Consider the following 72089-nt stretch of genomic DNA (forward strand, 5'->3'; position numbering starts at 1 on the left):
AATGAAACAGGTACCAAGGTTAAATGCCTCAGATCCGACAATGAAGGCGAATATTGCAGCCAAGCTTTTGAAAGCTTTTGTGCTAGCAATGGCATTCGGAGGCAAAGGACAACCCCAAGGACACCTCAACAAAATGGGATTTTGGAAAGGATGAACAGGACAATCATGGAACGAGCACGAAGCATGCGGCTACATGCAGGCCTACCGCTTGAACTTTGGGCAGAAGCTGTAAGTACGTCTGTGTACTTAATCAATCGGTCACCCTCAACGTCATTGGATGGGGGAGTTCCTGAAGAGGCATGGACATGTAAACCGGTGAATTATGCATTTCTCAAAGTGTTTGGGTGTGAGGCTTTCATGCACATAGATAGAAGCCTAAGATCAAAGTTAGATGCAAAGTCCAAAAAGTGTTTCTTCATTGGCTATGGAGAAGGAGACTTTGGGTATCGCCTATGGAATCCTGAAGATGGTAAAATCTTAAGGAGTAGGGATGTAATTTTTAACGAACAAAATATGTACAAAGATTACTTGGAAAGAAAACAAACAAAAGAAACAGGTGATGAGTACATGGAGCTTGAGGACGGTGAAGACTCAAGGACTGCAAACGGTGACAATGTGCAACAACGTCAACCAAATGAGGAGCCTCAACCTATTCCCCGAAGATCTACAAGAGCAAGTAGACCTCCAGAAAGGTTTGTTCCCTCCTTCAACCATCTCTTGATCTCAGATTCTGGAGAGCCGGAATCATATGAAGAAGTTATGCAACATGAATCCAAAGAAGAATGGACGAACAGCATGCAAGTGGAGATGGACTCACTACATCGCAACCAAACATGGGAGTTGGTTGAGTTGCCTAAAGGTAAGCGGGCACTTCAAAACAAATGGGTGTACAAGCTAAAGGAAGAAGAAGGTGGGAAGAAAAGGTACAAGTCTAGGCTTGTGGTAAAAGGTTTTTCTCAAAAGAAAGGTATTGACTTCAATGAAATATTTTCTCCTGTTGTAAAAATGAACTCAATTAGGCTTGTCTTAAGCCTTGTGGCTGCTCATGATCTAAATCTCGAGCAAATGGATGTAAATACGGCATTCCCTCACGGTGACTTAGAGGAGGAAATCTACATGCTTCAACCAAAGGGGTATGAAGTAAAAGGTAAGGAGAAAATGGTTTGCAGATTAAAGAAGAGCTTGTATGGTTTAAAGCAAGCACCAAGACAATGGTACTTGAAGTTTGATCGATGGATGTTGGATCATGGATTCACAAGATGCAACTCGGATCACTGCGTCTACACGGAGAATTTGGGAGATGGGAAATTCATCATCCTAATGTTGTATGTTGATGACATGTTGATTGCAAGTGCTAACATGCAGGACATCAAAGACCTAAAAGAGGAGCTGTCCAAATCTTTTTCAATGAAAGATTTAGGTGCTGGAAAGAGGATACTTGGTATGAAAATATCAAGGGACAGGACGAAGAAGACAATAAAGCTATCTCAAGAAGATTACATCAAGAAAGTACTAGAAAGGTTTGCAATGCAAAATACAAAACCAGTTTCTACACCTTTGGCTGGTCATTTTAAACTAACGAAGGATATGTGTCCAAAGACACAAGAGGAGATAGCCTATATGTCTAAAGTTCCATATGCTGCAGCGGTAGGTTCTCTAATGTATGCTATGGTCTGGACAAGGCCAGACATTGCACATGCAGTGGGAGTTGTGAGTAGGTTCATGGAGAACCCAGGTAAAGAGCATTGGCAAGCTGTGAAGTGGATACTTAGGTATCTAAAAGGGACAACAACAAATGCTTTGTATTTTGGAGGAACTGATATTTTTCTAGAAGGGTATGCTGATGCAGATATGGCAGGTGACAAGGATACTCGAAGGAGCACTACTGGCTATGTGTTCACGGTTGGAGGCACAGCAGTAAGCTGGGCTTCAAAGCTGCAGGAAGTGGTTTTACTTTCTACCACAGAAGCAGAGTATGTAGCAATGACGGAGGCAAGCAAAGAAATTCTGTGGCTTCACAGATTCTTAGAAGTGCTTGGATTCAAACAAGACAATTGTGTCTTGTACAGTGATAGCCAAAGCGCTATCCATCTTGCGAAGAACTCAGCCTTTTATTCAAGGACAAAGCACATTGAGGTGAGATATCACTTCATACGCACTCTTTTGGAAGAGGGACAACTAAAGCTAGGAAAGGTGCATACAAGTGAAAATCCTGCAGACATGTTTACAAAGGTGGTCAACAAGAGAAGTTGAGCTTTTGCTCATCTTCAATCGGCATTCAAGGATAAGAAGCCAGAATGGAAAGCAGTCACAGGTTTGGTTTGGAGATCAGTCTCCAAGTGGGAGATTGTTAAGTATGGAGCCTGATTTACCCTTGTAATTTTCTGTGGTAAAAGCGCACATTTGTAAGGCCCCCATTATGACGAGAAGCCATCGTGCGTGAAGGAAAATCACTCACCAGAAACCAAAATTGTCACGGACAAGAATCAGGGGCAACTTTAAAGGCCTTGGGCACGGAGGCCCCCGAGAAATTTTTTTTCGCCGGAATATTCTTTTTCGTCGAAATATTATGGCCGGGCGGCGGCCGAAAAGTGGTCGGAAAACAACCGGTCGGTTGGCCAGTGGCCGGTGGCCGGTAGTCAATGGCCGATGGCCGGTGGTCGGAAGTCAATGGCCGGTGGCCGATGGTCGGAAGTCAATGGCCGGTGGTCGGTGGCCGAATTCAATGGCCGGTGGCCGAATTCAAAAGCGGACTTGTCTTCTCAAGGGCGGCCACACATGGGCGGATTGGAGGGTCCGATTTGGACTTATTCGCACAAGGGCGGCTACACATGGCTGTCTCTCATAAGAGAGGGCAGTCCTTTTGGCCTATAAAAGGAGGCCATTTCTACACACATTTCATAGGGTGAAGTTGATGCAACAAGGTGAGTGTGAGGTGGTGAGAGTGAACCAAGGCGGGAGCTCCATTAAGGGTATAATCCCTTTGTAAACTACTTCTTTTTTTGAAGTACTAAAGCCATTGAGTGGCTGCTTTCCCGTGGACGTAGCCCACATTGGGTGAACCACGTATATCGTGTGTACTCTCTCTCTCTCTCTCTCTACTCTATAATCTCGTGTATATAAATCTGTCTCTCTCCATTAAGTAATCTACTCAATTATCTATTTGGCTACATCTTATTTCCTAACAGGAATTAGGGTTGCAAGAAAACACGCAGTGCTTGGAGAAGATGAAGGAAGTTCAAGGCACACAATAGAGAGTGTATTCTTTAGTGTGGAATGGAAAGATAGATAGCCCTAGAGTGATGGGCATATATACAATGCACGGGGGGAAAAACCTCTTGAAGATGGAACAAATGCCTCGGCGGTCCTAAGTGTGTTCACACACATCACTACCACATGTATATGGTAACAAATCCCCCCTGGAGTGATGAGGTGAACGAGAGATGGCACATAGAGTAAAGGGAAGTGCCATGCCCTGAGGACATGATCAATCCACAGAGGGAAATAAGCCCAAAGCTTTGCAGAAAGCTTCGAACTTCTCACGAGACAATACCTTTGTGAAAAGATCTACAAGGTTGTCCTGTGTTTGCAAATAAGCCAAGCTGGTCTCTCCAGCTGAGAGCCTCTCCCTGACATAGTGGTAATGCACCTCAATGTGCTTTGTGTGTGCATGAAAAACTGGGTTCCTTGCAACTGCCAATGCGCTTTGACTGTCAGTGTAGATAGTGTTGGCAGTGTCCTGTCCAACACCCAAATCAGCCATAAGGCGCCTGAGCCATACACACTAAATCGTAGTTGTGAGAAGACTATATTGTTCTCAGTCTCACAACTGGAAGTGGCCACAGTAGATTGCTTCTTGCTCAACCATTATATGCATGAGCTGCCAAGCATGAAACGAAAACCACTTGTGGACACTCGTGTGTCAAAACAACTTGCCCAATCTGAGTCCAAAAAAGCATGCAAATATGGCGACAATGATCCCCCCTGGGATAAAAAAATCCAAGATGTAAATTGACACTCAAGTAGCCAAAAATCCTCTTGACAGCCTACCAATGCTTAGACCATGGGCTATGCATGAATCTACTGACCTATGAGACTTCAAACTAAATATCCGGCCTTGTGTTGCATACATAAATGAGGCATCCAACAACAGTTTGGTAAAGAGTGACATCTCCAGGATCACCAGCATCATGAAGGCTCAATTTCAAACATGTTTCCATGGGAGTGGCAATAGGTTTGCAATCCTCAAGTCCAAACTTCTATAGCAATGTCTCTATGTAACTTTTTTGACACAAGGCAATACCACCATCACACTGCTTAAACTGTATACCCAAGTAATGATGCAACATCCCCAAATCTTTCATCTTGAAAGTAGCATTCAAATCAGCAATAAATTCAGCAATATGTCTCTCATTTGGTCCAGTGATCAACAAATCATCCACGTAGAGAACCACAATGGAAGTACATCACCCTCTTGCTTACATACAGTGTGTTTTTTGTTGGGTTGTTACAAAAGCCTCGTTTGACTAAATGAGTGTCAGCCTTCTCATACCAAGCAGAGGAGATTGCTTCAACCCATACAAAGCTTTGTTACATTTGCACACTTTATCTGCACACTTTATCCTCTTGTCCTTTCTTGACAAAACCGCGAGGCTGTGTTACATAACTTCCTCAAACATATCACCATTCAATAAAGCAGTAACAATGTTTGATTGATGTACATCCCGACCAAAATGAGATGCCAGTGCACATAGAAAATGCACAGCAGTCATATAGCAAGTGGGAGCAAAAGTCTCTTCATAATCTATGCTTGTTTGTTGTGCGTAACCCTTTGCAACAAGTCGAGCCTTATGCGATCAATCTCATCATCCGGCTTAAATTTCAACTTGTAAACCCACTTTGTACCAATAAACTTTTTGACCAGGAGACAAATAACATAAAGTCCATGTGTCATTTTCTATAATTGCATCATATTCTGATTGCATGGCAGCCATCCAATTTTTTGAATTCTCAAAAGACAGAGGTTCCTCAATATCATGTAAGCTAGACATGGCCAAAGCATAACAATCTGATGCATAAGATGCATGGTGAGAGCCAAACGAGTGTGACTAGACAAAGGTGCATCCAATTTATTGTCACTCAATGTGTGTACCATCCATTTTGGCATACCTCTAGCCTGCTCATTTTCAGCCATTTCCTCATCAAGTACATCATGTGCATTTGCATCAATAGTAGGCTGATTTGTAACACTTTTAGAAACCCCCATAGGCTGTACATTTGCCTCGTTGGAATTTAAATTCAAACTTCCACCACCGAAAAGAGGCAACAAAGTGTCATAAATGTCCTGTGAGCTTACACTATTGTCTCTAGTACATGACAACAAGGATAAAACAGAATCCTCCACAAACGCAACATCCCGTGAAACCAGAATATGCTTTGTTTGTGGATGATACAACATGTAACCTTTGCTTTCAGCATTATAACCAACAAAAATACATTTGACAGCCTTATCATCCATTTTTTTGTGATGTGTTTGTGGCACCAAAGCATATGCCAAACAGCCAAAAAGATGCATGTGCTCAATAGAAGGCTTTCTCTCATGCCATGCTTCATATAGAGTCATAGACTACAAAGCTTTCGTAGGACACTTGTTTAGTACATAAGTGGCACACATGATGACCTCAAGCCAAAACAAATGCAAAAAAGCTTGAATTTGACCATACATCGTGCCATTTCCATAAGTGACATGTTTTTCCTCTCATTAACACCATTTTGTTGAGGCGTATAAGGCACTGTACAATGGTGTTTTATCCCACGACTAGCCAGAAATGCATTAAATTCATGAGACATATACTCCCTCCCTCAATCAGAACGGAGGGTGCCCATAGTACATTTCGAGACATTTTCAGCCATAGCCAAAAATTGTTTGAAGCACATAAACACTTCGGACTTTGCCTTAAGCGGATACATCCATGCATGCCTAGAGTAAACATCAATAAAAGTCACAAAGTAAAGATAATTTCCCAAAGATGGAGTTTGCATGGGCCCACAAACATCAATATGCACAAGTTGCAACCTGTATGTGGCCCAAACTGAACCATCCTTTGGAAACTTAGAACGTTGCATCTTACCCAAAATACAGCCTTCACAAACATGTTTGACAGGTGCTTAAAGAGACAGCAAAGAAGCAACCATATCAGATTTCTGCAAACGCAGCAAACTGGAAAAATTCAAATGTCCAAAACGTGCATGCCAAAGTTTTGCATCTGAAATAGCCTTTGAATCCACAACTGCATTTGCAAAATTTTACCCACCTTGGTCATACAAAGTGAGCTTATACAACCCATGTCATAAAATGCAAGATTCAACAATTTCATCACCAAAACTGAGATAAGGTATTGTACATTTGTCATCCACAAATTTGACTACAAGACCAAGTCTAGCAAGTGTAGATATAGACAAAAGATTCTTCTTGATCCCAGCTATATAAAGCGCATCAACAAGTGTGAAAGAACTACCATTTGCAGCAATATAAGCACAATCTTTCCAACCCCCTGAACTGGATAAGAGGAATTGTTGGCACAAGTAACTAAATTCCCATGAGGGACAATCTCAAGAGAGGTGAATAAATCAAGATGTGAGTTAATGTGCTTTGTAAGATCACTGTCAAAGAACTACACATGTGAATCTGCAACAATTGGCATGCATGCATCATGGACAACAGGATTATAAGTGCACTCTACACTCAAAGCCCATTTTGCATCAACATCAACATCACGGTCTCCTTTCACAGAAGACTCAACAATAGCTGCATTTGTAGTGGAACCAGCCTCTTTCTTATTAGCCTCTTTGGCCTTCAACTTAGAACACTGCTTGATTAAGTCATCATTAGCTTTACAATAATGGAAACGCATCTTCTTGTTGCCCTTATCACCATAATTTCCATAAGAATTGCTGCTAGCAAAAGCATTAGGAACAAGTGATTTTCAACTCCCAGAAGAACCATGAGAAGTGGTTACATTACTGCTACCACCTTTTCTTTGAGCAGCAATAAAGGCATGTTCAGCTGCACGTTGTCTAGTACTGTTTTTTTTGGAAAGCGGCTCTGGCAACAGCAATGTGCATAATGCATCAAACTTGACAACTTCAGGGTTTCCTTGAGTTATAAGTCTCCAAGTACTAGCAAAAGTCTGGTAAGAATCTGGCAAGGCATCAAGAACAGTCTGCACAAGGGAACTATCTGAATGACTTCACTTGCAGAAATAAGTTGCTCATTGATATCCTTGACACCAGTAAGGAAAGTGTCCATATCATCTTCCTCATGCACAATCTTTGACTCTAGCTCTTTACGCAGCAATGCAATTTTTTCCTCATTGCGACTTGCATAAAGACTAGCCAGAATATCCCAAGCCTGTTTTGCAGATTTTGTTGAACAAATGTGAGGAGTAATAGTGCGCTTCATAGACAATGCAATCAATGCATGAGCCTACACATCTTTTACATCCCAACGAGCTTGTTTTGCCGTAGGCAAAACAACTCTAACAACATCAATCCTTGCAACAAGACCTGCAACATCCTCAACATCACCTACATACTCAAAACCAGGAAGTACATCAATGTCCTACACAATATTCTAGACACCCTTTCACACAAAAACATGTTGCATCATGTAAGCCCACATAGGGTAATTGCCCACCATCCAATCTGTTCTCAATAGCAAACATCTTGAACACATCTATGTTGTCGGCCATGGTGAATGCCTGCACCGGATGTGAAAATTGCCTGAAAAGAGGAGAAATAAACCCAGAACAACACGTGCTATATAGCATAACCCGTAGAAGCCTATAAGGGACTTGTTATGCATAAAATGGCACTGACAAAAAATTTGCACCAAATGACAAAATAGCATGCACAGTATTGCTTGTAGGGGAAACGGAGGCCGAAATAAGCCTGAATCAAAAATCTGAGCAGACTGAGATCTTTGAGTTCCCCCAAAATATTTGTTGACCTGCAACAAATTCTCACCAAAGCTCACAAAAATTGGTTAAAGTGAGTAGACATGTGCTGGAGCTGCTGGCGACGACTGAGCCCGAGAGGACTCAACCTGCTCTGATACCAATTGTTGGAATTAGGGTTGCAAAAAAACACACATAGCTTGGAGAAGACGAAGGAAGTTCAAGGCACACAATAGAGAGTGTATTACTTAGTGTGCAATGGAAAGATTAGTTAGCCCTAGAGTGATGGGCATATATACAATGCACGGGGGGAAAAACCTCCTAGTGAGAGAAAAAATGTCATGGCGGTCCTAAGTGTGTTCACACACATCACTACCACATGTATAAAAATGACTAGTTCTCTTCTTTCAAAAGAAGTGTGTCATAAGGGAACGGGTAGCTCGCATCATGGCAAAGCTCACTATGTGCAAAAAGAAAGAAAACGAAGAAACATTTGTTCTTGGCAACATGAATCTTGCAAAGATGGCAAGAGAGATACATCACATGACAAATCAAAGTCTTGCAGTAAAAAGGGTATTCATTGTCATTTCTATGAGAAGTATGGCCATATGAAGAGAGAATGTCATGCATGTAAACTTGAGAAAGGCAAAAGCAACATCAGTGATGATGATGCAAAAGAGGAAAAGAGTAAAAGTTCAGTGAATACTCAAGAGATCAATTCACTGATTATAATGATGTGCATGACATAAATTTGTTGATAGAGTCTATGGATGTGTTGTATGATGCACAAGTGACTCTATGTTTACAGAGTTTTTTGCTAGCCAAATTGCTAGTCAGTGGTGGTTAAGTGTCACATACGTGAATCTTGGATTTAGGTGCATCTCTTCATGTGACCCCACGCAAGGAGTGGTTTACTCATTATGAAGAGATTGTTGGCTTTGTCACATTGGGTGAAAGTTATACTTGTGACATAGTTGGCATTGGTGACATTACTATGGTCTTGCTGAATGGCATCAAATTTTTCATTCACAATTTTTGCCACATGCAATGTTTGAATCATAATTTGATTTCAATTGGTAGACTTGATGGCTTGGGTTATAAAGTCCCTTTCTATCAGCAATTGTGGCATATATCCAAAGTCAAATTGTTGGTTCTAAAGTTGGCTCTTTGTATCTTCTTTATGTGTCTAGCAAAAATAGTGTTCTTTTAAATGTTGCTTTGTGGCATAACCAATTGGAACATATGTCTAGAAAGGAATCGGTTACTTTATCTATTTTTGAATTTCCTTTTTGTGAGCACTATCAGTATGGGAAACAAGCACAAAATTCTTGTAATGTTTTGTTTTGAGAAAGACAGGTGGCCCTTAGAGCTTGTACAAAATGATGTATGTGGCCCCATGCCAACTCAGTCTCTTGGTGGTGCATCTTATTTTGTGACCTTCATAGGTGGCACAGCTCGCAAAGTTTGGGCTTATGCATTAAATTTGAAGGATGAGACATTCTTGTTCTTTAAAAGATTCTTGTCAAGTGAAACTCAATGTGCTAAGAAGCTAAAGTCTTTACAATGGTGGGAGAATACATCTCCAAAGAGTTTGTTGACTTCTGTGTAGAAAGAGGAATTAAGTGTGAGTTCAATATTCCTTATGCCCCATGTCAAAATGGTGTTGCTAAGAAAATGAACAAGATGATTCAAGAGAGAATCATGTCACTACTATCACAGGAAATCCTAACGCAAGATGATTCAAGAGAGAATCATGTCACTACTAATTACATGAACAAGATGATTCAAGAGAGAAATATGTCACTGCTATCACAAGAAATCCTAATGTAAGCTTTTTGGGTAGAATCACTTTACATAGCGGTTTATTTGATCAATAGATCGCCACATGCATAATTGCAATTTTGTGTGCCTAAAGTGTTATGGCCAGGACATAAGTTGTTTTATGACAAACTCAAGACATTTGTCTACGAAGCTTATGCACATGTACATAAGGAGCTTTGTGCTATGCTACATCCAAAAATCTCAAAAACGCATTTTTGTTGGTGAATGGTCAATTTGGCTATCATTATGGGATCCAAATAGTCAATCCATTATCTCTAGCAATGATGTTGTCTTCTAATGAGACTAAGAAAGTGGGTAAAAGAGGTTGAATTCAAGAAGGTCACATTTGTCAATGTATCACCCCCTATGCAGACATCTTAAGAGCCTATTGTTTTGCGAATGAACGCTCTAGATTATAGATCTACTCAGCAGGCTAGTACTAGTTATCTGAGGATATCTCCAAGAGCCTTGCATTTTCCATAGCGGTTCATTCCTCGTGTAGATTTTGTGTTGCTAACAGATAGTGGTGAACCTTCTTGTTACAAATAGGATATGCTAGCCAAGAATAAGACTCAATGGAAACTCGTGATAAAAAGTTAGTTCTTTAGCATCGAAAAGAACAAAACTTGAGAGTTGGCTCCATTGCCAAAAGGTAAGAAACCATTGCCTTGTAAATGGACCTACAAATGGAAGTTTGCATCCAATGTTGGGAAATACAAAGCTTGATTAGTAGCTAAGGGATTCAAGCAAGAATATGGCATAAGTTTTGATGAAATATTCTCTCCAATGTTCAAACTGGTGACACTGAGAATGTTTCTTGGATTAGTTTCCATGGAGGAATAGGAGCTAGTTCAAATGGATGTAACAACAGCTTTCTTACATGGTGATCTCAATGAGGAGATTTATATGCAATAGCTTGAAGGGTTTGTGTAGAAAGGTAGGGAACATTTAGTGTGCAAAATAAAGAAGAATGTTTATGGTCTAAAGAAAGACCCAGGCAATGGTATCATAAGTTTGATACCTTTATGTAGTCCCAAGAATTTATGTATAGTATTGAGGATTCATGTCTTTAAGTGAAACTCACCATGGAATTATTCTATGTATGGATGACATGCTCATTGTTGTTTACTCTCAAAAGGGCATTACTGACCTAAAGCAAGAGCTACATAGTCAATTTGACATGAAAGATTTGGGTGATGCCAATCATATTTTGTGTATGCACATTACCTGAGATCGTAAGAACAGATTGTTATGTGTCTCAAAAAGAGTATGTGCAGAAAGTACTTGAGCATTTCAATATGCAAAAGGGGAAGTCATTGAGTACTCCATTGCCTACCTATTTGAAACTCAGTAAAAATGATTGTCCCAACCTGAAAAAATTGTGATGGCTAAGGTTCCTTATGCTTCAGCTTAGGGCACATTCATGTATGCCATGGTGGCTATGAGACCTAACATTGCATATGCACTGGGAGTTGATAACATGTATATGTCCAATTCTAGAAAGAAGCATTGGGATGTTGTCAAATCAATTCTCTTGATTGGCATAGCAGATAGATAGTTATGCTATGGTTGTGGAGAGTTATACATAGGGGATATGTTCACAATGATTATGCAAGATGTGTTCACAATGGTAACTCAACAACTAGTTGGATCTACACTTTTGCCTGTTTTTGCTATTTCTTGGAGATACATTCTTCAAGACTATATGTCAATTTTCACCAACAAAGGTAGACTATGTCAGTTTGAATGAAGCATGCAAAGAAGCTATACGGCTTATTTGTCTAGTGGGACATCTTTGAACTAGAGAAGAAGATAACAATTCTACACTATAACAGTCAGAGTGCTATTGCCTTGGCTAAGAATCTAGTGTTTCATGCAACGACAAACCAAATTGATTTGCATTGTCACTTCAATTGTGATTTTCTAGAAAACAAGAAGCTTAACTTGGTGAAGATACATACATCAAAATGCAGTGGATGCACTCACTAAAATCTCTTCAACAATCAATTTCAGCATTGTTGTCAAAGTGCTATTGCCTTGGCTAAGAATCTAGTGTTTCATGCAACGACAAACCAAATTGATTTGCATTGTCACTTCAATTGTGATTTTCTAGAAAACAAGAAGCTTAACTTGGTGAAGATACATACATCAAAATGCAGTGGATGCACTCACTAAAATCTCTTCAACAATCAATTTCAGCATTGTTGTCAAAGTGCTATTGCCTTGGCTAAGAATCTAGTGTTTCATGCAACGACAAACCAAATTGATTTGCATTGTCACTTCAATTGTGATTTTCTAGAAAACAAGAAGCTTAACTTGGTGAAGATACATACATCAAAATGCAGTGGATGCACTCACTAAAATCTCTTCAACAATCAATTTCAGCATTGTTGTCAATTGATGGGCATCGGGTGAAGGTGCAATATTATTCACTAAATGTAAAGGTTATATAGCTTTATGGTCTCCCATATTAGCCATCAAGTAGGAGAATGTTGGGTTGTTGACCATGTATGTCGGGCTCCTAACGCGCATCACTAACTTACGTCCACTGACCTTTAATTGTATAGGAATACACTTATGAGCCACACACAAACTAACGCACTCTTGTGTGCTACTATAAGGAAGAGGGATGGATCTCCTCACCATATATGTATTTCATGTGCTCTCTCTCTCTCTCTCTCTCTCTCTCTCTCTCTCTCAAATCTGACTCTAGCCTTATGCTTCCCTTCATTTGACCAAAGATAAGGAAACATCCTTAAATGTGACTCTACCTCTTTGATATGCTTCTTATGCATCTTGGACTCATTGAATATGGCATTCAAACTTCTATTGATCTTATAAGATTCTAGGTGCCAGAGACAATAGCCCATCTCTCCAATTGTAAATAACCAATGAAGATACATTTGTGTGACTTTGATTTAAGATTTTATCTAAGCTCTTTTGGCACATGTGCATATGCATTGCAAACAAAGACACATAAATGATAGTGTGGTTTCTTGCCTGACCACAAATCTTTTAGAATCTGATAATTAAATGGTGTACTAGGTGATCTATTTACAACGTGCATTGCTATCAAGACATCCTTGACCCAAAAGCCTTATGTTTGCCATAAAAAGCATAATTGTGACTCTTTACTAATAGTGTGATTCGTCCTTTTAATCATTCCATTTTGGGCAGGTGTGTATGGAGAAGTAAATTGTTGTCGACTCCCTCCTCTAGCATGGAAGTTTGCAAACTCCTTTAGAGACATATTGCTCCCTATTATCATTCCTTAAGCTCTTGAGCCTCTTGCCTAGACTAATGCAAGAAGCTTTTGAAATGCAAAGAAGCCATTGTGCTTATGTTTCAAAGGATATATCCATACCTCCCAATAGAGTCATCTATGAATGTCGTAAAATGGCTAGCTCCCCCTAGAGACCAGGTCTGCATAGGACCACATACATCACTATGTACAAGTTCTAATGATTCAAGATGCTTTCTACACAATGGCAAGTGCACAATCCTAGTTTTTTTGCCATAAATGCAATGCTCACATACAAAAAAAAAAAATGAAACATCACACATGTAAGTAGCCAAAGTGTGCTAGGGTTTTCATCCTTCTAGTTCATATGGCCTAGCTGGCTATGCCACAACTTAGTAGACAACATCTCCGCTATAGAGATAAAATCATCTTTTACATAAGATACATGCAACATGGAGTAAAGAGTACAATGCTTATAACCTTTGAGAACCACAAGGTTACCCTTCTTGATCATCCAATATCTATTCCAAAAAGTTGTAGTGTACCTCAAATTATCTAGCTATCAACCACTAGTAAATATCAAGCTCTTTGCTAGCTTGCGTACGTTTTTGTTGGAATTGCATAGCATAAACTATATGCCACGATACCACACCAACCATATCAAGTGCATAAGAGTCTCCAATTTTCACTATATCTTGAGTTTGAGAACCAATCTTTACGTTGTATGACATGGAAGCTCGCACAAGAATCAATGACCCAAATTTGTGCAAAAGTGGCATCATATGCAACAAGAGCATCGGTGCTCAGATCTATCAAAATGTCTTAAACATTGCTCTTTGGAGACTCAACCACATGCCCTTTGTGTCATCGTCAAACTTCTTACTATCATGAGACTTCTTGTCTTGCTTTGCTACCCTAAAATCCTTCTTCATATGCCCCTTTTTATGGCAATAAATGCACTCTATATTGTGGATGGAACCACAAAAAATGCTATGAGAATTCAAGAACTACACACCAATAGATGCTCAGTGGATGAATTCTCAGGAATTGGTAGATCATGAGGTTCTAATAGAGTTGTACAAAGAAGCTTTCGATTAGCTTGAATTTAGAATGTATGTATTTTGACATGGTATGACTAATGGAGAGTCTCCAAGCAAGTCAGTCCCTCGGGAGTTATACTTTGGAAAATAAATAATAAAGAAATATGAAAAGGGGTGCTATCTTTGGGGCCAGTGCAACTAGGGGTGAACTTCGTGTCTCGTGCATGGATTCTCTCTCTTTCTCTCTCTCTCTCTCTCTCACACACACACACACACACACACATATGTTGGAGTGGATAAGATCATGCTGAAATATCTTTTGCACTACACTATCGGTGGCTTTCATCATGTAACACATCGCCATCTAAGATACCACTTCTATAGAGAGACAGTTGGAGTGTATATAGAAGAGTTGTACAGTCTTTTGGCAAGGGATAATCCCCGTAGACCCTTGTCAGAGCTCACCTAGATATTGACAGAGACGATACATATAATAGCAATGACAACTTCTCCCTACTATTAGCCTAGTGGGAGACCACGGTGTGGGAGCACACCTCAAATCGTTGGTACGATGATGAATGTCGAGAGATGAGAGCCCGACTACAAAGAGAGGTGGTTTTGAGAGAAATTACACACGGGCAGTTGTGTATACTCTTCCGCCATCATATACGACAAAATAAGGGAGATTTCTTAGCTCAGCTTGAGAGAGATATTTATCAGATACTCTTGAGCCACGACTCTAGGGAGGCTTAGCAGATCTTTAGAGAGAACTCACCCTCTCCATTCATTACTTCTATAAAGAAATGGAAACAATATGCATCCTCTCTATACACAGTAGCATATTAACTACCATTGCCAGACCCAGAAGAGCCCTGTCCTCCCACTCATACTATCTTCACATCAGAGATAGTGAGGAGATCCATTTGACAAATTGCACATATGGAGGGAATAAGATCATGATGGTAGAGTGGCAAAGCATTTCATACATGCTAGGAATCATATTGATGGTTTGTTGGCCTTCATGTTCAACATGGACATGTTTGAGGGGTTTTCTGAGACTTGGAGTACATCTACAATTGTACTACTACTCAAGTCTGGAGATCCAACCTTACCAACTAACTATTCCACTATCATGACTGGCCACTCATTAGCCAAGCTATATGCATCTATACTTGAGCATGCGTTGAGTAAATGGGTAGAGAGAGGGGGTGTACGAGCTTCAAGATAGGCTATATTCAGGAGGGGATTCTCTACACTTGATCATATCTCACACTAAGAGCGATCATTGAGGAGGGAAGAGCACATGGGGGAAGGATTTGTTGTAGCTTTGTGGATTTTTGCAAAGCCTTTGACACAGTCTTAAGAGCTAGGGTGATACAATGACTACATGAATTGGTAGTCTCACATGAGCTTGTATGGGGTATCATGGCACTGTATGAGACAGTTATAGGGAGAGTACGGACAATAGAGGATCTTTCAAACCTTGTTCACTCTACTATTGGGTACCAAAGCATGGATGCCCACTTTTTCTGACCTTGTTTGGATTGTATATTGATGAGATTGCTGACTATATTGAGACTGTAGGGGATAGGGAGCATAATTGTCAAGTCCATACCTCTATTGCTTTATGTCGATGATATTGTCCTTATTTAAGACTCTCCAAAGGGTTTCTAGAGACATATAGACGCATTTTTAATGCTTATGCATATGATAGTGGGCTCTCCATCAACCTTGGAAAAACCAAGGGGATGCTATTCAATATTACAATGCAGTGGGTCAAGAGATCAGCACATATTTTTACATATGGATAGGAGATAGTGGACAATGTAAAATCTTATACATATCTTAGTGTTGTATTTAGTAGACCTACTTTCTACATGAGAGGTGCTACACAGGCGAGACTGTGACGAGGGGATACATAGCATTAGGAGGACTAGAGAGGATATGTTCACAGGTGTAGTTTCAGGAGCCGCGCACTAAGTTGTGTCTATTCGACACATTGGTCACTTCCACCATGCTTTATAAATTGCAGATATGGGGGCCTCACTAGGATCATCATAGTAGATTAGGGCACACATATGATGGATGGAGATCCATGAAGAGACCACTTGTATATATGATCTCTAGGTTGATATGGGTGAAAGCCTCACAACCACACAAGATTATCGAAGCTAAGATGAACACACCACCAATTGTAGTGGAGGCTCTTGCTATATCAATGTCTTTCATTCATAGCACATGCGAGCTACCACAAAACATATATGCACAACTAGCACTTGAGTCATCGTGACAACTGGCCAGTTAGGGTGATACGTCATGTTGGTTTGCATAGATATCATCTTGGTTTGAGCTACATGGATTTAGTATGGATAGGTTACCCCCTTTTGAGTATTCCTTGGATGCACCATCCCTACCCTCACACATTCAAAGATTATCTAGAATTATTAGACATGATCTCATTGATTTAGATACTAGGAGGACATGGCTATCTCTGTCACATGAGTTGGGAATGAAGATAGCTTTTTATCGAGACCATCTTCTACAGACGACAGATGATGGGTTTATCTCATGCCCCATGTATATGGATACCCCTATCTCATGGCATTATATGTGTTCGTAATTAGCTACGCACCTCATCTCACTAGTTGGAGATAGAGACCGGTCAATACAGAGGTGTATCCCCATAGGAGAGATTATGTTAGGCTTGCCAAAGAGGGCCAGAGACAAAGGATCACTATATCTGCCAATGCATGGCATACTATGAGATCCACTGGCATTTTCATTGCTTATTTAGAGAGGGATTTGGCCCCTTATCCCGCATCATGGATTACTATGATCAGTGGTGACTAGGTCTCTTCTTGCTAGAGATCAATAGACTCAGAGAGACTACCCTTTAGAGCAGAGGACCTACACAAAGAGGATCTACACAAAGCCAGATCACTACTTTTTACAAAGGGACTACTCAAGATGGCCCGCCACAAGTTACCCAATCACACCCTCATTGGGGCATTCTTCTTGATCAAGCCATCCAAGTTGACCGCTCATGACGCCCGAAGATCTTTACACCATAGACGAGGTCTACATCGGAGGCTACAGAGCATCATTGAGCAACATCGAGCACGTCCCCTTGCAAGAGCTGACCATGGAGGAAATCGAGGCCATACTATAGAGACCCATGAGAGAGCTCATGGGATGCACCATTGTCTCCTTCCCTCGTTGTGCACCTCATTAGCCCTTATATGAGTACCCCTCCCCATATGTTTTGAGTTTATGTATAATGTGATGAGTATTTGATGATGATGAAGATGTAGGCTAGATTTGCAGTGCCTCTTCCTCTCTTAATAGAGAAGTTGAGCAATGAATAAGTAACTCAAGAGATGTCGATGGGAGGTAATGTTATAGGCAACATAAATGGGCTATCAAACATGATCAAATGGGGTGAGAGGAGCTAAACTTAATGGAAATTTTTCATGGTAGTGTTAATAGCAACATGAGATAATGGTGCAGTACTCAACTCAAGAGCAACAGGAGATAATGGCACACTCTAGAGAATTCAGCTAGCTACATCCTCCTTGCTGCCTTTTGATCATGTTGTTTCACCCGTGAATGATGTTGTACAAGAAATAAAATCCTTTCTAAATATATCATTATGCATGGTCGTTGTCAAAAATAGAGAGAGAGAAAGAGAGAGGGAGGGAGAGATTATGTAGGTGCTTGGCCCAATGACTAGGATTTGTAGCGGTTAACTCGTAGGTTTTTGGAAAGTAAACATTGCAACATTTGTGTGTGTGTGTTTGTGTGTGTGTGTGTGTGAGAGAGAGACACACACACACACACAGGTGTTTTGGTTTCTCTTTAACTTATCTACATTCTATTGTTTAAATTTGAAATGAAATCTTTGCTTTTATTTTTGCTCCTAACCAATATTATTAAATTTCAAGCGGCATGATTGCAAGGTAGAACACAAACTTGAGGCACAATTAACTTGAGCATTGTACTAGGTGCATAAATAGTTGACAAGCGAAAATTAGGAGTCAAGAGACTAGAGTTGGGGGGGGGGGGGGGGGGGGGAGGGGTCCCAACTTCTATGTGCAAAATGAGAAGTAACTTTTACAAGAAAAAGGGTAAAAGGAGTTGCATACAATCTCATGGGCTTATGGAAAACATGGTAAAGATTTATGATGGCCTACAGAAGAGAGAGAGAGAGAGAGAGAGAGAGAGAGAGAGAGAGAGAGAGAAAGAGCTACCTTGACTCCAATGAAGTGAGAGAGAGTGGGGAGGCGCTCCCATATGCACACATTAAAATCCAAAAAAGTTCAAATGCCACATGGAGAACATCCAACAATTCAATATTTTAATAGCAAAAGAATTGCACCAAAAATCTTTGATTTTCCTTATGCCCTTATGTATGAGTGGTATATTAATTGATCTCATGAAAACATAAAGCATATAAAACATTAGTGAGAGTTAGGATTTGATCTAATTCTTGTATAAATATATCAATAAAACAAATTACACAATAAAATGATGCATGCTATTAAATGAAAGAAATCCATAATATCTTTAGGATAGAAATGAATATTGAAAATGTATAAACCTAATCCCTAATAATAATAGATACATTAAAGTAACAAAGTGACATTTACATAACAAAAAGGTGAAAAAAAATCTTAGTTGTGAAAAAATTCTAAAGCTAATCCCTAATAATAATACATGCACTAAAGTAATAAGGTGACATTTGCATATCAAAATCAAAAGTTGAAAAAATTTTCTTAGTGGTGAAAAAATTAGTTCATTTAAAGACAATTTAAATTTTTTTAGTTAGAACTTATATATAAATGAAAAAAATTACCAAAAAAAGTATGTTTTAAATAAAAAAGTTGACAAGAAAGTCATTAAATCCTTAAATGAAGAGATCCATTTATAAACTAAACAAAGATTTAAAGAAAAAAATTAAAGTGAGCATTAATAAAGGGACCAAATTACAATGATGAAAAGAGACACTTACATTATAAAATAAAAATGCAATCTTTATAAAACTTATAAACTAATAAAGATTTAAAAAAATAAATAAATTAAGTGAGCATTAAATAAAAGGACCAAATTACAACGATGAAAAGACCCGTTTACATTATTAAAAAAATATTATAACCTTTATAAAAGAAGGAAGCCAATTGAGCATTAAAAGAAGGGACCAAGTTACAATGATGTAAAGACCCATAACATTATAAAACAAGCTCACCTAAGACGTGTCACCAATCCATGATTCTGAATCAACGGTCCAAAAAGTGCACCAATTCTCCACCCACTCTCCAATGGACCTGCAAATGGCTAGCGGTAGAGGGCAACCCTGTGTCTCCATTGGGCATAAGGTAGCAAAGCGAGCATGGTTGGGGATGAAGCGAACAGAGGCGCAAATACAACAGCATCCAAGTAGCCAAGGATGTGAACAAGGGACATGCACACGGGGAAATGGCGATGGGATTGTGCATGCAAGAGTGAAGGCAAAGAATCTCAACCCATCGACACCTGTGTTGAGGAATTCAACAAAGGTGCAAGCAGAGGGAGGGAGGGGGCACCTGACAGGGGTAGGCGTGAGGGCACATGCAGTGCGTGGGAATGGGGAAGGAGTGACTTTTCCTTCTGCAAGTGGAGGGGGCAAGAATCTGGGCGCTCAATTAATTAATAGATTGAAGATTGAGGTGTTGACCAACTACACATTACGTTGACAATAAACAGACAGAGGGACGATCACTCTCTCTCTCTCTCTCTCTCTCTCTCTCTCTCTCTCTCTCTCTCTCTCTCTCTCTCTCTCTCTCTCTCTCTCTCTCTCTCCGCGCCTTGCTCTCTTTCCACATTCCCCTTCCTTTCTTTGCACACACTCTTTTTGTCTCCCTCTAAATATGACGCAGGCTAACCTTGGCCCAATCAAGGTCGGCTCTATCGCTCTCGGTTTATTCACCATCATCTACTAGTGCTATGCGAGTGTGAGAAATAGCTCTCTACATGGGAGTCCCTTGTTGGATGCGTTCAATTTTTTGTCGCTCTCAGTGTCTTTCATAGCGAAGTGAGAGTGACAAGCCATGCACCCTGGTGCTCCTATCTTTCGGGACCAAGGCATCACCAATGCATGCAACCCGGTGCTCTTCTCTCTCACGATCAGGACATGGAGCCTTCTATATCAACCTCATGTGACAGCAGGACGAGACGGGGAGTAAACATGCGAGGACCAAGGGATCACCTAGGCATGCAACCTGGTGCTCTTCTCTCTCGCGATCATAACATGGAGCCTTTTATATCAACCTCCCACGCGAGAAAAACGAGATAGGGGGAAACATGCCACCTTCATTTTTTGCTTTGAAAAGGAGGCAACGGGGAGAGAATCGATAGATTCCATCTAATAGGTGTGAATAGACTGAGTAGGGTCAATACACATTCTTATAAGCGAAATCTTAGGAGATGCCTTTATTGGAAGGGAGGAACCAAGGCGGAGAATGGTTGCAGGTGGCAGGGGCAGCCATGAAAACACCTGCACAAAAGACCGGGGGGGGGGGGGGGGGCAACAACATTTGTGGAGCAAAAGGTGCACATACGTATGCTCGCGAAAGGAGCAGGGCAGGCCACGGATGCATGTGAAGGGCGAAAGGACACATCATGCTGTTTTTTAAAAATTTATTCAAGGCGGTGGAGATCACATAGGGCACTTGTCCGGATGGCTTATAGAAGCATCTTGTGAAATTCTGATCAGCTTGAGTTCGAATCTTGCAACCATGCTCCCTCCTTTTAGGGGAGGAGAATACCTTCACAAAAATAGAGGGTCACCAAACGAGATGGAATATTCCTAACTAATGAATAAGTTGTAGAACTTGCCCGTAACTAACCCAAGGGTTATGGCAATCTAGTATACATCAGATAAGGTATTGGGAGTTCCTTGCCAAGTGTCATCAAATGTAGAAAGTATAAGCGAAAAAGTTGGGGAATACATTTTCTCTCTCTTTCTTCATTAGAATTCTATCTTTGGCCCAGCTACTCTGTCTCTCATCCTTCACAGTCAGGAGTCAAGCGGTAGGCCCCTTGGGCTGTCCATCTGCTACATGTTCTAGCGCATAATATTTGCTACAGCTGATGGATGGCAGCCACGCTAGCAATCGGAAGAAAATGAAGAGCTCCTCCTGGCTCCTCCAAGCATAATGCGCCAACTCAACAACAGGAACGCTGCCAGCTTAACACCCATAATGTCTATATGCAGTGGCTCACTGTCGACGCAGCCTGTCTTCAGTGACATCTATTGACCGGCCTCCTCCCAACTGCGAAGGCCGGTAATGGTCCATGAGTGACCATTCTCTGCAATATTACGACCACCAATGGCTCTTGGCATCCGTCGGTGCCCATGCGATCGCAATATTAGGGACCATTCCCTACACCATCTCTCTGTTTCGCACTTTAGTCCCTAAACTGCCTACGTAGTGGGCACAAGAGAAGCGGAATGCAATATGTTGCTAGATGGAGGGTCCCAAGTTCCAACCGCTCTAGGAGTGGTAGCTCTTTCAGCATCAGCATCATGGGACTTTCAGGCTTCAGCTCTTGATCAGCTTCAATCGACACGGGCCTCAATAAATAGACAGACCTCTTCTATAGAGCACTGAGCACTCCTGAAAAGGTTTGACTTCCATTGCTCAAGTACTGACTTCCATGCACTCATGTCAGTGCTTTTAGAGGAGTCCGGACTCGCCTACAGGACCTGCTTTATCGCCCCTTGATTACCTAGAGCCGGTTGCAGCAGGGCAACCTACGGCACCTGGTCGACTCTCCATCTCAAAGTTCGTCGTCCTTTCTCGCATCCAAGCTGTCAACTTATCACGCTCTCTTCCACCTTCATTATTACGAAATTGCTCCTCATTTTACAGCAGCTCTCTCTCTCTCTCTCTCTCTCTCTCTCTCTCTCGCGTCTCTCACACACACACACACACACACACACAGCAAGTCTTGAGTTCAAGGACTGCTGGTTAGATCTTTGAGGTCTGTTGGGATTGTTCCTACGACATAAAAAACTCTCCCCCTCTCTCCACTAGGAGAGGGTTGTTAAGGTCGTGGATCCAAAGCGCTCTCCCCCCCCCCTCCCAAACCCCACCCCACCACAAAAACACGAGAGGCTAAAAAAGGACATGGTCCCACCTTCAATTTGGCTTGTAGCAATACATTTTTCACTCTCAACGAGCGAGTCCTTCTCCCCTCCAAGCATCATTCACTCTGAACACCTCTGCCAAATTGGCAAGTACGGACCTCAATAACTACGAGCAACCTACACAAGTCTCTACAAAAGTTGTTACAATATCTCGTTTGTTTGTAGGTGTTCATCACACTCAATGATTCAAACGGTTTTTGGCCATGTGTGCACCGTATCTCTCTCTCTCTCTCTCTCTCTCTCTCTCTCTCTCTCTCTCTCTCTCTCTCCCCGCACATGAGAGGCAATCGTTCAACTTTTCGCTAAAAAAGGACATGGTCCCACCCTCAATTTGGCTTGTAGCAATACATTTTCCACTCTCAACGAGCGAGTCCTTCGCCCCTCCAATTATCATTCACTCTGAACACCTCTGCTCAAATTGGCAAGTACGGACCTCACTAACTACAAGCAGCCTACACAAGCCTCTACAAAAGCTGTTACAATATCTCGTTTGTTTGCAGGTGTTCATCACACTCAATAATTCAAACGGTTTTTGGCCATGTGTGCACCGTCTCTCTCTCTCTCTCTCTCTCTCTCTCTCTCTCTCTCTCTCTCTCTCTCTCTCTCTCTCTCTCTCTCTCTCTCTCTCTCTCTCTCTCTCTCTCTCTGTGCACATGAGAGGCACTCGTTCAACTTTCACTAAAAGAGGACATGGTCCACCCTCAATTTGGCTTGTAGCAATACATTTTCCACTCTCAACGAGCGAGTCCTTCGCCCCTCCAATTATCATTCATTCTGAACACCTCTGCTCAAATTGGCAAGTACGGACCTCACTAACTACTAGCACCCTACACAAGTCTCTACAAAAGCTGTTACAATATCTCGTTTGTTTGCAGGTGTTCATCACACTCAATGATTCAAACGGTTTTTGGCCATGTGTACACCGTATCTCTTTGAAGAACATGGTTGAAAGGGTTGGAACACGTCATGGATCCAAATATGATCTCACAAGCAACATAGTCAGAAAGGTCGGATAGTGATGAATACAATAGTTGCTTTTTTGGCTTTGTAAAACAAGCATGCTGCTTTAGTGAAGAGAGTTAGGCATATAGTGGACTTTTGCACATGAAGCATTGAACGATGGAAATCTTCCTTGGTATTTTAGTTTGTAAATGGCTCCTTTAACTCAAGAGTATCGTCAATGGATCCTTCTCATTTAGATGCCTTTAGATATAGAGACACAGTCAGCTACTACTATCTAGATACCTTTCAATATGGCTATACACTTTGGAGCAAACTAACACATCTAAAGTATAGTTGGTTCCCTTAATTTGGTAGATGTAGAGATAGAATCCTCCAACCAAGGTTAACCTGTAGCCTATAAATTTCTAAGTTGGCAAAGAAACTTACTTGCCTCGTAGCTAGCTTCACTCCTAAAAACCAACATTGAATAAGTAATAACAATTTGAGAAGCTAACGAATAGGTGAGAAAAATGAAGGTCAAATGACATGGGAAACATAAGCCAAATGCCACTTTAAGAAATTTTGCAATATTTGTATGATTAAAGTAAACCCTCATAGCTTGTAGTTTCAATAGTTTCGGTTTTAATGAAAGAGGTAACACACAGTGAGGAATTTTAATTGGATGGTGGTTGAGAAATTGTAATCATATAATGGTATCTTGAGTGAGTTTCGTAGAAGATGGAGAATGTGGTATGCACAAATCTAGAATGGAAAAGAATTCATGAATTTAGTTTTTAAAGGCCAAGTTGCTCATAGAGGAGGTAAATGACCTCCAAATCTCAAGATTGAGTAGTGGCCTCTCAGAAGAAAAACTGCTTACCATAGTGGGGAATCAACAAGATAACAAGGATACACATAGAGCTTCTTCACAATGTCCCACATATGCTCGTGGTAGTGTAGTTGGTTAGTTGCTCTCTATAAAAAATGGGCCAATAACTAGAAGGTACCATACCTTATAAGCACATCATAAGGATGCTCATGGCTATATATTGACGCCCATGATTCTCTCTCTCTCTCTCTCTCTCTCTCTCTCTCTCTCTCTCTCTATATATATATATATATATATATATATATATATATATATATATATATATATATATAAAATCATCAGGACGAAGATAATGAAGTAAAACAAGCCGATTGGTAGGGTAAAAAATCTATCCTATATATAATAAGTATCTATATTATCTATACTAACTATAAATTGTGGAGGTTTTTACTTGTAAAGTGTGAGTTTTTGTCCTAGTATCTTAGAGTATGAGTCAAGGAGAGGAAAGGTGGAATTATCCCACATGCGGTGATGCAAGGCTATAGAGCAACTTAAAGCTCATTTTATGAATGGTTATGGTGAGCTCGTGATGGGTTAGCAACAACTCAAGATCATGTTTATGAGTCCAAGTTAATTGATCTTCGAACCTAATTCGCTTGAGTGATAATCTAGCCAACACACACTCACTTGTGTGCATGATGTTTCTCTTTCATCCACCCTAGCTAGCACGATCCCATTCCTATCAAGTGGTATCAGAGCAGCAGGTAATGCTAGCTAGGTTCGTTGTTATGCTTTTGTGTTAGTGAGTAGCATTCTTTAGTTAGGGTTCACTAATTTCTATTTGCATTAACCTAATAACCCAAATCCCTAATCACCATTTGTGCACGAGCATGCTCCACTACCCTTTGGTGATTAAGTGAGAAGAAATTTGCATTTAGCATTTCGTGTGCGTGCGTGTGTGTGTGTGTGTGTGATTTTAGTGTGCTATTGTGCTCATTTTTAGCTTTCTTAATCGCCTCATAACTCTCGTTCAAGCCGCTATTGGCTAGTGCAACTTATGTGTTTGCGAAACGCTTTCTGACGCCTTTCCATAGAGTCATCAATCGCTTAAATCGCACCTCATTTGGCTTCTCAATTAATCTCTCCTTTAACCCACTGTTTTGCAAGTTTGAATTCCTACCTTGCATCAAGCCAAAGTTGTGTGTGTGTGTGTGTGAGAGAGAGACCCTCAAAAGGGGGCGTCCACACACGAACTGGCTCGGCGGATTTCAAAAAAACGCGCTTAAGTGCTTTCTATAGCGTTGTTGGGTCCGGACGGACTGCCTCCCCCAGCCGCGTTCATTCTTGGTTACCACTCTACGAGTATGTTTTCCTGCCTCAGCCACCGATCGGAGCTTTGTGATCTTCCAATTGTCCGATCAATTGCCCGCCCGTTGCCCACGCATGCCAGCGCTGTCTGTCGTGACCCGAGAGCCCACGCTCTATCCAACTGGCATAGTCCTCGATCACACGGCCCCGAGCTCCATCCAAACCCCAAGGGGGAGTTCCTATAGGCCAATAACTTCCTTAACCTTGCCCTCTTTTGGAGCCCTTTCCCACCTGCAGCAGAAAAGGGAAACCTCGACAGCATTTTCCAAAGGCTATCAAAGTTTCAAAAGAGCGATCACATTTCCGAGCTCAAAGCAAATAGTCAAGCAATCAAAGCTTTGCACTCAACGCAAAGCAAAGGTCGAAAAATTGTGGAGAGGGGCTTCGCTCCAGTGAAGGGGAGCTTCACAAAATTCAAAGTATCTCTCTCTCTCTCTCTCTCTATTAACCTTAAAATTTTGCAATCCAACCACAACAACTTTTGCAATGTAGATCAAAATCTACATTTACGGGGATGATCTTTTAGTTGTGCTCATGTAAAGAGGTAGACACTGGCTAGGAGAATCTCCTAATCTAAGACACCTCTATTAGTGCAATGGAAGAGAAAGGGCTTAGGAAATTCAACGGGGAGAGCTTTCACACTTGGCAAACCAAGTTGAAAGGCTACTTAATGAAAAAGCAGTTGTGGGGAGTATTGAAGTCAACCATCACTGATTCATCATCCATTGATCGTACATACATACAAACACGAGCTATGAGTGCACAAAATCAAGCCAAGGACGAGCATGCATTAGGAATCTTCATTGCACTACATGACAACTGTGTACACTTTATTGATGATTGCGAAACCTCATCAACTACATGAGAAGCACTAGAAAAAAACTTTGGAGCTAGGAAACAGAGGAGCAAAGTAAGCTTAAAGAAGAAGGATCTATACAAATTAAAAATAGAACAAAGCGAAGATAGTGCAAGCTTGGTCGATTGCCTTAAAAGCACGACCACTCAACTAGCTTATGTAAATAGTGCAATACTAGAGGAGGACAAAATTGCAGTTCTTCTAGCAGCCTTACCACCTAGCTTTGACCAGATCATGACCATAATTGAGGAAAAGGATCCAACACCAGATTTCCAAGATGTGAATCAACTCTTTAATGTGCGAGGAGAAGAAGAGAAGGAGGAATGCTACTTCACGGGGAGGAGTTTTTGCAGTTAGCTCTAGTAACAAAACTTGTTTCAAGTGTGGCAAAGAAGGGCACATAGCAAAGGACTGTCTAGCATCGAAGACTTGCAACATTTGTGGGAAGAAGGGTCACCTTCCTTCCAAGTGTTTCAAAAGGGACAGAGGCAGCACCTACATAAATCCAAGGCCCAAAGTCTATTTGGCAGAAGAAGACATAGATGAAGATGAAAAAGAAGGCGGCAATAGCCTTCTAGTCTACGATGACATTCTCTAGTTTTTTGTTTTGCCTTTCCCATTCATTTGTATTTGTTTGGAGATAGCTTGGACTAGCTTGGTCTCAGTTTTATACACCTGCTCAAGGGGAGGTGTTGAGTATCTCTTAGATTAGAGATAGTTTGTCCCCTGGATTGGGGATGGTCTCCTCGATTGGAGATGTTCTTTTTGCTCCTGCATTGGAGTGTGCCAGAGATGTCGATTTCTTCGATTTCTTCCTAGTCCAAACCTCAAGGGGAGGATTGCAAAGTGTGAGCTTTGTCCTAGTGTCCTAAAATACGAATTAAGGAGAGGAAAGGTGGAATTATCCCACATGCAGTGGTGCAAGGCTGTAGAGCTACTTAAAGCTCATTTCATGAATGAATAAACCAAGTCTATTTTGCATTACATCTCCCTTTTTATGGTGAGCTTGCGATGGCGTAGCAACAATTCAAGATCGTGTTTATGAATCCAAGTTAATTGATCGTGGAACCTAATTCACTTGAGTGATAATCTAGCCAACACATATTCACTTGTGTGCATGATGTTTCTCTTTCATCCACCCTATCTAGCCCGATCCCATTCCTACCATTACCCTCCACAATTTCAACAAAGGCGAGGTAAAAGCCTTCAATTTCCCCCCATTTTGGCAGCAATGGTAGTGAACCCCACTAATGCCCATGCCCCACAACCCAGTGAGGCTCTCTCCCTCTCTCTCCCTCTCCCTCTCTCTCTCTCTCTCTCTCTCTCTCTCTCTCTCACCCAAGTGTGGTAGATTTGTTATCTCAATTCCCTCTTGAGTAGCATGTTTTAAGTTCACGCTCTATCGGATATATTTTGGGATTGTTCCACCACGTTAAAATTTGATCTTTTTCTTCTTCTTCTCTCTCTCTATAAATAAATAAATAAATAAATAAATAAATATATTTTCTTTGCCAATGTTAAGCTCATGCTCTTGAAAGAAGAGCTTGAGTTGATTTGTCACTACAAGATTTACTTAAGTTGGACTCAAATAGATTGAAGAAACTAATATTGAGCTCCAACTTCATATCTTAATCCTATTTAAATAGCACGACTAAGAGTGCTATATATGTATATTTCAGAGCTTTTTGGTTATAACCTTAGAAATTTTCATGCTATAAAAACAAAAACTCCTTTTTTATTTGAAAAATCCCTCCCCAATGAAGTGCTTATTTGTACTCTCTCTCTTTCTCTTCAATCGATAAACATTTTCTTTTACCAATGGAGGCGAAGAAAAGCTCACTTATTATATTTCAATATTCGTCTCTCTCTCTCTCTCTCTCTATATATATATATATATATATATATATATGTATGTATGAAAGCGAAACGGAACAAACCGGTTAGCAGGCTAGTTTGGACCACTAGTTCCCAATAAGAGTTTGCTTATAAGTTAAACCACCAATTTTTTTTTTTGACCAAAGTAGAAAAAATCACGACCAAATCTTGATGGCAACCGAGACAAAACACTCCATGCACCAACAAAAAGGGAGAATCCCTCCCTCTTAGAGAAAAAGAAAATGAGGCTAGGAAGCTCACCTCCCGAATAGAGGAAATGAGAATAAATAGATAAAGGGGCCAAGGGCGTAAAGTGTTCTTCACTCGAGACTTAAAAGCCGTGCTCTCTCAGAATCGTGGTGGTCATTGCGTTCTTCATCACTAGGCCTAGCACCACCATCGCTGTGGCGAGGAGAGCTCTGCAACAGCCTTACCCATCTCCCCACAGAAGAAGTTTTTCTGCGTGCTTTTTTTTTCCCCTCCTTCTCTTGTGCGTTTGCTTCATTTTCTTCTTGTTTTTCTTCCCACTCGTCTGCGTTTGCCTCCTCAAGACGACGTAGTTCGGGCTCCTCCAGCAGTGCCCTTTACCTCTGCGGCTCCTGAACTCCTTCGCCTGAGCTTGGCTGCAACTGCAGCCTGAAAGCTCGTATGGAGGGAGTGAAGCCCGGGACTGGCCGTGCCAACATCTCCTCCATTATTCCTGGATGGTTCTCCGAAATCAGCCCCATGTGGCCGGGTTTGTCTCTCTCTCTCTCTCTCTCTCTCTCTCTCTCTCTCTCTCTTTGCTTGAAATAATTTTAGGCCGCTGTGCAGAGCATGTGCAATTGCGCCACCCTCCAGCTTGCATATAAGTTTGCAAAGCCTGCCATGAACTTCTGTGGTCCAAGCCATGCACACAGGCAGTTTGTTTGTGCGAAAGTCTGGAGTTTGTGTACTCTTAGCCATGTTTGTGCTCTATGTCGAGGGATGTGCTATACGGGTTTTTGTGGCATGTTACTGGATCATGAGTTTTCACGAAGTAGTTGCTGCATATCTGCTTGGGTTATTACTGGATCTTGAATTTTTGAAGTACTTGTGGCTAGTATGCACTTTATGGTAATGGTAGCCATGTTACTGGTGGTTACAAGTTCACATTGTTAATTCTACAGTAGGCAGCAAAACTAGTGCGCAACTCTGGGGCTTCTTTCTCATATTGTTTCATTCGAAGAGAGGCGCCCTCACAGTTTCTCCGGGTTGTTTATCAGGAAAAAAATGTGGGTGTTAATTGATGCCATGGAGTTAAAAATGCTTAAGAGTTGGAGTCATTATATGTACTACTATTTTTGTTAGCTTGAAGGGTTTTATCTCTACTTGCCAATGCAGGGGAAGCACATTCCTTGGAAGTTAAGGAGATTCTATTTGAAGGAAAATCAGACTTCCAAGATGTCCTTGTTTTCCAGGTTTGTTCTCGGTCTCAATTGTGGTTTGGTTGCTGCATTTTCTTTCTTCATGAGCTAAGCCTCAGGAGGTACTATTTTGAGTTGCAGTCTGCAACGTATGGGAAAGTACTGGTTTTAGATGGTGTCATTCAAGTGACAGAGCGTGATGAATGTGCGTACCAAGAGATGATAGCACATCTGCCACTTTGCTCAATACCCAATCCACAAAAGGTTATTTTTGAACTTAAGAGCACCCCCCCCCCCCCCCCCCCCCCCCCCCCGCGCCAAAAAGAAAAAAAACTTTTACCGAAACACGTGCCCGCAACACACATCATATCACCATCATTGAAGCAAAAATAGATCTATATGCAAACAAGTGTAAACTCTTTTTAATGATTGTATGTGCAGGTTCTTGTAATCGGTGGGGGTGATGGAGGAGTTATAAGAGAGGTGGCAAGGCATAAGTCAGTGAAGCAGATCGATATTTGTGAAATTGACCAAATGGTCATTGATGTAAGCTTCAACAACTTGTCTAATTGCGTACGATGTCCTTGTGTTTGGACTTTTCCTGAATTATCTATGTTCTTGTTACTCTTGAACAGGACTTTTTAAATTTCTTAGGCAGCATGTTCGTTTCCCCAATTATTGAAAGGTTTTGCTAGGCCTAGAAGTTTAACAGGGTCTGATTATGAGTGTCTTATCTTAAATACCTGATTCATACGTTGTCTTTTCCACGAGACATCAGATCCCTGTGTGAGAGCTCCTTGCAGTTTACCATGGTATTATTGATATGCTGGTGGTTTGATGCCCTTGCAATTTGTGAAGGTGGCCAAGAAGTTCTTTCCCGACATTGCTGTGGGGTTTGCGGATCCAAGAGTCCGGCTATTTGTTGGTGATGGTAAGGCAATAACTTTGATTGATGTTTTATTGAAGCATGTTTTTGGAAGATCTGAAAGAAAGTCGAATCCTCTATTGTAGATGAGTTCATGTGCCTGTGATTGAGTGACGTGCATGTGGGCGTTTTTTTTGGCCAGAAGATTGCGTCATATGTTTCATATTGCCCTTGCTGTTCTTGTCGAATGTAGGGGCGGTCTTCCTTAAGGAAGTCTGTGATGGGTTCTATGATGCTGTAATTGTGGATTCTTCAGACCCCATAGGTGAGGACTTCAGTCGTAAATTCCTGGCCAGCAATTTACTCACAAAATCTCTTTGTATGTAGGTCCTGCTCAGCAGCTCTTTGAGACTCCCTTTTTTGAATCCCTGGCAAGGGTGTTACGTCCAGGAGGGGTGGTATGCACTCAGGCGGAAAGTGTGTGGTTGCACATGCACATAATCAAGGACATATTCTCATCATGCAGAAAGACATTTAAGGGGTCAGTGAACTATGCCTGGACAAGCGTGCCAACCTACCCAAGGTGCGATAAATTTTCTTTGAAAGTATCTGGATGCGTTGCTCTTTTTTTTGTAAGAGCTGCTTCATTTCATGCTATGTGTTGTGATTGGCAGTGGTGTTATCGGATTTATGCTGTGCTCCACGGAAGGTCCTGTTGTCAACTTTCGGCAGCCTGTGAACCCGATTGAGAAGATAGATTCAGACAATACAATAGGTCCATTAAAGTTCTACAATTCTGAGGTATTTTTCTCGCTTGCATGATATCTTAGCTTTTGGCTTGTGCTTAACTTAGGTGATGCAAGTGTCTGGTCCAATTCTCATGCAAGCCATTACTGCTTAACTTAGGTGATGCAAGTGTCTGGTCCAATTCTCATGCAAGTCATTAGTGCTTCGGTGAATTTATGTGCTGCTTATTGAGCTTCTTCACTTGCATTGTTATCTTTCTCACAGATTACATAGAGATGGAGAGTGATAGAGGAGCATAGCTGGCAGGGACATGAATTCCGTTGTTGCTATATTCTGATGATATTGTGTCGATTTCCGACTTCCCAGAGGCAATGCAGCGTAACTTTGATGCCCTGCACATTTTTGCTCAGGATAGTGGCTTCTCTGTGAACCTTGGCAAGACCAAGATCACGGTGTTTAAACAACACAAGTTACAACACCAAAGTGGGTCAAGAGGTCAGCACCCACCTTTACCTATGGCTAGGAGGCGGTGGAGTATACAGATGCATACACTTATCTTGGGGTGGTATTCAGTGGCTCAGTGTTTTCCTTGAGGCGAGCAGCAAAGACTAGACTGACTAGAGCGTATGTAGCTTTGGGGAGACTAGAGAGGATGAGTGTAAGTTGTGTTCCAAGGACCTCGAACGAAGCTTTGGCTTTTTCTTACTTTGGTGATTCCATCTATGCTCTGTGGAGTGAAGATATGGGGGCCTTTTGTATCCCGTAGCATTGAGGGATGGAGATGTATGGAAAGGCCGTTGGTTGTAGAGGCACTTACTAGATCAGTCTCCTTTTTACATAGTATCCAGGACCTCCCTATAAATGATGTCTTGACTAGCCTTGGATTCACTCCTGTCAGCTAGCATCACAAGGAGATACATCTTGCTGGTATGCACAAATGACATCTTGGTTTCAGTATGGACAGACTTTTCCTAATTCTTTACTCGTTAGATGCACCCTCCTTGTCTCTCACACTGACGGAGATCACTAGACTTATTATGCAGGACTTGATTCAACTAGACACCAGATTGACATGGATACAACCAACACACGAGTTGGACACGAAGATGGCTTTCAACAAAGAGCATCTTCTCTCACACTAACAGAGATCACTAGACTTATTAGGCAGGACTTGATTCAACTAGACACCAGATTGACATGGATACAACCAAACAGATTAGTTGGACACGAAGATGGCTTTCTATAGAGAGCATCTTCTCCAGTTTACAGAGGAGGGGTTTGTGACCATGCCTAGCTACATGGACTCATTTATGTGATGGAATACGATGTGCTATTGGTGAGATGCTCGCAACTTCAAACCAGCTCAAGATTTAGATTGGTAGACTAAGAGGAGTACTAGCGTAGACTAGGACATGTCAACTCTGTCATGTGGAGCTAGAGACAAAGTTGCATTATATCAGCCATTGCCCAATGTACCCGTTTTCATTGTCTTTTCAGAGAGGATTTTGGACCATTGTCTAGAGTTATGACATATCAGGATTAGAGATGCCTTGGTTTGTATCTTTTAAAGCTACATTGTCTCAAGACGGGCACCATGTGCCAATAGAAAAGAACAGAGTGAACAGACTTTTAGCACTTCAATAACAATTGAACTTAAAAAGAGAGGGAGAGCACATGCGACACGGAGTGGCTGAATTCCACCCTAGAGAGGATTGGCCCCAAACCTTGGCGCCCCTTTCGGCTTCTTTGTTTTTGCTAGAGAGCTCCTAGTCACCCCCTCATAGTGCCTTATAGTTCTATTTTAGCTATTAGCTTTTTTGCTTTCAGTTCGAGTTTCTCTTAGTTTCTTCCAAACACTTTATCAGATTCTCCCGATATGTAACTTTTTGGGTCTCATAAACTTTGAAGGCGTTTAACATAACATTTCATTACATATCTCTCTCTCTCTCTCTCTCTCTCTCTCTCTCTCTCTCGCGTTGATGGCTGTTGCAAGCTATGGCGCGTTGATGGCTGCTGGTCTGTAGCGTGCTCACCTGCTGCTGCTGCAGTAGCGAATAGCTTGGGGCTGTGCCCTCTTCAACATTAGTCCGAAGCAGCAGGCAACAGGGCGGTGCCCTCAGTTCTATCGGGTTCGGGGCAGCAGGCAGCAAGGCTGCGCCTAGGTCGCAGGTATGCAGGCGATGGGCCTTTTCCCTATGTGGGGGATTTGAGCAGGCTGAACAGCAGGGCCGCGAGCTAACCTTGCAAGGGGGCCACGTGCTATTGTATTGCCAGAACAGCAGTAGCGCTGGGAGCTTGGGTTGCGTCTCTTGATTCGAGCAGAGGGGACAGGCCTGTTGCTAAATAGTGGGTGCAAGGTTCCCCTTTCCACTACTGGTTTCCATTGCAGGTGCCCACAGCGGGCTGATAATGCATGGTACCCCCAAGGGGTTGTGGTTGATTGCATACTCCACCCGGTCTCAGCTGAGCCAGAGTGTCGAGCCTTTTTGAGGATTCGGCTTGTCTCCCGAGTGGGGCCTGAGCCCACATTTTGTACCTTTTTGGCAAGGGTGAGCCGCGGTGCTCCGATCCCCTACTGTATCCCTTTTTTGAGTCAGAAGTGCAGATTGTACTTTTGATGGAGGTAATGACTGCTTCGCCGGTGTGTAAGCCCCATCCGAAGGCAACCTTTGTGCTTACAAACAAGCGGATTACACAAATGGAGAGGGAGATGAAAGACTGGAAAGCAGATATGGAGGGATGGTGGAAAGAGAAGGCCAACCTTCTCCAACCTTCTTCAAATGTTTCTCAACGAAGACGCGCAGTGAAAGAAAGAGAAAGAGGACCTGCACGCAGAGCTACAAGCACTTAAGGCGGACTCCAAAGCACTTAAAGAAGAGGTCTCAACTCTCAAGCCAGAACTTGCTGATAAAGCGAGCAATGGACTAGAGGAGGGGGAATTCCAGCCTTCGGTAGTAGAGGAAATCAAGGTCATCAAAGAGCAGGTGCGGATGATCAAAGAGGAGGAGAAACAAAAGATGGTAAAGATGTCTTCGTGGATGGATGTGATCACGAAGACGCAAAAGAAGGCGGATGAGGTTGAGAAGTGGATAGAAGTCGCTAAGAAAGGCAAAGGGAAAGAAACCACATCTGTCCCCACTCCTACAATCATCAACATGACTCTAGAAGAAGAACAACGAAGGAAAACTAGAGCTTTGCATATAAGAGTAACCGGTCTAAAAGACCGAGATGATGTGGAAGGGGAAGTTGAAGAACTTCTCCGCATGATGGGTAGCGAGGCTACTCATACAAAGGCATGGAGGGTGGGGAAGAAGACACAAGGCAATGGGGAGACTTCAAAAGGGGGAGCTTTAATCATCCGTTTCCCATCCATGGAGGCAAAGAAGGACTTCTTGAAGAAGCGTCCTACACTAAAGAAAACGGGCATATTCCTTGGAGATGACCTCACTCTCACACAGCTTGCGCATATGAGAGAGGTAATGCCAGAGATTCAAGTGGCAAGGGAGAAGGGAAAGACGGCCTTCTACAGAGATGGCCGGGTTGTGATTGTAGAGCGGCGCTCCACATGACGGTGCGAGACCCATGGGACCACCCTCAAAGTTGCCACGTGGAATTGTAATGGATCTATGCGACTTGATGTGGGTGCCTTTGAGGATAGTTTCAAGGGAAGAGACATCGTCTTCTACTCTTGAGACACATCAGGCCCCTGGGCAGTCTATGCCTCACATTAGTGGATATAGATGGTAGACTGCCTATAGACAAGAGACACAATCAGAGCACAGAGGGCGGGGATCAGGAGGAGTGGCAGTGTAATTCAGGGAGGAGTTACAGCCATTGATACATATAGTCCGCAGAGATGAGCAAGCTAGGTACATGTGGGTGAGACTGAGAGCAGAGACAGACAGATATCTTTACATTGCTATTTGCTACTTTCCCCCGAGCACATCAGTGTATGCACCACCCAAAGGACAGTCCCCTTTCTCTATTTTGGATGATGACATATGGGAGTTCTCTAGAGATGGTGACATCATCATTCTAGGTGTCACAAAGTGATGATGTGGCGAACAACAGAAACCCTAATTTTTGCCAGAAACCCTAATTTTCGAAAATCGTGGAGGCTTTTTAAATTTTTAAATTTTTTTTTGAAATGATGAGCGACATGAATTTTACTTTTTTTTATTAAAAAAAGAGAAAAGACTCTCTAAGAGAGAGAGAGAGAACTGATGCTTTTTATTTTAAAAGCTTTTGGGGCTCTGCTTTTGGGCATCCCTTGTATCTTTAAATAAGTGGTGAGGGCTTCACTTCTCAGAGCATCTGGACGTAGAGTCTGAGAGTGAAACCCTAGCCACTCTTGTACTTTGATCTGATTAATATAAAAAGAAATACCGAAAGGGGCGCCAGTCTTTGGGGCCAATATCTCTAGGCACGGAACTCCGTCGGGCCAGTGCAAATCTATTGTGATCTGTGAAATGTTTTGAAGTGGTTATTTGGTGCTGTTGCGGTTGATTCTTGACTTGGAGTGTCCAAGTCTGTTACACTAGGGGATTTCAATGCTAGGACTGCCCATCATCAGACAGTATTTTATGATACTTCAGAGGAGATGCTGAGAGAGCTAGATGCTGCAAAGACAGGCCTATCCAGACTATCACAAGATGGAGAACACACTGAGTATGGACGACACTTGATAGACATGGGGACTGCACATGGATTGGCCATCTTGAATGGCCTACAGAGATTTCCCGCTTCAGGGGGTTTTACATGCTTTCCACACAGACATGGAGCCAGCACAGTGGATTATGTCATGGCACAACCGACCCTCATCTCTAGTATCCAGGATCTCACGGTTGGACCCAGACCTGTTGGTGTGGCAGTGGATCATGCTAGTGTGTCAATGACCATCTCTTTTCAGTTTAGTGTAGCACAAAGGCTACGGACAACAGCCCCTACTCGCTACACCTTCACACGGGAGACAGACTCTGTATACATAGATGGGATCTACAAACGCCTATGCACAGAGAAGCGAGGGCGACCTCTGGAGGAGCTTACTACTATATTGACAGAGACTACATGATGCAGCTGCAGAGGCATACCCACATACCCAGCCTGAGCAGAGACACCGTTCGGGGAGCATGTCCCAGAACAGTTGGTATGATGAGGAATGTCGGGACACTAGAGCTAGACTTCAGAGGGAGGTGCTTTTGGGGGACATCACTCACAGATAGTCACAGATTGACTTCCGACGCCTAGTGCCATGAAAGAAGAGGGCATTTTTGGCCCGGCTAGAGCAGGATCTATGTCAGCTATTCTTGAGTCAGGACTCACGTGAGGCATGGTGGCTCTTTCAGGAGCACTCTCCCCCCCCCGCCATCACTTCTATAGAGGACTGGGGCCAGTACGCATCATCTTTGTACACAGTTCTTGAGCAGCCCCCCCTTCCCGACCCTCCCAATCCATGCCCACACACAGGTGCTTTTTTCACCGCGGAGATGGTGAGGAAGGCCATTGACAGGATGAGGACTGGGAGAGCATACGATCATGATGGTTTAGTGACTGAGCATTTCACGCATGCCAGAGATCTACTAGCAGAGCTTCTAGTAGGGATGTTTAACCGTGCCATGTGTGAGGGCTTGCTTGTTACTTGGAGCCTATCTACTATTGTACCTATCTTCAAGTCGGGAGATATAACCGGCCTGTACAACGTAGAGGGCGGTACTATTTCAATTACCTGTTAACTTTACACAGAGCACTGAGAAGGGAAGAGAACACAGTTGCGTCCAACGACTAGAATGTCACTGCGCACACGAGACCGACACCCTGTAGGCCCCAAAGAATGGCGCCCCTTTCGGTATTTCTTTATTCAAATTAAGGTAGACAATCCGACCACTTAGCACAAGCTTTCACAAAGCTGTCCAAACCTGGCGAGGGCTGAAAACGCAGGTTTTCGACCTGATTTTGGCAGCATAACAGGGCAAAAACCCCTGTAGGTCAAAAGCACCTGTCTAGGACGGATTCCCTCGCTATCTAGAAGCTTTCTGGTGAGCTGTCACAGAAATTCAGCGGGCTGTAATTCGCTGTTTTTCACTGTCGGGTGCCCAAAAGCCTGTACATGCATCCCAAGGCTTTCACGAGGCTTCCCCGGTGTTCCCTTGCAGTTTAGGTGCGAAACCCTAAACCTGTAGAAAAACACAGCAGGATGTAATTTGCTGTCTCGGATCGTATTTAGCGGAGTGAACACGCCTACGCGTGTCCCAAGGGCTCCCGCACGCAATGGGACAGTTCCCCTGTGAATTGGACGAGTTTTCACGCGAGAAAACTCTCCGAACTCGCAATCTTTCGCGATGGAACTGTGCGTACCTGTGGGGGATTAACAATTAGCTAATCCGGTTCTTGTTCAGAAGGCTCTTGCCTTGGCAAATGCGCATAAACCCCCAGAACTGTACATGTTCATCTGAGTAGCCCAACTAGTGGGGCATTACCATATGTGCCAAAGGGGAGAGAGAGATGCACGAGAGCAAGTTATCGCGCTACATGAGACAGAGGAGAAGGCAAGCTTTCCATTAAAGCTGTAGACCTGTACCCACTACTCACACACACACTGTAGCTCACTTAGGTTCAAAAATCAGCCTCCTCTCTCAAATTGGGCGCCCCCTCTTCATGCTGGAAGTGGCAAAACTGTCTGGAGCCGCCATGTGTCCAGTTTGCCCCTTTTGAGTTAATTCTCTAGTTCCCACTGACTTATAAAGTTATAAGTGACTTTCCGAGTGGCCCAGACTTCATTTGGTGCACACATGCTTCCATACTCATCAGAATTCAATGCTAACTGGCCCGATTAGTCCCAGACTCCCGCTGTGAGAAACCTATTCGGCCGCAGTCGTTTCACACTGGCCATGCAATGTCCACTTGCACCTTTTCAGGGGTTCCGGGGAAAACAAGTAAAAATAAAAATAAATAAAAATATCTAGTACTTATTTACGGAAGGCAACAGGAAAAATACACCTCCTGGTGACACACCCCACCCTTGAAATACTGCAAGCGACCTCGCTTGCATGCCAATAATACATGCAGTATCTCCTGATATCACATATATTCTATGATGGGAATCCAAGATATACATGCTTTCGGAAATGTAGCGTTGGACGATTAAACAATCCCACCAACCTGGCTACGACACATATATAAAGCATAGAAGCCTTCTTGTGTACTCTAAAGCACAAACTTCTCTAGCTAAATTCTGTATGGAAAGAGTAGATACAATTTCTTAACTACTCTCTTGAGCATCATGAACCATGCTCTTGCCTTGCTCCAAAAAGTCTACATCAAGTCACTGTGGGTTCCATCTGAAAGGCTTCAAGATACAATTGCAATAGCTGAGGTGAATCAAGCAATTCTGACTCTTCGATCCATTTGGCATCCAATGATGGATAGTTCTTGAACTTCACCAAATAGCGTCTTGCAACCTTTCCTCTAACCTTTCTTTCTTTATGTGCCAATACTTGTTCAGGAACAAGGATTTCATCCAATTCTTCCACTTCGGGTTGTTCCTCATCAAGCATATTCTCTGGCACATTACCAACAAAGGGTCTTAGAAGGCTGACATGAAAAGCATTATGTATTTTCCAGCCTTCTGGTAGCTTTAACCTGTAAGCTACATCGTTGATCTTTTCTGAAATCTGAAAAGGACCATAATATCGCATACTGAGCTTAGGAAACAAGCGTTCCTTGCCTTTCCTTTTTCTTAACCTGGCCTTTTCAAAGCGCAAAAGCACCCAATCACCAAGTGAAAATACAAGTTCACGACGGTGATGATCAGCAACTTTCTTTTGCTTAGCCTGAGTCTTCTCAAGAGCAACCTTTATCTTCTTGTATGTTTCATCCATATCTTGCACATGTCTGCCTCAAAAATCTTGTCCTTAGTCTGCAAAATGAGCGGGACTTTCTTCCCTCCTTCCACTATCTCAAATGGTGCCTTACCTGTTGACGTATGCACAATGTTATTGTAAGCATATTCAACCAATGGAAGATGGTGTTCCCAAGTTGCCTTGTGCTCTGACACATAACATTTGAGCAGGTCCAAAACAGTAGAATTTGCCTCTTCTTACTGTCCATCAGTTTGCGGATGAAACGAAGAAGAGAACTTTAGCATAGTGCCCATGTTCTCAAACAATGCCTTCCAGAAAAGACTCGTCATACGTGGATCCCTGTCTCACTGACAATTGGCTGAGGCATCCCACGATATTTAAAGATATTGCTCATAAATATCTTGACCATTTGTTCTGGCTTTATCTTCTTCCTCACAGGAATGAAATGGGCCTGCTTACTGAACCTACAAATAATAGTCCAAATCCCATCATTGCCTGTTTGCATCCTTGGAAGATTAAAGATAAAGTCCATTGCTATGCTTTCCCATGGCCTATCTGGGATCGGCAATGGCTGCAACTATCCCGGTTGCTTTTGTCTGTCAAATTTAACTTTTTTGGCATACTAAGCATGATCTTACAAATGTGTCAACATCTTGACGCAAAGCTGGCCAATAGAAGAATGCCTCAACCCCTTTCACTGTCGCATCAATTCCATGATGCCCAGCATAAGGTGGAGCATGACTTTCAATCAAAATCTTTGGCCGTAACTGTTTAGTAACGCACAACTTTCCATGCATCATGAGAAAGTCATTCTTAAGCATATAGTGCTCATGATGTTGCCCATCAACAAGCTGGTCATAGATCCTTGCAAAATCTGAATCTTCAGCATATTGTGTCTTCATTTCGTCTAGTTCACAATGGTACGGAATTGACAATGCTGAAATTTGGGGCTTTCGTGACAACGCATCAGCCACCACGTTCTTTTTCCCTTGCACATGCACAATCTGAAAATGGAACATTGACAAGATGTTTGCCCATCGCATGTGCTTCTCAGACAACTTCGTCTGTGTGAGAAAATATCGCAAGGTTTGATGATCCGTTTGGACAACAAAATCAGCCCCTAGCAGATAGTGTTTCCAACTAGTGAGAGCATGAATTACTGCCAGCAATTCTTTCTCATAGACTTGCAAGTTCCTTTCAGTCTTCAAAAGAATTCTGCTCTCATATGCGACTACTCGGCCATTCTGCATTAGAACTGCACCAAGACTATGGCCACATGCATCACACTGAACCACAAAAGGTTTGGAAAGATCTGGCAAAATGATTACCGGATCTGAAGTCGGCTTCTCTTTCAAGTGTTTGAACGCTAAAATTTCCTTGGCTGTCCACTTGATAGTAACTCCTTTTCCTTGTAGTGCATGGAGTGGAGAAGCAATCTCAGCCAAATTTCGGATGAACCTCTTGTAGTAGGAACATAAGCCTAGAAAGCTTCGAATGTCATGTACGGACTTCAAGTCTGGCCATGACCTAATTGCTTCCACTTTAGCGGGATCCATGCGTACCCCATCCTTTGAAACAATGTGCCCAAGGAAGTGAATCTCTTGCAAAAAGAATTCACTCTTCTTCGCATTAATGAGTAGCCTGTTCTTACGTAACTCATAGAAAACTGCAGTCAAGTGATCCCTATGCTCCTCTTCAGACTTCGAATAGACAATCATGTCATCAAAGAAGGTATCCACGAAGTTTCTATGTGGTCTAAAAATTCTGTCCATCATTCTATTAAACGTGGCAGGAGCATTTGTGAGACCAAATGGCATGACAAGAAACTCATAGAGACCAAATGTTGTCCTGAACGTAGTCTTATGGACATCTTCTGGCCTAATGCGTATCTGATGGTAGCCACTCTTTAGGTCTATCCTTGTAAACAATGACGCTCCCTCAAGCCGATCAAGAATGTCATCTATCCTCGGTATGGGGAACCTTTTCTTAATGGTATTCTTATTCAAGGCGCGATAGTCAATGCACATGCTCCATGAACCATCCTTCTTTTGCACTAAGAGTACAAGCGAACAAAAAGGGGATGAACTGGGCTGAATCAGCCCCTTCTCTAAAAGCTCGTTGACCTGACTCATAATCTCTTTCTGCTGGGCTGTACTAACCCTATATGGTGGTCTATTCGGTGGACTAGAACTTGGCACAAGATCTATGGTATGATCCTCAAGTCTCTTGGGAGGTAACTCCCCTGGCAAAGAGTCCGAAAAACAATCTCTGAAACCACTCAAAAAAGTTGACCTGTCTTTATCTTAGGTAAACAAAATTAGAGACAACTTGAGGTACTTCTTTTGCAAAGATCAAGTACGCAGAAAGATGATTCTTTATTACAGATGAAATAGCAGAAGCAGAAACAACTGGAACAGACTCACCTTTAAGCTTTACATCAAGGACATGAGTCTTTCCTCTTATGTACAAGGGTAATCTTTTTGTTGTAAGTATCCACCATAGCATGCAACCTGTAACACCATGGGATACCGAGTAACACATCACACCCCTCAAGTGGCATAATATGAAACTCTTCCGCGTCGACATAACTCTGAATGTGCAGACGAAGCTTCCCCAAAATGGGAGTAACGGGCTCTGAATGACCTGGGCATGCCAAACCTGCTTCCCCTGTCATACCCATCTCCTTTGCATGAATGCCCAACTTTGATGCCAATTCTGGTGATATGAAATTTGCACGGGCTCCTGGATCAAAGAAAACCAGCACTGTCTGGTCTCTAACTTTGCCCCAAGCTCTGCACAGCTCCGTGGCATCTATGTTTGGCTGGTCTCCAACCAAATCTGGAACAAGTCCTGCACTTGGCTTTGGCTTCTTCCCTTTATGTTCTGACTTGTCATCCTTATCCTGTGACTTCTTCTGTGGGCATTCATTCGCAAAATGTCCTTCCTGTTCACAAATGTAGCATTTCTTGGCCTCCCTAAGAGCTTTCCGTTCTTCAAAAGTTTTGCCAGAAAAATGCCTCTTTTGTCCTTGTCCTCGTGTCGAAGAAGACTTAGACTGCTTCTTGGTCGTATCACCTTCTTCAGTGGAGGGCTTCTTTGTGGGAGGCTCAGAAGGCTTTGCTGCAACATTGCCCTTGGCTGAAAACTGTTTGCCCTGGGACCCTTTCTTGTGGCTATTAAATCCATTGGAATCTCTCTTCGACAGATTGCTGGCCACTCTTGCATTCTCTATCAAGTGAAACATATTCATGAAAGTAGTCTTTGTGCAGTAGTCCCTGATTTTCTTGGGCAATCCGCAACAGTACTTCTCAATCTGTTCTGACAATGGCACAAACCTATAAGAGGTGACTAGCAACAGTGCGGCCCAAAACTGTTTATTGTACTCTTCCAGATTCTCACACTGTTCAGCATTCAACTCGTGCCATTCTGTCATCACATCCATTTCAAAGTGTTTGTCAACCATGCAGGCGCAAAAAGCTGTTTGAATTGGACCCACGTTGTTGGGGTTTGACCCTGGTTCAACAATGCGGTCCACCATTGAAGCGCATTCCCTTTCAAGAAAGTGGCAGCCTTGCGTATCTTTGAAGATTCCGTGAAGTTTCCTCCAGCATAAGCTGCATCGAACTGCTGTATGAAGGTGAAAGCCTTCAATTGATCCTCAGTTCCTCTGAAAGTTTCAAACTTCACTCCCTGCCCACCTTCCTTGTAATCCTTAAACTGACTCAAAGGAGCCACATTATCATAAATAGGTGCCTGTAACAGTGGTGCTCCATGAGTGTTCATTCCAACACTCGCATCAACTGTTTTCCCTGTCATATCTGCATTTGGTACGTATGGCTGCGAAAAACCAGCCGTACCAAATTGTGTTCCAGGCACTCGAAACTGGCCATAGGCACCCTGAAAACTTGGTTGGACACCCATGTTCGCGTACATAGGGTTACCCATGCCTGTTTGCATTGTCCCGAACACATTCCCTGGCATATAACCTGTGGAAGGTCCAGCCATAGCTTGAAACACTGAACCACCTCCAAAATAACCAGGATAAGTATTAGGTAATGGAAGGGTCTGACGCATAGCGTGTTCATTACTCCCTTGACCATTCACAATTGGTTCCTGTCCAGCTAAAGCAAGTTGCTTTGGATCCGTGGACACCGCTAGTTGCTCAACCACATGGGCTTTCCCTCGAGCATCATGAGTCCTCTGCGCATTGGAAATCTCCTTTTCCTGCAACGGCTCAGTCGTGCCCTGTGTAGGAGGCAGAAAACCCTGTGTCGGAGCCTGTAAGAACTCCTGCATCCTTGGGTTGTTAGCCAACTGCTGAAACATGTCCATGCAGCAACGCAGTTGAGTTCTAAACAACTTGTCCTCTTCTTGAAGAGTTGAAGGAACTTTCTTCGTGCCATGTGAGGAAGATCCCTCTTCAGGTACTTGTCACAAAGTGATGACGTGGCGGACAACAGAAACCCTAGTTTCTGCCAAAAACCCTAAAATTCTTGCAAACCCTAATTTTTGCCAAAAACCCTAAATTCCGGAAATCGCGGAGGCGGATTATATATATATATATATATATTTTTTTGGAAAATGATGAGCGACGCGAATTTTGCTTTTGCTTATTTTTATAAAAAAAAAGAAATGACTCTCTAAGAGAGAGAGAGAACTGATGCTTTTGATTTTAAAAGCTTTTGGGGCTTTGCTTTTGGGCATCCCTTGTAACCTTTAAATTAGTGGTAAGGGCCTCACTTCTCAGAGCATCTGGACGCAGAGTCTGAGAGTGAAACCCTAACCGCTTCTTGTACTTTGATGATTGATTAATATAAAAAGAAATCCAAAAGGGGCGCCAGTCTTTGGGGCCAATATCTCTAGGCACGGAACTCCGCCGGGCCAGTGCAAATCTATTGTGATCTGTGAATTGTTTTGAAGTGGTGATTTGGTGCTGTCGCGGTTGATTCTTGACTTAGAGTGTCCAAGTCTGTTATAGTGGTATCAGAGCACGGCCGATTTCTCTTCTACGGGAAATCCGATCCCCGAATTTTTTTTCCGCGGCACCTATGGCTTCAGGCAATGATCAGTCGACTCCCTCTGCATTTGGAGATGCGGGCTGGGATCACAACGAAGATTCAGGCAGAGAGTATGGCCCGCCTTGGCCTACTTAGGCGGAGCGGCGAGAGATAGAGCGTCGCCAGTTGATCAGCGATGCAACAAAGATATGCTCAATTTTGCCAAGGACCAGAAGATGGCAAAATATATGAACCAGACCTCTTTGAAAGAGGTACAGATGGAGTGGCAGAGAACCACAACACCACTCCCGAAACCGGCTCTCAAGAAACCTTCTGCCTCCAAGAAATATACGGAGAAGGAACTGGAGAACGTGGTTGATGCACGGATTGCTCAGCTTTTTGACACGCAAAAGAAAGCCAAAAAGCACGGCAAAAAGCAGAAGAAAGGCACTGACTTCCCGGGATATTTGGGTCGTCGGTTGACATTTGACAAGGCAAAGAAACGGAAGAAGCGTGTTCGATTTGAAGGAGTACCCAGTTCTTCTTCTTCTTCTTCTGACAGTTCTTCTAGCTTCTTGGATTCGAGCGAAGAAGACAGAAAAGGTAAAAAGCAAAGCAAGAAGCAATGCTTTGGAAAGGGCAAGGCAAAGAAGGCTACATCTCGCCCAGAGACTGACAGTTCTACTGAGGACTCGTCTACAGACAGCTCAGATTCCGATGACGGAAAGTTTTATGTGAACAAGAAGAATTTTTACAAAGCCAACCAGTATGACTTTCTCGAAGATAAAAGCAAGAAAGTCCGAGAGTTTAAGGAAGGTGGCCACTCGATCAAATTTGATACTTTTCAGGAGACTCAGATGCTTCGAAGGCTGTGTCTTTGACATCGCTTTCGCGGGAGGACGCTATTCAGAGCACTCCAAGATTCGGAGAGCTGCCTCTTACTCTAAGGGGAATGCTCGTACTTGGTGGTCCACGCTTCTATTAAGCAAGACTGTGCCAGTTACATGGCTGAAATTCAAGAGGCTTTTTATTTCTTCTTGGTTGACTCAAGAGTTTGAGCGAGATATACGAGCTGCTTGGAACCATCTCCGGATGACCAAGAGCGTTACAGTAAATTCTTATTGTGAAAGATTTCTGAGCTCTTTTCTACCCGCCTCTTCATTCAAGAAGATCTCATTCAAAGAACAGATTGAGCGGTTTACCTTGGGTCTACCTACAAAGATCCGAGATCACTGCTTGGAACAGAAGTCAGCTTCTATTCAGGAGTTGATGAGTCATGCGAAGCGGGGCTTTGCCATTCACTCTGCCAGTCTGACCTACCCCACAGATGAGGCCATGACACAACGAGCCGAACAGACTTCTGGGAATGAAAGTAGAATGAAAAAGAGCAACCCAGAGAAAAAAAAGGATGCACGACCCAAGCTTACTCATGAGGAGAGAGCTCGCTTCATCAGAGAGGGGAAGTGCTTTGGATGCGGGGAACATGGACATATTTCCGCGAAGTGCCCTGATAAGGCATAGAAAGAACAGAATGATAAAGACGATGACAGGTCTGAGAGTTCGAGAGCAGCTGAGGAATGTGGCAGAAAAGGCAGATAGAAAAGTAGAACTGGTACCACATGGCGTGGGACTTGCACCGAATCAAATGAATGAAAGTACAAACTTTGCCGCTTTTTTTTGGGCAAAGTGAAGGATCAGGAAGCTCTTTTGAAGGAGCCAAGGCCAACTTCTTTTCACTTGGAAATGGCGGCTCGATTTGGAACTACGCCCCACAGACTGACGCCACAGGCGGAGGTAGTTCAACTGGCACCCGGATGGGATGTTGCCATTACACCGAGCATTGGCAAACTTCGTTTGCAATGACAGGGGTGTTCAGGGCACGCGAGTGACGTTCTACTCGGGATCCCTTGGTACCACAAGAACTACGCCGTGGTTGACTACCGGGCCGAGAAAGCGACTTTGATAAATGAAGGGCTTAGAGATTGTACTTGATGAACTTCAGTTTTCTTACTCATTCTTTTGGGAGAACTGAACGATGGATAAAAGTTGAAAATGTTTTGACATGAAGAAAAGAACGCCAAGATTTTTTTTTCTCCACGCTCATGCCGATTGCTTTTGAGAGGGCCTGAAGATCATACCATTGATCTGATATCTGGAAGCACGCCACCGAATCGGCCACCTTATCGTGTGAGCCGAGTACAGAATGAAAAGATTATGAACTCAATGAAAGACCTCTTGGAAAAGGGTCTTGTCCAGCCTAGTACTTCACCGTATTGCTCTCCAATGTTGTTGGTTTTGAAGAAAGACGGATCTTGGAGAATGTGCATCGATTATAGCACTCTCAACGAAATCACCATCAAGAACAGATTTCCGATTCCTAGGATCGATGATATACTCGACAGGTTACAGGGATCCTCGTGCTTTAGCAGGATTGACTTGAAGAGTGGATATCATCAAATCAGGATAGCGCCAGGAGATGTCTACAAGATAGCTTTTCGGACGACTTTTGGGTTATTTGAGTTTTTGGTGATGCCTTTTGGCTTAACCAATGCTCCTGCGACATTTAACCGGATGATGGATAGGATTTTTCGAGAGTATAGGCTATTTGTTGGCACTTTCTTTGACGACATCATTTTTTTTCTCGAAGAATGAGGCAGAACACAGAGATCATCTGCTTCAAGTCTTTGAGGCATTACGAGATCACACATTAGTGATTAATGCTAAGAAAAGTGAATTTTTCCTACCAGAGATACACTTTTTGGGACACATTGTGTCAACAGCAGGAGTGCAAATGAACCCGGCCAAGATAGAGACTATCCGTGATTGGCCCGATTTGAGGAATGTCCATGAAGCTAGAAGCTTCTTGGGACTGTGTTCGTACTACAGGCGGTTCATACGAAAGTTTGCAGAGGTTGCTTCCCCTTTGCATACCTTGACACAGAAAGGAGTACCTTTTTTGTGGGGACCCATAGAGGTGACTGCCTTTCGGACATTGAAAGAGAAATTGACTACGAGACCTATTTTGACGTTGCCGGAATTGCAGAAGTCATTTGAAGTATATTGTGATGCTTGTGGTCGTAGTCTGCGTGCGGTCTTGCTGCAAGAAGGCCATGTCATAGCTTACGAGAGCCGTTTGTTCTCTAGGCCGGAGATGACAGCACAGATCTATGGGAAAGAGCTTTTGGCGGTTATCCATGCTCTTACTCAGTGGCGGCATTACCTACTCGGAGCGGATTTTACTGTCTTTACAGACCATCAGAGTTTGCGCTACTTCTTGTCACAGAAGCAGCTTTCGGAAAAGCAGATGCGGTGGGCAAACATCTTGTCACAGTTCCACTTCAAGATTCTCCATGTGCATGGACAAAAGAATGTGGTGGCAGATGCTTTGTCTCGGAAACCGTTGGTTCTGGCTATTTCCGCGATACATCATAGGAGCTTCGAGGATATGGTCGATCAGTGTGCCACAGATACAGATTTTGCAGATATTTTCACACGGATACGGGATGGGGAGACAGTAGCTGGATACTCCCTTCGGGAAGGCTACTTGATGAAAAAGACTATGTTGTGCGTTACACAGCCGTTGAGGGAAAAGGTTATGATTGATTGCCACTGTCCACCTTTAACGGGTCACCGCGGCATTGCTACCGCCATGAAAGGGGTAGAGAGAGATTTCTTTTGGCGGAGACTGAAGAAGGATGTGGAAGAGTTTGTGCGCAGTTGCTTGGTATGCTAGAAGGTCAAGTTTGACAGGCATAAGGCACAAGGATTGTTACAGCCTTTACCCATACCCACCCGCCCCTGGGAAAATATTGAAATGGATTTCATTTTTTTTGATCTCCCGAGAATACAGAATGATCACGATGATTTTCCGATTACATGGCACGCCTGAGACGATTGTCTCCGACAGAGACCCCAGATTTATGAGTTTGTTTTGGAAGCCAATTTGGGAGAACATTGGCACGCGGTTGCAGTTCTCGTCATCGTTCCACTTGCAGACTGACGGGCAATCTGAGATTGCCAATTCAGTGATTTTAGATTTATTGAAGTCTTGTATCTCGCATCAGAAGACTCAATGGGAAAAGAAACTTACCTTTGGTGGAATTTGCCTACAATAACACGATACACTCTTCGACGGGGAAGATGCCATGTGAGATTGTTGAAACTGCTGCGAAGGTTCCATCCTTCCTGAGCACGAAAGATTAGAAATTTGAAGCGGATGAATATTCGCGAGATTTGGATACGGCTTTTGCCAAGGTTCGCGAGACTTTGCAGGAGTCTCAAGAACAACAGAAAAACGCAGCGGATCGCCATCGTCGCGACTGGAAACTGAAGGAGGATGATTGGGTGCTCTTACTTTTGAGAAGGCACGCCTAAGAAAGAAACAGGGAAAGGAGAGGCTTTTTCCAAAGCTTAGTATGTGATACTACGGACCTTTCGAGATTACTGACAAGATAAATGATGTCTCCTTCCAATTGAAACTGCCAGATACTTGGAGGATTCACAATGCATTGCTTGTGAGTCTCTTGAACCCTGTTAAGGGTGATGTGCCTGATGATGTGGAGCCTGATGAGCAACCCAAAGTGAAGAAAACGAGGAGATCCTTGTTCCTGAACAGATTTTGGCACATAATGATACGAAGAAAGGTAAAGTCTGAAGGCGGTTCCTGGTTAAGTTCAAGAACTTTCCTGCATTTGATGCGAAGTGGATGGAGGAGGAGGACCTAGCAGATACTCCTCGGATTGTGAAACTTTACCTCGATGTTTTGGTTTAGCATAGTCTACTCCAAACGGAACCCAGAAACTCAGCTTGGCCGAAGATCTGGTGCAGTGGGATGCACAAGAGGGGAGTTACTCCGCTCCTTTGTCAACAGATGCCTTGATTTTGATACTAAAGTCACTGATGTCTCTATGAGCTTGAGGGATACTGAGAGCTGATAGTATTCTGCTGGATGACTTTATGAAATGGAATTCCTGATTATGATACTGATTTGTTCTTGACTTCTTGTGAGTGCAGGAACTGGTAGACGAAATGACTGCAGCGTTTTGGTCTACTTGATCTCGAATAGACATGGTTGCAATAGGGGTTAGTCAATCGGACATCGATGAGGTCCCGATTGGACCTAGATGTGATTGCTAGCTACATTGCCGATAAATCATGGTCTAAGATCCGAATGAATGTTGAATGTCATGTGATGTCCTGTGATGTCGTGTGATGTGACTGTCGATTTTGTACATGTGCTAGATGTGTGTTCCTAGTACGAAGGTACTAACAATCAGTGTCTGCTAAGACAGTTTATGGCTTTTGTCGGTTTTGCAGGCGTAATCGCGGTCGATTACAATGCTTTCAAGAGGGGGGTATGTCACAAAGTGATGACGTGGCGGACAACAGAAACCCTAAAATTCCTGCAAACCCTAATTTTTGCCAGAAACCCTAAATTCCGGAAATCGCGGAGGCGGATTATTATTATTATTTTTTTTTTGGAAAATGATGAGTGACATGAATTTTGCTTTTGCTTTTTTTTATATAAAAAAAGAAAAGACTCTGTAAGAGAGAGAGAGAGAACTGATGCTTTTGATTTTAAAAGCTTTTGGGGCTCTGCTTTTGGGCATCCCTTGTAACCTTTAAATTAGTGGTGAGGGCCTCACTTCTCAGAGCATCTGGACGCAGAGTCTGAGAGTGAAACCCTAACTGCTCTCTTGTACTTTGATGATTGATTAATATAAAAAGAAATACCGAAAGGGGCGCCAGTCTTTGGGGCCAATATCTCTAGGCACGGAACTCCGCCGGGCCAGTGCAAATCTATTGTGATCTGTGAATTGTTTTGAAGTGGTAATTTGGTGCTGTCGCGGTTGATTCTTGACTTGGAGTGTCCAAGTCTGTTACAGTACTTGGTCTCTCTTCTCTGCCATAACGACAAGCTTTGTGTTGCTTTCACCCACAACAATCCACGCTGCACTTTTTGAAGAAAAAGTGAGTATCCCGTCGATGGAACCATATAACCGGCCTGTACAACGTAGAGGGCGGTACTATTTCAATCACCTGTTAACTTTACACAGAGCACTGAGAAGGGAAGAGAACACAGTTGCGTCCAGCGACTAGAATGTCATTGCGCACACGAGACCGACACCCTGTAGGCCCCAAAGACTGGCGCCCCTTTCGGTATTTCTTTATTCAAATTAAGGTAGACGATCCGACCACTTAGCACAAGCTTTCACAAAGCTGTCCAAACCCTGGCGAGGGCTGAAAACGCAGGTTTTCGACCTGATTTTGACAGGCATAACGGCGCAAAAACCCCTGTAGGTCAAAAGCACCTGTCTAGGACGGATTCCCTCGCTATCTAGAAGCTTTCTGGTGAGCTGTCACAGAAATTCAGCGGGCTGTAATTCGCTGTTTTTCACTGCCGGGTGCCCAAAAGCCTGTACATGCATCCCAAGGCTTTCACGATTCTCCCCCGGTGTTCCCTTGCAGTTTAGGTGCGAAACCCTAAACCTGCAGAAAGACACAGCAGGCTGTAATTTGCTGTTTCAGATCGTTTTTAGCGGAGCGAACACGCCTACGCATGTCCCAAGGGCTCCCGCACGCAATGGGACAATTCCCTTGTGAAATGGACGAGTTTTCATGCGAGAAAACTCTCCGAACTCGCAATCTTTCGCGATGGAAATGTGCGTACCTGTGGGGGATTAGCAATTAGCTAATTCGGTTCCTGTTCAGAAGGCTCTTGCCTTGGCAAACGCACATAAACCCCCAGAACTGTACATGTTCATCTGAGTAGCCCAACTAGTGGGGCATTACCATATGTGCCAAAGGGGAGAGAGAGATGCACGAGAGCAAGTCATCGCGCTACATGAGACAGAGGAGAAGGCAAGCTTTCCATTAAAGCTGTAGACGTGCACCCACTACTCACACACACACTGTAGCTCACTTAGGTTCAAAAATCAGCCTCCTCTCTCAAATTGGGCGCCCCCTCTTCATGCTGGAAGTGGCAAAACTGCCTGGAGCCGCCATGCGTCCAATTTACCCCTTTTGAGTTAATTCTCTAGTTCCCACTGACTTTTAAAGTTATAAGTGACTTTCCGAGTGGCCCAGACTTCATTTGGCGCACACATGCTTCCATACTCATCAGAAGTCAGTTCTAACTGGCCCGATCGGTCCCAGACTGATCGACCTAGACTCTCGTTGTGAGAAACCTATTCGGCCGCAGCCGTTTCACACTGGCCATGCAATGTCCACTTGCACCTTTTCAAGGGTTCCGGGGAAAACAAGTAAAAATAAAAACATCTAGTACTTATTTACGGAAGGCAACAAGAAAAATACACCTCCTGGTGATAGGAGACCCTATGGAGCCTGGGAATTATCGCACTATCATGATTGGACACACATTGACACGGTTGTACGCATCTATTCTTGAGCAGCAACTGAGTAGATGGGCAGAGAGGGAGGGGATACTCGGAGCCGGGCAGGCAGGGTTCAGGAGGGGTTTTTCTACTCTTGATCATATCTTGATACTCAGAGCCATCATTGAGGAGGGTAGATCGCACGGGAGACGGATCTATTGTAGCTTTGTGGATTTCCGCAAAGCATTTGACAGAGTGCCTAGAGCTAGATTGATGCGCAGATTACAGCAGATGGGAGTACCCACAGAGTTGATTTGGGGGGTCATGGCATTATACAAGTCAGTAGTGGGGCAGGTACGCACCTCAGAGGGTCTATCCACACCGATTCACTCCACTATTGGGGTGAAGCAGGGCTGTCCACTCTCTCCTACTCTATTTGGTATGTATGTGGATGAGGTTTCTGATTACATTGAGAGAGATGGTGATAGAGGTGCACAGCTGGCAGGGACATGGATTCCATTATTGTTATATGCTGATGATATTGTGTTGATCTCCGACTCTCCTGAGGGGATGCAACATCACTTGGATGCTTTGAATAGGTTTGCTCAGGAAAGTGGTTTGTCCGTCAACCTTGGTAAAACCAAGGTCATGGTATTTAATACCACCCCACAGTGGATCAGGAGGTCAGCGCCAGCATTCACATACGGCCAAGAGAATGTGGAGTATACAGATGCGTACACTTACCTCAGAGTGGTTTTTAGTGGGCCAACATTTTCATTGAGGAGGGCAGCAAAGACTAGGCTGACCAGAGCCCATGTAGCATTGGGTAGATTGGAAAGGATGTGCTCACAGGTTCAGTTTCAGGAGCCTCGGACGAAGCTTTGGCTCTTTGACACTTTGGTGGCTTCTGCATTGCTTTATGGAGCTGAGATTTGGGGACCTTCATTGGATCATCACGGGAGGACAGGCCGCAGTGATGGATGGGGGGACATGGAGAAGCCTCTGGTCTCTATGATCTCGCGGCTCATTAGAGCCAAGGCCTCAGTACCACGTGCTATTGTTCGAGCAGAGCTAGCTGCCCCCCCACTAGTGGTTGAGGTGCTCACCAGATCTGTCTCCTTCATACACCGCATGTGGGAACTTCCCAGAGACAGATATGCCCGCCTTGCACTTGAGTCCTCTCGATAGTTAGCCATGCAGGGAGATACAGCATGCTGGTATGGGGAGATGACATCATGGTTTCAGGCGCATGGGTTTAGCATAGATAGATTGCCTCCCTTCCAATACTCACTGGATGCACCCTCTATGACTCTTACACAGTCCGAGATCACCAGGCTCATTCGCCAGGACGTGACTCAGCTAGACACCAAGAGGACATGGATACAGCCAGCACAGGAGCTGGGCTCGAAGATGGCTTTCTACAGAGAGCATCTCCTCCAACTTACGGTTGATGGTTTTGTGACGAGGCCCAAATACATGGACACCCACTTGTCTCATGGGATACGATGTGCTATCGGCCAGATACGCACATCTTCACACCAGCTATGGATCGAGACTGGGAGATACAACGGAATACCAGCAGAGGCCAGGACATGCCCCCTGTGTGACATCGAGCCTGAGACAGAGTTGCACTACACATGCCACTGCCCCGTCTACTACGAGATACGAGGCCACTTCCATTGCTTGTTCAGAGAGGGCTTTGGACCATTCTCCAGAGTCATGCAGTACGAGGATCAGAGATGCTTGGTTTTGTTTTTGCTCGAGCTACGCAGACACGGAGAGAGCCTGATGAGAGGACAGGCTAGCCAGTCTCAGAGATAGATCACAGATTTCTTTAGAGCTGCCACTGGACGCTCGGAGGAGTTACTACTACATCACAGCTCGTCGTCTCACACCAGAGGCACACTGATCGATCGAGCAGCTGAGCTGGGGAGATCCAGACGCCCACGACTGCGGAGGACTACACAGCATCGGCGGAGGTTGCATGAGAGGATTTGGATTACTTTGGCTCGACATGCACGATGCCCGGTCAGACTACTGACCATGGAGGAGATTGATGAGATCCGTCAGCGATCGATGCTGGATCTCTTGTGATCTAGCTATCCCAGCTAGCTGCTTAGTTCACACCTAGTAGTTTAGGATTCCATAGTATTTTATTGTGACATTTGTCATTTCATTTTTGTCATCTTGTTACTCTGACTCTGACTTTGTATCAGATCCACCACATTGTAACTTTCTGGTCTTATAGGTCACTTTGGCCTTTTGAAGATGTTAATATAACATTTCATTTCATTTCTCTCTCTCTCTCTCTCTCTCTCTCTCTCTCTCTCTCTCTCTCTCTTCTTCTCATCGGATAGATTTTTAAGGTCTCTTGGGATAGTTTCCTACGACGTTAAAAGAATCTTCTTCTCGTGTGTGTGTGTGTGTGTGTGTGTGTGTGTGTGCACTAATAAAAAAGGGGAAAATTGGTATAACCTTTCTATGACCCAAGTGTGGTAGATTGGTTATACCATTTCCCTTTTGAATAACAGGTCTTGAGTTCAACTCTCCTCGTCGGATAGATCGTTAAGGTCACTTGGGATAGTTTCCTACGACGTTAAAACAATCTTCTTCTTCTTCTTCTCTGTGTGTGTGTGTGTGTGTGTGTGTGTGTGCGCTATGTAGATGATCCCCTCTATCCCCTAGTCTTTGTCTCGGTTGTGTCATTTTGGTTCTTTGTGTCTATACGCAAAGTAAATCACGTTATTTTGTTGCCATGATGTGATTGCTCATGCTGGTTGTTTCTCACCTTGTGGGTGGTCATGGTGTACAGATGCATTCCGCAGCATTTAGCCTGCCTCAATTCACTCGGGAAGCTTTGGATGCATAGGTCTTGTTTTCTCTGTGCTGCCAAGTTCAAAGGTGATGAAAATTTGTTTGGGTCCTTCTATGGTTCTTTTTGTTGGGTTCTTGAGGTGATGATTCACTTTGTTTGATTATGAGCAGGATGAATCAGCAGAGAGTATCGGTCCTGAAGACATCCGGAAGAGAGATAGAAGAGAGATTGCCTACTTGTTCGCCCATTTGAGAGAGGAAGAGTAGTCAGGGAGCCTTTTTTCCAAGCCTCTGCTTGAATTTTGGCATTCAAAGGTTCAAATATTGTCAAATGTAATTTTTTACATCATTTTTTTTTCTGGGCACATTTTTATAGATTTACTTCAAAAATCTCATCGCATTCTTTTTCAGCAAAAATAGCTGACATTGTCCTCTTCACTTTCTCTTGTAGTTGAAACGCGTTTATGGCGTTATTATTCTTGGTGGGTTGTGTGCAGAATAGCGTGACTGTTGCTTGGGTTCAGGTGGGGTGCCTTTCTCTACTCGTCCACACCTTTTTGGGCCTGTTTGAGCTTCCAGGTCCCTTTCAAAAGTTGTGGATTTAGGAAAGTCAGAAAAGGAAAAGTTGAGTTTATTTTTTGTATGCTTTTGTAGCGCTACTTAAGTCTGAAAGTGCTTACCCTCTCTATTACAGATCTTGATTTAGGTGGAATGATAGTAATCTTGGTACATATAGTTTATTTTAGTGAGACCTCTCCACAATGTTCATTCGAAAAAAAATTAAACTTGATCTTGTGGGAGACTCCTCTCGGCCTTTGGGGTAGGGCCCATATGTCAAGGGTCTAGACCAGTGTTCACAAAAAATCAGGGTATAGTGTATTTTTAACATAGTTACAGGGAGTGGCCGTTTTCAGGTCCTCGTTCCCTGTTCCCATTCCAATTTCCCATTCCGGATCCCCGTTCTGTGTTTCAAATGTGAGTATCCGAAACAAGGAATGGCATTTTCATGCATGTTGCCGTTCCTCGTTCCAATTTCCTGTTCCGGGTAACTATGATTTTTAACCTCGTAAAATTCCAAGATTTCGGCTAGATTCTAGGCTTTGCGAAAAATCAGGAGAGTAAAATTTTTGGGGTGAACGCTGGCAAAGCCTTAATGTTTTGGCCGTAAATCTTAAGAGGTTGTAAGTGTGCCCTTATTTCCTTAAGACTAAAAAAGAAGCCCCAGTCTAGACCCAATTGGGCATCTTGGTCAAATTGCAACATGAGAAGAGGTTTTGTTTTCCTTTTTGTGGATTCATTTTGCAATGTCAAGTCGCAATGAGTTACATTTACTATAGTTGGATTCCTAGGACAGTTTTTCATGGCAATACACATTCGCTTATTACTTAGTTAAAGCAAAGGCTTGAGATGTAGCTACCTCATTTACTTGTCAAACATAGTGGGGTATGTTCTTTGGCGTTTCCTACATTGGATTCTGAATACTTACAAGGACAAACGTCATACCTCGTGCTAACATCTGAACGGAAATGGTTGGTGCATTTTCACGACACAGATGAGGCACACATTGTGAACTTGCTTTGTGTTATGCATTGCTCCATAATTACATGTGCAGTATGTTTCTCCAAGAAAAACCATAATGTTTGAAGGTCGGAAAAACATGTGGATAAGCGTCCACTACCACACTAATAGAAGCTTGATACACGCATAGTTTCCATTTACCTTCAGCAAAGCGCAAAGAAAGTTGATGCAAACAACCATGTTAGGTAATTTGTGACACTTAGGCAAGCAAGCAAGCAGCTTTGGAGTATAGCTAGATGAGGTACAAAAGAAGAGGGTAAATATCAAGACAAGGTTAGGACCAAGGGTGGTCATGAGTGTTGACATGGCTGGCTAGTCATGCTAGCCATGGTGATAGGCTAGGAAGCCTATAAACGGAGTGTGGGCATGACTTTTGACATGGCCGGCTAGTCATGCTAGTCATGGTGGTAGGCTAGGAAGCCTATAAAGGGAGTGTGGTTGGGTATATCAAAACTCAAGTCACATCTTGATGAGGGAAGAAGGTTGTGGGAAAAACTTTCCCGAAAGAACGGGAAGAGCTATGTTGTCAATAAATCCTCAGTAAATTTTTCTAATAATGCAGAACTAATGCGCCATACATGCAAACCAAATGGTTGCAAGGCAAAAAGGGTGTGGCCGAGGGTGCCAAGGCTTATGGCTAGGAAAAACATGCAAAGTCGGGACATCATGCAAGGGAAGAAGCAAGGCTTCTACGCATGCAAGGCATTGTTCAAATTTCAAGGTGTGCAAAAAAGGAGCGATTAGCTTGCACAAACTCACCAATTTAGTGCTAAGTAGACCAATTCAATCACGAAGTATACAAAGCTTTACTTGTTGATTGCAAAATTGCAAGATTATCTCGTAGAGGTCTCAAGGATCGGGCAAAACCAAAGCGCATATAGATGTTGAAAGGGTTTCAAAGCGCTTCTTAAAAGTGGATTGGTAAGGCTTACTCTCATAAGTTCTTGTAATCAAATTGATGATGAAGAGAAGAATGGAAGGTACACAAGGTGTACATATTGTCTTCAAATTGGGGCAAGTTTACAAACTTGAGTCGCAGTTTTGCTCGTCAGGACAATCAAAAATTTAGTTTTGGTCTATTTTGCCTAAAGAAGACTCACAAGGCTACAATCATAGAATTTTTGTTAACACATGATAAGGTTTACAAGACAATTTTTTTTGAGACCAAGTGTCTCTCGAACGGAACCCGACAATATTGAAAGTTCGAAATTTAAGACATGAACAAGGATGAATCAAACAAGATTACAATTGACTACTTCTCTATCTATTGAAGGTGCATGCAAGTGCAATGGATGCAACTCCACACAAGACGGCTTTTTTATGCTTCCGCTGCGATGTATATGACACTTTGTCAAGGACGATTGATCAAATTATTTATCATTACCTCTACGAGGTAGTATGGTATATGAATGTAATGCTTTGGTAAACATTCAAACCACATTTCATTCTCACTCCACACAAACACTATGACTATAAAGTTTTACTAATAGCATTAACCATATACACTATCATAGTTGATAGTTTATAGACTATGGTGGTCTAAGTCTATCTATAGGCTAAGAGTAAGTGCAACGTGTGCTTTTTGAGCAATTCTATTGCAATATGTTTACGAGATGATATGGTGTATCTTGGGCGTAATGCTTTGAGCAAAGTGCAAACCAAGATTATTTTCACTACATCAAGCACGTGTGTAGTGGATGTGTATCTTGTTCAATTTTTTCACCTCAATATTTCTATTTCAAAATACTAGTACGTATGTATATATGTATACAAACAAGTATAAAAAGTGTTGCTATTTTGAGTTTCTTTTATTAGCATTACTATTTCAAAACACTATGAGGGTGCAATTTCTCATCATATCTAGGATCATGTCAAAACTAATGGTCAATCACCTATTTCCAACCAAGGCAGGTCTGCAAGTCCATAAAGCATGTATCTCTTCTCTCTTTAATGACACAAGAATAATCTTATTGCTCTCACCTCGTGAAACCTCTCTCTAGGATCATATCTAGGATCATGTTTGGCTACTTAAATTAGAAGCAATGTGCACCATAAGGGCACAAAGTTTTAAGCAAAGGGAAAATAAAGTCCCAAATGTAGGGTAGACCAACTATATTTCTCAAACTCATACCAAAACTAATGGTCGATCACCTATTTCCAACCAAGGCAGGTCTCCAAGTCCATAAAGCATGTATCTCTTCTCTCTTTAATGACACAAGAATAATCTTATTGCTCTCACCTCGTGAAACCTCTCTCTCTCTCTCTCTCTCTCTCTCTCTCTCTCTCTCTCTCTCTCTCTCTTCAACTTGCAAGTACGTTCGTGGGTGCCCATGCTTTCAGCCTATGCCAGATCGGCACCTAAGATCATTTTACATGTCAAAAATTGTATTATGTATCATGGTTTAATCTTAATTTGTTTTGAATGCCAAGGATGAGATCCATTCTTCTAATCTGTCCCTTCTTGTAGATGTTGTGGAATTTTTATAGTTAAACTTGATCTATCACAAGGAGAGGCACTTTCTTGTGAAGGCACTGTTAGAAAGGTCATCTATTGGCATAATTCTATTGCCCACCAAATCATATGGATTCTTTGCGCGAGCATCAACCTGCATGCCTTCACTAAATTGTGAGAAAAGTGTGTGTGTGTGTGTGTGTGTGTGTGTGTGTGTGTGACAATGGTCTACTATAGATATCACCCACCATAGCTAGATTGCCAACAACTATTGTTACAACTTCTATGCTCCTACCTTGACCATTAAGATTAGTTAGCGTACTTAGGTTATAAATAATCCTCTATTATATTATAGCCATTGTTTTTCTTTCTTCAACCCCCTTGTTTAATTGGTTGCTCACACATGAGCCCTAATTGGCACACACAAACCTTCATCTCTTGTATTTGCATCAAGTTGTAGATCAAAAGGGACTAGATCCCAAGGCTATTAACCTGACAGGCACACAAATCAAAGATATCGAATTTGGTTTGTTAGCTATATTGCTAAGGGCAAGAACTTCTACACCCTCCCCCCCCCCCCCCCATTCACCTTGGTAAGAAGAAACGTAAAAACCTTTTCTATGTAATGGAATAGGGTTGTTCACACACACACACACACACACACACACACACACACACACACACACACACACACACACACACACACACACACACACACAGAGTATGTGTGTCTAACAATGGTCTGCTATAGATTTCACCCACCATAACTAGATTGCTAGCAACTAGTGTTAGAGGTTTTATGCTCCTACCTCATACCTCACCTCACGGCTATAGATATCACCCTTCATGCTTAGATTGCTAACAACTAGTGCTAGAGCTTTATGTTCCTACCTCACCCACCATACCTAGATTGCTAACAGCTAGTGTTAGAGCTTTTCTATTGCTACCTCATCACTAAGATTAGTTAGTGTACTTAGCTAACAAATTATCCTCTATTATATTATTGGTCGACCAAGAGAAGTGGTAGTTTGAGGATTTCCTAATCAAGCCACATTTCTTCAGTAGCAATTACATGAACATGGTGGCTACAAAGATTTTAGTAGCTTTGAGTGCAACATTTTGTCAGTTTTTTTCAAATTCCTAGGCGGACAATGATAACAAGTGTTTTGAAGAGATAACACTTGTAGTCCATGCATAGAGATTCTTTTTTTATGTGCATGATGGATCCAAGCACCAACTTCAAAGCTTACCTTGGTTTTTGGACAAAATCACACACACATGCACACTCTAAGCATCATGCTTATGCATGTATCAAAAGCTTTTTTCTTAATTTAAGATTGAGCAATGTTCGAAGACTTTTGTTCTTACCCTCTATATTTTTAACGTAATTTTCTACTTACGCTAATGGTTTAAGAAAAAATATTGTCTGAAACCCTTTGCACTGTCATCAAACATTGAAAATTCTCTCTGTAAGAAATTGTCACCTCTTGGCATGCAGAGTTGACAAACCTAGGGTATGGTAATCGACCAGATGTCCCTAGTTTGATTTAAGGCATACTCCTGTGTATTAAAGACCCAAGCTTCCACGGTATCATCATTGAGTTGACATGCAGTGTGTGGAAGCAGAGGAGACAAAATGATGCTCTTGTCTCTCTTAGGTTTCCCACCTTGGCTCCATTTGTATGCTTTAGCCAAGGAAAATTCAATCATGTCTATAAATAGTGTCAAAGACATAATTGCTAACCTCAATGTAGTTATTAAGCCTAACTCCTGGAAAGAAATGGAATAGAGGGAGCATTCACTAAAGACCATGAGAAGAGTCATGGAACTACACGAAAAATGTTGAGGAACGACCCTTTCATATGCCAGAGAAGATAGAGCATGCTACAAGGGGCTCCTCAATTCCCTCTTATCTCCTCTTATGAACCCCACTAGTTGCTTTATGTTGGAGGAAATGGATGCAAAAGAGGCAAAGGTGGTCAAAGAGTTCTCTATGTCGAGCACTCTAATGGAAAAAACTCCCTACCCCAAGAGACCTATACTGACCCTTTTATACCTTATTGGTTTGCAGGAGATCATGCTGCAAGACACAAACCAAAGAGCATAAAGTTTTGATGATTTTGCTTTACTGTATTACTAAGGGAATCTTACTTACACATGAAAATGATAAAAATGTGGCAAAATATTTTGATGACTTACTCATTAAATGTTACTGAGCCCTACATAATGAGATGCGCATTTGTTATGGCCAATTTTGGGACACTAAGATGCTTTGTGGAACCATGGTGTGTACTTGGGGTGAGGGAGTCATATCCCTCACTTGCTAGGACGTAGATTACAGTAACCAATTATGGAATATCCACCATCCTTTGAGCAAGTGTGGGTGTGAATTTGTAAGAGAAGGACAAGCAAGCAGAAAAGGGAATGTTTTATGGTGTGACCATGCCCTCTAGCTCATCACACACAAGGTCACCTCCTTCTTGATAGTAGTCTGCCTAAACAGATTTGCCCTCAAGCTCCTAAAGTGAATAGCCACTAAAGGGAAAAGAAGCAATGAATCCGTCTACTACATAAAAGAGAGTGGTTCAAGGTCTATGTTATGGCATGATGCCATTTACCAACAACTGTCACCCAACTCATCAAGAAGAAACCTTCTTGCAAAAGGTTGTTCTACCCATCAACGAGATCAATTCATATTTGAGAGGAAGGAAAAGAGGTAGAGTAGATCATGGGAAGGGGTGCAATAGACCCAGGGCACACCCTCCCACACCACCATCCTGAACACCCATTGCCTCACTATCCAAGTCTTTAGGTAGTTATTCAACAATTAAAGCTTCTAGCATGCAAAAGTGGACACCCTACTCAACAGCTAATATGAACACTACCCCCTCTACTTCTCAACTTGTACCAAGAGCAAGGTCTCTATCAACTCCTAGCTACATGCAAAGAGCTACAAATATTCTCTACTTTTGATTGCACAAAGTTGTTCTAACGGATGAAGTTTGCCAAAAAGTGCTTGTTATGCACCCTACTCCTAAACCTTCTCTTTATTATCATTTTACCTACCGAAATGCTCTATGCATGTAAGCTTGCTATAGCAATTCTTTGGGCTATTTTTGTTTGGGCTTGATGTACCCTCTCCTTCTCCATGGTAGACATCCCTACAAGTAACGATAATGGCTTTTTTTTTTTTTGGTTTAATAGTGATTTAAAGCATGCACATTTTAAGATCTAAAGGCTCTTAATGATGAAACACTAATAAAGACCATACTAGACAAGGGTCTTAATCAAATTCCTACCCAACCTTATGTTTTTTAGAGAAGACTTTCTCCCTAATCTCCTACCCTCCTTGCATAGATTAAAGGTATTTTGCTCTATGCTTCATGCACATAACGAGGAACACCTCCAATACCCCATCCCATGTCTACATACAAAGTCCATAAGAGAGCCTTTAGATGGATCATCAAGGGTCATCCTTTTAAGGTGTTTACAGTCAACCATAATCAATGGTATTTTATCACCGTGACCTAACCTTGTCCTAAGCTCAAGTTCTATGTTTAACACATGAATCCGTATGCTCTTGGTGTTCAATTACCATATACCTACCTTTTGTCACCAGGTCCCATTGGGGCAACAGGTTGTTTTTCAAAAATAGATGAAACTTGTAGTCCTTGTATAGAGGCTCTAATTGTTCTTTGTGCATGATGGATACATGTACCATCTTTGAAACTTGCCTCTGATTTTGGACAAAAGCACACATACACCCACTTCTTATCCATGATCAAAAGCGCTTTTTTCTTAATGGAATATTGAGATGTATTCAAAACTTTTTATTCCTACCCTCTAAATTTTGAGTCATTAATGTAATTTGGTGCTCTCTCTCTCTCTCTCTCTCTCTCTCTCTCTCTCTCTCACACACACACACACACACACACACACACACACACACACACACACACACACACACACACACCACACGATGATCAAGGACAATACGCATACAATTCCTTCACACATTGATTCGTGTAAACTTGTAAAGAATTTTGGCATTAGTTATTGCTTCCTTTTAGGTGCAAAAGAATCTATTCAAATAGTAAGAGCAATTAGTACTAAGCGTGGTGCTTTATTGGGCTACCAAAATGTCTCCAATACTCACTCTTAATTTGATCCAATTTTATAGATGTCATGATTCTACAAGCCTCCAACTTCAATACTTCTAAAAGTTTTTTTATAACGGATTAATTGTAACAAACATCTCCTTTTGTGTGCCTACTCTTGGAAATATTTCAATGAAGGACTCAATATGTTAATCACTCAAGAGCTTGCTCACACGTGATATGAGCTATTGTGGCTCTTTTCACATAAAGTGAAAGAACTTAGTCAAACTGGGACATTTTGGATTAAGTTTTTGATGCTTCTCAAATAACTGCACATCAAAGACTCAAAGCAAAAAAAGAAGCCTCAAAACAAAGCTATATGGAGATCCAAAAATGATAGCAAGGCATGTTACCAAAGTCAATGTAGAAGACCCAACTATCAAGGAAAAGACCACTAAAGAACATACCAAAGCAAGCATCATCAAGACCAAACATAAATTCTTGTTTGAGATCACTCTTGTTTGTTGAAGGATCTTCTTTGTCCCTCTTCTCTTAGTTTAGAGACCAATCTCTAAGTCTATCCGGTGGGAGCTTTGAGTTATAAATGTTCTAACTTACTCTCTAACTTACTCTCATTAGAATATGTATGCTTGTAGAAGGCTAGTCCTACCTCTCATTGTTTGTAAGAAGCTTGTTATTCTGGCACGTTTGTTCAAGAGGAAGTTGTCATGAAAGCCACCTTGTTTAGAGTCCCTTTTTCAGTATCATTTCCATTGTTTCCATTCCATACCTCTAGGATTTAGGGGAGAACTATTGGCAGATAAACCTTAAAGCTAATGTTATGGTCATGGTATGGTAGTATGTTCCAATTCTTGTATGGTAACTTAGTGAAAGTAAAGTTCTATATTAAATATGGCAAGCAAATATTCCACTGCCACTCGCTTGACAAACTTCACTTCAACAATTCATCACCAATTTAAAATCCATCTCAAGGACCATAGATATCCTTTGAGAATTTCTGAAAGAGATGATCAATTTTTAACAATCAAAATGCATATGCCATCATAACTAATGAGGTCTCAATGTTAAGTTCAATGATCTCAACATGGTTGGTTGCCGAATAACCAACATCATAGGTGACACGTTACTCGACTCTTTCAAGAACAAACTTGTACTATTATCGAGAGACCTGCTGTAGGTGCCCCAAAAATGTAAACACAACAACAACTTGTTGCATCACTTCATCATTGTATTGGTAACATGATGTTGTTTGCAACATGTCATACTCAATTTGGCAAGCAAAAGATATACCCTTTGTTGAAGTTCTTCACAAAGTCTACCATCGAGGGTCAACCAAACCAGAGTTATACGTTGCTTGAAAGTGTGCATCATTCTCAAGAAAGACATTCACAACTTTATTGACAACACAATAACCATCATATTTGCCCACAAAGAGGACACACACATCTACCGCAATGGTGTTAAAGAAACAATTTACAATGGGCCAAATCATTGGGATTCTCATTTAAGAGGAATGTTAAGGACAATTTGGAATTTAAAGGGTGGGGACACAAAATTTTATGAGGTACAATAGATTGCAACTGATACAAAGGTGATGATTACAACAACTATTGACCTTGGCGTTAGGGCCGCCAATGGTGCATGCATCATTCTCAACTACAAAATCCAAGACTACAAGGAGTAATTAAAGAAATTACATTTAAAAATTTGGCCATCATGATTCAATGCACACGACAAAGAAATATTCCTTTGGAGCTCTTTGAATGGTTGTTCGTATTACAAAGAAACATTCCTTTGGTGCTTGCCTATGCAAATAGAGGCTATAAGCCCAAGGTACAACCATATCAACTAAAGTGCTCCTCATCTTTAGAAATGTGTTTGAGTTGGACCTAGGCTATATTATGATATTAAGAATGATAGAGCAAAGCTTGTGCTCTTCATACTCCTACCCTAGATATGTTTCCTATACCAATCCTCCCTTCTCCGACTTTGGTGGTCTTTTCAAAAAGAACATACTCGTACACATTCAAACTTCTCACAACAACTTTATTGTTATTTCAACTTATGATTAACAATGTCCTCCATTACAGGATGGGAAGGTCAGTACCATTTGATCACCTCATTCCATCAAGCCAAATTTAAGCATGATATGTATGGGCAACAATACTATTTGCCACCTGAACTCTAGAGCGGATACTAAGACACCATGCAAAAGTGAAAAAAATTGATACCATGGCCTCTTCTACCACCTATTGAATGGCATTCAAAGTATATAAATTTCTTTGGAATCCATTGGCCTAATTCTTAGTCATTGATGTCGCGACACTAGCTACATTCTCCATAGAAGACCAATGTGTATTATTTATGGAAGTTACAAATATATTGTGTTGCTCTTAAACATCACTCTAATTTTAGACCATGCATCTAGATTTAGAAATCCAATATATAACTTGCCATATTTGTATCTTACAACCAGACACAAGGATAGAATTACATACCATTTTCCCATCGACCCTTAGACTTTCACATGATACATAGTTGTATTAAATCAAAGATGATCTTTGGAATCCCCTCTCAAAATGATCTTACTTCCAAACTCAATGTACTCTTTGTTCATGATCATTCAATAATTATTGTTGTCTTATTTAATACGTGCATGTACTCTGCATATAATGGGATAAGACTAGCTTTGATTTTTTCATATAGATCTTTCTTGTTTACACATGAGAAACTTTTTTGTTCTAAGATAGTTTTTTTGGTCTTCCCAACTCATTGGACTATTTCTTCCTTTAATAAACCTTATTGGTGGCTTTGCAACTAGTATTTATTTTTGAAATATTTCTTAGATAAAAAACTGACAAGCATACACCTCCAAACTCTTGCCATGGATGCAAAGTAGGTAAATAGTCACATATATGTTGTTCATAAACTGTACAATACAAAGTTTTCTTTCATTATTCATTCTAATGTATGTCTACAAAAGCTGTTTGGCCTTTCTTGAGCAATCTTGAAGCAACACGACCAACATTGATAGAGAAGAAGAAAGTATCGTTGACGCATCAACAATTTTAAAGGGAAAATTTCTCAAGTGTCATCCCATTGAGTACAAACGCGGATTTACCACAATGGATCAACAATAGTGGATAACCACTACAAGGGTTATCCTAGTCGCAAGGTACCCACAAAAAAAAAACTGATTTAACAAGCCATTTGCAATTTTGTAATGGAAATGGCCTATGAATTTTGAGAGTAGCGGAATTAGGAAATTAGATAAAGCACTTTTGTGAGATTACTTTGTGAGCATAGCGCGTGCACTTGATTGATGGTAGCAACATAAACATGGTACTTAGTCAACTTGGCATGAACAATACTTTTGCAAGAGAGAGAGTTTAGGAAACATGACAACCGTTGAGGACCGGATTTATGCGGAACCGATCCCCCCTCCAATAGGCATTGTATTATAGTTTCTCCCATTAAGAGAGACTTGGTACAATACGATCTTTGTGTTCCTTGTGACCTAGGTGATGCAATGAAGATGGAAAGCTTCATGCATCACAAGCATAACATAAACTTTGTAGAAAGCATTAATTGTCCTAAGCCTCAGTCCCAAGGCCTCAAACACATTTGAAGGTGGAGAGAGCTAGCACGGAATGAGGGTAGGGAAGAGGAAGAAGAAACATTTCATAGGAGAAATAAATAGTTCCTTACTTATCATCACTCTTCTTGCTAGCTTACATAATAGCATAGTAATGAAGATGGAGAAGATGGCAAGCGTAAGCATTGAAGCATGGATCTTGGTTGGATTTTCATTCCATAACCAAGAGTGTTGGTGTAGCACTCAACTTCTAAACAAGCTTGGAGAAGGAGATGGGGTACCTCTACTTTCACCAAGTGAGAATACCTCAAACAAATGAGTGTGTGAGAGGTGTATACCCCCCCCCCAAGCATACCCCTTGCTTGCTTTGGGCGACCCCCCCCCCCCCCCCCCCCCCCCCCCCTCTTTGCTCAAGCTTGAAGCTTATTGGACCCCTCTCCTCCTAGCCAATCACATACACCATGCATTTCAAGCACATGGGTACTCTTTGGATAAGTGTCCTCCGTAACTCTGAGAGAGAGAGCTTGAATATATCTAGATATTTTTTGAATTGAACTAGAAGCTCATTGGACCCCATGCACAGGAAGCTTCTCAAGCACCTTCCTCTCATCAAGCATGACAAGCACCTCAAGCACATTAGTCATCAAGCACAACAAGCACCTTAGTCATCAAGCACGACAAGCACCTCAAGCACCTTAGTGTTCAAGCACGACAAGCACCTTAAGCTTAGGTCGGGTTCCCACCTCAAGCTTAGTCCTAGCTTGCCTAAGGTCAAAGGACTTTTAACACTAACCATTGGAGGTCTTTAATGAAGCTAAACCCAAGGTCTTTTAAGCTCCATTAGCTAGCCTTGCTCTTTGACATACCATATCTCATTTGGACCCCTTTACCATTGGCCCCGTGTTGAGATAGATCCGTAAGCACATGTCTATATTCTAACCCTTGTTCCCGTTTATTATCCCATGTTAAATGATCAATTTAATATGAGAAAATCATTTGGGTTAGTTAGATATTAGATTTCATGACATTACCTCGCTCTTGAAATCATAGTCGTCGTCAGCTATGAGGTAGAAGAGATAAAGCCTTAGTCATTAGTCAATTTTTCTTAGCGGATAGATAATCCCTTTTGACCCTATGACATCATTCCAAGATGGATGACTAATCCATTTGGTGCTTGGGAGACATATCTGCCACAAGCATGTATGCTATTTAGTCCATTTCATTCTCCCAAATAGAGTGACAAATTCTACTTGGTGTTTGAGAGACGTCGTCATCACGAACATGATTCTAAGTATGCATACTACTTAAATTTGTGCACAAGAAAAAGAGAATTAGTCTTATAAGACAAAAAAATTGATCATTTAAAAGAAACATGTACATTTGCTTACTCTAATGTAGCATTGTAAGCATTGACAAGGTTCATACTATCCTTGCATCCATCTAGCATCTTCAAAAGGATAATTTTTAAACTTAATAAGCTACTGTCGGATAATCTTACCATGTTGTAGTACCTTGTGTTCATCCTGAAGTATAGCTTCGGGTTGTAGCACCTCTTCTTGGTCTTCGATTTCGAGAGGGTCTTCAATAATTGGTTCACTTGGTGGCTCTCCTTTGTAGGGCTTAAGTAGGGTCACGTGAAAAGCATTGTGTATGAGCCAATGGTTTGGAAACTTGAGTTGATAAGCCACCTCATTGATTGGCTTCAAAATTTGAAACGGACCATAGTATCTTTTTGCTAGTTTAGCATAATACTTTTGATGGCCCATAGGATTTTTGCCCATCGTTTGCCTCAATCGAGCCTTGGGAAACTTAAGTAAGACCCAATCATTTTATTTGAATTTTAAGGCCCTTTTGTGCTTATCAGCATTAGCTTTTTTCCTTTGTTGAGAGATGGATATGGCCTCCTTAATCTTTTCAAAATATTCTTGCAGGTCACGACTATACTCATTGGCATCAAAGATCTTCCCATGTACTTTAAGTAGCAATGGACTTTTAGGTCTTCCCTCTATGATCTGAAAAGGTGCTTTCCCGTAGAAGTATGGACAGTATTATTGTATGCATACTCTATAAGAGGTAAGTATGTTTCTCACTTGAGCATTTATCTACTTCGATAACATAAGTATTTAGTAGATCCAGTATTGTAAGATTGGCTATCTCACTTTTGCCATCCGTTTGGGTGATAGGCCGAAGAGAAATTCAATCTCATTCCTAGATTTTCAAAGAGACCTTTCCAAAAATTACTGGTCATTCTAGGATCTCTATCTGACACGATGGATGTTGGGAATCCATGGTGTTTGAAAATCTGTGATATGAAGAGAGTTGCCATTTGGTGTGCCTTAATAGTCTTTTGATAGGAATAAAATGTGCTTGCTTGTTAAACCTGTTGACTATTGTCCATATCCCCCTATTTCCATGGATAGACTTGGGTAATCCAAAGATAAATTCCATGAATATACTCTCCCATGGTGAATTAGGGATTGACAATGGCTGGAGTAATCCAGGTTGCTTCCCTCTATCATACTTAGTCTTTTGGCATACCACACATTTTGAAACATACTCTTGTATGTCCACTTTCATGGTAAGCCAATAGAAGTACGTCTCTACTCCTCGAAGAGTAGGTTGAATGCCTCTATGCTCCGCATAGGGAGGAGCATGGGATTCATACATGACTTTCTCACAAAGGAAGTGGGTAACACATAGTTTATTGCCATGGGGAAGATAACCATCTTGCAAGGTAAATGGTTCCTCTTTCTTCCCCAAAGCAAGGGCGGACATTATGTCTTTAAAGTTAGGGTCAGTAGCATACTCATCTATCATAGAAGATAGATCATTGTGAGTTGCTATAGACCCCGCATTAACTTTTGGTCTTCGTGAAAGTGCATCGGCCACTTGATTGTGCTTACCCGCAATGTGAGCAATATGAAAATTAAATTGCAAAAGAAAATTTGCCTACCTCATTTGTTTGTCGAAAAGCTTTGTTTGCGTCATGAAGTACTTGAGACTTTGATGGTCAGTTCGCAAAATAAATGGAGTCCCCAATAGATAGTGCTTCCATGTGTCTAGGGCATGTAGAACAACTAAAAGCTCTTTCTCATAAATGCCCAAGGCCGGTTCATCCGTATTGAGCCTTCGGCTCTCATATGCTATGGCATGCCCTTGTTGAAGCAAGATTTCTCCAAGGCAATCACCACAAGCATCACATTGGGCCTCGAATGGCTTTGAGAGATCCGGAAGCATTAGGATTGGTCGGGAGGTAAGCTTCTCTTTGAGCTTGTCAAAAGCATTTTGCTCCCTAGCAGTCCGTGAATACTTAACGTTCTTCTTTGTTAAGTCATGTAATGGTCCTGCTATTCGAGAGAATTTTGCTATGAAGCATCTACAATATGCACACATACCAATAAAGCTTCGAAGCTCATGTAGATTCCTTGGATTAGGCCATGCTTTTATTACCTCCAACTTTGATGGATCCACACGGATACCATCTTGAGAGATAATATGACCTAAGTATTGAATCTCTTGAAGGAAAAAATTGCTTTTCTTTTTATTGAGAAAAATCTTGTTCTCCCTCAATGCTTGAAAAATCACTTGAAGGTGTTGCTTGTGTTCCTCCAAGGACTTGGAGTAGATGATAATATCATCAAAGAACACCCCAGTGAATGTACGGTAGGGTTTAAAGATTTTCTCCATTAAACGATTGAACATGGCTAGTGCATTAGTCAAGCCAAAAGGCAAAAGGCCAAACGTTGTACGAAACGCGATCTTTAGGATATCTTCATTCACTATCCTTATTTGATGATAGACACTTTTAAGGTCAATCCTACTGAAGTAGGTAGAGCCTTGTAGCTTATCAAATAGATCTTTTACCTGAGGTGTGGAAAATCTGTTTTTGATAGTCATATGGTTTAGTGCATGATAGTCCACACACATGTGGTATGTACCATCTTTCGTTTGCACTAAAAGGATTGGAGAACAAAAGGGAGCGGAGCTAGGCCTCACCATCCCTTTGTCTACCAATTCTAGTACTTGCCTCACTATCTCCTCTTGTTGAGCTTGGGAAACTCGATAAGGAGGCTTATTAGGTGGTGAGCTTCCTAGTAGGAGCTCAATTCGATGGTCATCATCCCCTTGTTTTGGAGGTAAGTCCATAGGGATATCATCGATGAACACATCTTGGAATCCTTTTAGAAAATTAGACAAGTCTAACTCTTCTTGATTCCTACCATCTACATTTGATGAAACATTGGGACCTTTTGAGGTGATCCTTTGCAATGAGCTTCCTCTTTTGGAGCTTCGATGGTGGAAGCTCTAGGAGTCTCATTGCGGGCATTTCTCTTAGGGCAAGAACGGTAGCCATGTCCTTGCTCCCCATACTTAAAACATTTGTGGTCCGTGCGAAAAGCTTCAAGCTATTCAGAAGAGTGTTTATTTTTACCTTTGTAAACTCCCTTCTCCTTGGACCAATTGTTGTTGTTGTTGTAATGGCCTTGGAAAGAATTTTGGGCATTGGTTTTTCCCTTTGCATCGCTTTTGTCTTTGCTTTCCATGGGTTTGACGTTCCATCTAGCCCCTTGTTGGAAATTGATGCGTGACACAACCATAGTGTGGTGGATTACTTCGATGATAGAACTAAGCCGTTGGGAGTTGAGGTACTCGGTCATCTCTTCAGGTAATCCCGCACAAAATTGTTGCTTTTGCTCGGCGAAGTCTATCTTTTGAAAGATAATAGCCTTCTGATGTAAATCCCAAAACTTGTTTGCATATTTGTGGATAGACTCATGACAGAGAAGCTTCAAACTGCACCATTCAGTGAGCACTGACCTTTGCATCGCTTGCAAGGAATTACTTCATGATGGAAACTCGTAGAGTTTTCCATGTCTTTCGGGCTTTGTCGTTGCCACGAAGGCTAGCTCACCATTGACAAGCAGATTTCTGACAGAGCATAGCTACATGGTGTAGCTTGGAGGACTTTGTGAAACCCTCGTCTCCAAAGGCCGCATCAAACTGCTGGATGAAGGCCAGTACTTTGTTGGTGGCACTAATGGTGCCATCATAGGTGAGAAAAGAGATACTCTTTCCTCCCTCTTTGAACTTCTTGAGCTTTTGGGACCTTCGCCCCATGCAGGGTAAGATTTGCGATGTCCTCTCCTCTTGTATTCTCTAAGAGAATAGCTATTGCTTTCGTCAGAAGAGGAGGAAAGTAAAGAATAAGGATAAGAGGGTGACCTCTTTCTTGCCTTTTTTTTCCTTTGGTTCCTCTCTTCCCTTTTGGAGTGACAACGAGAAGGACAATGGGTTGACCGTTTCCTCTTGGGAGGAGTTGGCGATCGTCTAGGCCGCCGTCTTCGTGGAGCCACATCTTCAGAGGAACTTAGGGATTCACTGTTTCTCTTTCTTTGGATTCCTCCTCTATTATGGGAGAGAGTCTTCTTTTGGGAGTCTCATCAAGAAGCCTCCTAAGGTCTCTTTCCTCTTGGAGAGGAAGGGATATCCCATAAGCACAAAGTTGTTGAGTAACGAAATAAGAAAATTAGATACAGCACTTTTGTGAGATTACTTTGTGAGCATAGTGAGTGAACTTAATTGATGGTAGCAACATAAACATGGTACTTAGTTAACTTGTCATGAATAATACTTTTGCAAGAGAGAAAGTTTAGAGAACATGACTGTAATGGAAATGGCCTATGAACTTTGAGAATAGCAGAATTAAGAGAATTAGAGTACTTAGCATTTTTGTGAGATCACTTTGAAAACATAGAGGGTGAACTTAATTGATGGTAGCAACATAAACATAGTACTTAATTAACTTGGCATGAACAATACTTTTGCAAGAGAGAGAGTATTAGAGAACATGACAATAATTAAGGACCGGTTTACTTGGAGCCGGGTCCCACCTTCAAAAGACGTTTGTATTATAGATTCTCCCATCAAGAGAGATTTGGTACAATACAATCTTTGTGTTCCTTGTGACCTTGGTGATGCAATGAAGATGGAAAGCTTCATGCATCACAAGCATAACATAAACTTTGTAGAAAGCATTAATTGTCCTAAGCCTCAGTCCCAAGGCCTCAAACACCTTCGAAGGTGGAGAGAGCTAGCGGGGAATGAGGGTAGGGAAGAGGAAGAAGAATCATTCATAGGAGAAAGAAATAGTTTCTCACTTATCATCACTCTTCTTACTTAGCATAGCATAATAGCATAGTAATGAAGATGAAGAAGATGGAAAGCTTAAGCAT

General features: G+C 42.2%; 1 protein-coding gene across 2 annotated transcripts; it reads left to right on the forward strand.

Annotated features, from left to right (window-relative positions):
* Positions 1-28434: 28434 nt before the first annotated feature.
* On the forward strand, positions 28435-54591 carry LOC147458320 (spermidine synthase 1-like). 2 transcript variants are annotated; one of them, XM_086512979.1, is made up of 10 exons: positions 28437-28848; positions 29475-29551; positions 29639-29761; positions 29939-30043; positions 30356-30428; positions 30616-30687; positions 30750-30945; positions 31037-31163; positions 54112-54200; positions 54285-54591. In XM_086512979.1, the coding sequence occupies exons 1-9, from the start codon at positions 28761-28763 to the stop codon at positions 54166-54168; spliced, it is 918 nt and encodes a 305-aa protein (XP_086369105.1). In that variant the 5' UTR covers positions 28437-28760; the 3' UTR covers positions 54169-54200; positions 54285-54591. The 2 variants fall into 2 exon arrangements, with proteins under 2 accessions (XP_086369106.1, XP_086369105.1); XM_086512980.1 differs by lacking the exon at positions 30616-30687 and having other exon boundaries at positions 28435-28848.
* The last annotated feature ends 17498 nt before the right edge of the window (positions 54592-72089 follow it).

Source organism: Adiantum capillus-veneris, chromosome 5, assembly GCF_014529385.1.
Source record: "Adiantum capillus-veneris isolate H3 chromosome 5, ASM1452938v2, whole genome shotgun sequence".
Taxonomy (NCBI): domain Eukaryota; kingdom Viridiplantae; phylum Streptophyta; class Polypodiopsida; order Polypodiales; family Pteridaceae; genus Adiantum; species Adiantum capillus-veneris.

Bases quoted from the DNA above. Each gene is read 5' to 3' on its own strand.
- LOC147458320 (XM_086512979.1), top strand. From the start codon at position 28,761: ATGGAGGGAGTGAAGCCCGGGACTGGCCGTGCCAACATCTCCTCCATT. The intron at 29,762-29,938 runs GTTATTTTTGAA...TTGTATGTGCAG, and splicing joins CAATACCCAATCCACAAAAG to GTTCTTGTAATCGGTGGGGG. The intron at 31,164-54,111 runs GTATTTTTCTCG...CATGGTGTACAG, and splicing joins TAAAGTTCTACAATTCTGAG to ATGCATTCCGCAGCATTTAG.